The sequence below is a fragment of the Artibeus jamaicensis genome, unplaced genomic scaffold, assembly GCF_021234435.1.
Source record: "Artibeus jamaicensis isolate MK-2021 breed Jamaican fruit bat unplaced genomic scaffold, CSHL_Jam_final contig_603, whole genome shotgun sequence".
NCBI lineage: Eukaryota > Metazoa > Chordata > Mammalia > Chiroptera > Phyllostomidae > Artibeus > Artibeus jamaicensis.
Window position 1 is genome coordinate 4,357,558 of NW_026521904.1, and position 72,089 is coordinate 4,429,646.

The window sequence follows — 72,089 nt, forward strand, 5'->3', positions numbered from 1 at the left end:
AGAAAGGGCAGTTGTACCTCTTTTTTCCTCCATATCACATCAATATGAAGTAAACATTTTATATAAATATATGAAAACTAAAAATGCTTATTCATGAACATAGATATAGTCTCTGAAAGTGTTCAATAGCTCTATAATAGACATAAGGTATGAACTCTTCAGAATTCATGCATACAAAGTGCTGTACACCAAGGTGAAACATGATGCAAGATGAATGATATGCTTATTAATTTATTTTTTTAAATGTATCTGAGAGTCTAGATTTTTATTCCATGGGTGTCAAACATTTAGAAAAAAAATTTTTATCTGTGTGCCTCCTGGCTTCCATTGCATTGTTCAGTCATGATTTTACTTGAGTTAGGGACACAGGAGTCTATAAGGCATAACCTCAAAACACTTGAAGGGCACAAATAGTGAGGCAAAAGAATTTTGTGAATGCTGGCCCCATAAATTACCACATTATGATGATAGAAATGTCACATGCTGTTACCTTGCCCAACAAGCAGTGCCCTCGAACCACACTGCCAGTACAAGAACCTTTCACACATTCAAAATTTGACTGACAACTTAAACCTGCCCTTCCAAAGTTAATACATGTGTCTGTTAAATACTGTTCATTTCTTTATCACTTTACTCCCATAACATGCAAATTAATCACATACAAATTGTAGATTGACAAATAGGTTTGAAATCATGCAAAAAATAATTTTAAATTGAATCCAACCCTCAACTTCTCTAAAGCCTACTTTTCCCAATTATAAAATAGTCCTAATACAGCTCTTCCATGGAATTATCGTGAGAATTACATAAAGTAATATAGTGATTAGCAAATGCCTAGCATAGTCAGTACTCATTGTTAGCCATTAGTGTTGTCTATCAGTAATAGAAAGTGACAGATAATAAACAAATAAAAGCACTCACTAGGCTGGCTACTGTAGCTCAGTTTGTTGGAATGTTGTCCTGTATACCAAAAAGTTGGGGGTTTGATTCCCAGTCAGGGCACATAGCTAGGACTTCAAAATTAAGTTCTAATCCTGGAAATCTCAACCACCAGTTAACACCCAGAGACACATGCATTTGTCTTGCAGAAATACCAATATATTTTTCTTTGTTGCAAAAGCAATGTTTCTTTGTACCCATCCTTATACACCCTCAGCTCAGCCTTTCTAAGTTCATCCATGTCTAGTAATAGTTTATGACTGGCTTCCTGTCCATACACTAACCTCTTATCCAGGCACAGACCAACCCTCAAGGAGCAGGGGAAAAGACAATTTTATCCTCTGTCCCGGTTTGCAGCTAGAGCTATGAAAGATAATCACTTCAAGTCACCAACCATTCAAGCTGCTCCTGCACCTAGACAACATCTACAGATGTTCTTAGACGAAGTCTACCTTTAGCTTTTCATTTTAGCTCCCAGAATCCTAAACAGATTCACAACTATATCCAAAGGGACTGTCAGTTATATTTACACACAGGCAATGATGTGCTCCAACCAGCGAGTTCTTGCTTAAAACGACCCAATTGTTAACTATTCAGTAATCTGGAAACTGGTTGATAAAATGTTGGTAGCTGAAGTTGGCTGTGGTGAAAATATTTAGACCACAGAAATCAGCAAACACTGTAAGTCTGGACTTTTCCTTTTCCCAGACAGCCAGTTTACCAGCACATGGAGGCATAATATAAGAAGTACTGAGAACTCTGGTTGGGGCCATCTACAGCAAAGCAATAGAGTAAATCATTTCCAAAAGAGGGGTCAGTTATCTGAGAAAATGGGCTAGATATCAAAAAACAAATATTTTAAAGGCAAGGCTGGGAAAATTGGACCCTATTGCTGACATTTGTATAATCTTGAATGTTGCAGAGTTGGTGACTTTTTTATGCTCTAGAAGGCTCATAATTACCTAAAGGTGACTAAATTATATCAGGCAATACAAATGTAGACAGCCAACATCGTAATTCAGGGCCCCAAATGCTTTCTAACAATGATTTCATAAACCAATGAACTGCCAATTCTCCAAATACACAGACATGAAAGGGCTGTCCTAAGTTCATTACTCACCACAGTTCCTGACAGCCCTTTCTCTGTTTTGTGATCTGTATATAAAAAAACATTATTTAAGAAAAGGAAGGTGACAGAAAGATTTGAATACAACTAAAGGCACTAAACTTCTCCAAATCATCATGAGGAGAAAGATGGGAAGAATAATATGTGACTGGGAGGACTTCTGGTTGGGGTGGAGACATAAGTAAATATGGCTCACCTCCTCACATAACCATATCAAAATTACAACTAAACTACAGAACAACCATCATTCGGAACTGTCAGATGTCAAGTTGAAGGGAATTCCAACAACTATGGAATTAATGAAACCACATCCATCCGGACAGGTAGGAGAGGCAGAAAAGGGCTAGCCCCATACCCATGTGCAGTGAATTAAAACTCAGGAGGGATACCTCAGGAATGAGGGATCTCAGCCCCATACCAGACCCCCCTGCCCAAGTTTCCAGTGCCAGGAAGATAAGTCTCAATAACTTCTGGCTCTATAAAGCAGCAGGGGTTGAGTGGTGCAAGAAACTGCTGGATTCCCAAGCAGCTCTTCTAAAAGGACCCACACACAGACTTATTCAGACTCACTCCCTCTGAGATCCAGCACTGGGGTAGCAGCTTGAAAGGCACTAATGACATAGAGGGAGGGACTAAAGTCTCTGGCAACAGGGCAAGAGCTGGGGGCAGCTTTCTCCCAGACAGAATGGCAGGCAGAGGTCATTGTTCCTTTTCTGGACCCTCCTTACTCAGGTCACATAGCCAGCAGGGGGGTTCTATAGCTGAGACTCCAGTAACTTGGCTCACAGTTTGCCCCACCCTGGATGAGCTCCACCCCAACTAAATTATAGTTCCTTCCATGCTGTTAACTTTGGCTTGTCATTATGAATGACTTCTCTTGACTCATGCTTCCCATCTACCTAAATCTTCTCAAACAGTCAACAGCCAGCCATAACAAGTCCACAGCCCTCACACCTCTTGCTGAGGGGCCTGACATTAACAGAAGCCAGCTAGGTTCATAGCTTGGCTTTGCCTGGGAATCTCCAAGCCTAGCAAAAGTAGCGGCCATCTGCAAAATGCTTTGTACTCATGCTAGGTGGCCATGGGCAGAACACAGGTGGTGGCTAATGCTGGCCAACACCACCCAGTAAACCCCAGAGTCAGTGCACTTAGTAGACAGCTACAGACCACATCGGAGTACCAAAACTCTGCCCTTGCACAGGTGATCCTCCACAGAAGATGGAGGTTAGTGGCCAGTGGCCATAGCCAGTCTTTGTAGCTGACTGTACTGGGTAAATCCCTCCTATTGACCTGCCAACAGCAATCAAGTTTCAACTACAAGAGGGGGTACTCAGCCAACATGGAGGGCATACCTCAAATATTTAGCTCAAGAGTTACAAGAGGCTGTGCCACTGGACCTCATAGGACACCTACTCTACCAAGCCTGGGACACATAGCAGCAGCTCTACATAATACATAGAGAGGCTGACAAAATGAGGAGACAAAAAACATGGCCCAAATGAAAGGACAGATCAAAACTCCAGAAAAAGAACTAAACGAAATGGAGATAAGCAATCTGTCAGATGCAGAGTTCAAACACTGGTTGTAAGGATGCTCAGTGAACTTAGTAAGGACCTCAACAGCATGAAAAAGATCCCATCAGAAATGAAGGATATACTAATTGAAATAAAGAACAATTTACAGGGAAACAACAATAAAATGGATGAAGCTGAGAATCAGATCAATGATTTGGAACATAAGGAAGCAAAAAACAACCAAAGATAATAATATGAAAAAAAAGAATCCAAAAAAATGAGGATAGTGTAAGCAGCCTCTAGAACCATTTCAAGCATCCCAACATTTTTATCATATGGGATCCAGAAGGAGAAGAGGAAGAACAAGAAATTGTAAACCTATTTGAAAAAAATAATGAAAGAAAACTTTCTTAATTCAGTGAAGGAAATAGACATGCAAGTCCAGGAAGCACAGAGAGTCCCAAACAAGATGAATGCAGAGGCCCACACCAAGACACATCATAATTAAAATGCCAAAGGTTAAAGATAAAGAGAGAATCTTTAAAGCAGGAAGAGAAAAGCAGTTAGTTACCTACAGAGGTGTTCCCAAAAGACTGTCAGCTGACTTCTCAAAAAAACTTTTGCAGGCTAGAAGGGACTGGCAAGAAATATTCAAAGTCATGAAAAGTAGGAACCTACAGCCAAGATTGCTCAGCCCAGCAAAGATATCATTCAGACTCAAAAAGCAGGTAAAGAGCTTTCCAAACAAGAAAACACTAAAGGAGTTCATCATCACCAAACCATTATTATATGAAATGTTAAAGGAACTTATTTAAGAAAAAGAAGATCAAAACTATGAACAATAAAATGGCAAAAAAATACATATCAACAACTGAATCTAGAAAACAAATTAAGCAAACAAGAAGAACAGAGACTAAATCATGGATATGTACAGTATTTTGATGGTTGCCAGATGGGAGGGGTGTGTAGGGGAAATTGGTGAAGAGGCAAAGAGATTAAGCACAAATAGGTAGCTACAGAATAGCCATGGGAATTTAAAGTTCAGTTCAGGAGGAGTAGCAAAAAAATTGATATGCATGACCCATGGACATGGACAAAGATGTGGGGATTGCCTGAAAGAGTGGTACATGTGGGATGAAGGGGAGCAAAGAGAGAAAATTGGGACAATTGTATTAGCTTAATCAATAAAATATAATTGTGTTTGGTTTTTGTCCAAATGTAGACATTATATCATAAATAAATACAGGTACATGACTGAACTATTGATTGCTACAGTGTAAGTGGTATCATAACATGAGCAATCAACATCTTGAAACTAATTCAGGTTTGTAAATGGAAGGAGGCAAACAACTTTTGAACATTAAGCTAATCACCATAAAAAATTTTTGAGCACCAAATGTGTACATAGTACTGCTTTTAGAAATGCAGGCAAATATAAGTTGAAAACAAACCCCATCCTAAAAAGCCGAGAAATCATTATGTCAGTTTATGTATACCTTTCATAGAGAAAGTTTAGTCATGCTTCTAAAATTTTCTTTTATCTACTGAATTCCTTTTTAAGGACCAATGCTATAGTACACATTCCCAGTAATAAGGTAGCCATCCAGAGTTTTGTTCATATATTATGGACAATATAACTCTCGTAAACCTATGTTACTTCTTAAATTTTTCAATGAATGATCGGAAGTCATATTGATGACATATATAGAAAATTATACAGTTGTATAGTAATTTTATTTCTTACTTTGTCTTATATTTCTATTTGTTTTGTTATTGTTTCTCATTTACTTTTGTATTTGCCAATTCTTTCAGTTTTTTATATTTTATGTTTATATTAAAACAATACCTTGATATTTCTTCAATAATGTAAAATATAAATAAGTACATAAAGCATTTGCTATGTTATTTCTTTCATCTTTAACAATCAACAGTAAAAAGTCACCTTTTAATATTTATCAGCCATTTTTATTTCTTCATTTATGACTCTATTGTTCATATCCTTTGCCTGATATCTTCTATGTGGTTGTATGTTGGCTTGTTGGTTTGTTGGTTTGTTTTAACTGATGAGAAAAACTTAATTTATTAAGAATAATAATTTATTTTATGATATAAATATATTTTCCTGTTTGCAACTTGTCTTTTTAATGTTCATGTTGATTTTTGCTATAGAGAAGCTTTTAAGAGTAAAAATTTTCTCTTGTATTTATAGGTGCTTTTTGGATGTCATGTGAAAAATCCTTTTGATAGTCCAGCATATTATATGTGTTTGGCGAGTCACTATAAATTAATATTATACTTCATTTAATTCCTCTGAATCTTATTTTGAGTAACTTTTAAAATATTTTACTAAATAGTTCAATATCGGTTAACCAACTACTTCATCTTTTGCCACTGATTTGATGCAACTTGCTTAATATGCGCTAGGTTTCTTTCTTGGCTTTCAATTCTATTCCTTTAAAATTGTTTAGTCTATTCTGGAGTCAGTGAAACTTTACTACAATTATTTTTGCTCTAAAATTGGCGTCAGTATCTGGCATTATAAGTATTCCCTTTCATATTCTTTAAAATCTCAATGTATTTTCTTCCTGTTTTTAAATAAATTTGAGAATTATTAAGTCCTCTTCCATTAATACACACACATACACACACACCAAAGCCATACTTGGAACTGGATTACATCTATGAATAAGTTAGAGAGTTGTTAGATAATATAAATGCTTACTATCCTAATAGAAATAAACATATACTGTCTCTATAGTTCTCTTTCTAATTGGTGAAATAACAGCCTATTTAGTTTGACCTGACCTGTTAAAGACTTCCAATTCAACCAAAATTAGATTGTCATGTCAAAGATAATGGTAGAAGTGGACAGTTGAAACGTAGAAAAATTTTATGATATAGTATAAATTCTGTATTTCAAAGGAAATAACAGCAATGTTAATGGGAAAAATATACCTCTATAGCCTATAACCTACAGTAACTAGCTTGTATCTTTTTTGGGGATATCCCTCCTTCTTTCTCAGAAATTTGGCTTGTCAATATTCTGTATTTAAGGTGTTCACTCAGCTAATACATAGTTTCTTGTTAAAAATATAATCATAAGAAATGTATTCTAATGATTCTCCAAAATCATAAGATTTTATTATTCTTATGATTCTCCAAAATCATAAGAAATGTATTCTAACTTGTGAATTAAGATAAAAGTGTTACTCAAGGGTACATAGTTCATATTTTACTAATTATATTTATCTTTTATGTGCAAATGTATTTTCATAATTATATATTGAAAGTCATAAAATGTTAATATATTATTTCATAATACAATCAAATACAAACATTTTGGCTTGGTCTATTAAACAACTGTATATGTAAGTGTGTGTGTGCGTCCATGAGTTCATGCTTTATCTAAGAAAATACCACATTCAGTCTCTAGATTTCAGAGGCTGGCTAGTTAAGGCCTTCTGTTGCCATAATTTGGCATAAACTGTGACTCTAAATGGGTGTGATGAGTGACACATAGCAAAAATTAAACAGCAAAGCATACCTACTAAAATCTAGGAAATCACTGCCATTCAAAGCAGTAGATTTTATCTTCACTTAAATACCATGAAGTGGTAAAGTTGAAAATCATGTGCGTCATTAGTTACAAATGATTCATTTCACAAGCAAGAAAACAGAGGCTTCAAGATCACAAAGGCCATGAAAAGCTGTATGAATTTCTAGTCAAACTCTCTGAGACTCAGTTTCTCTCTCTGTAAGGTCACTATACAAAAGTGGGCCAATTTTAAAAGATCACTAGTCTATCATATTGCATAGAAAATATCAGTGGAGAGATTACAATGAAAGAACTGTTCTCTCAACAGAATCCTAGGAGTGAGAGGGGAACTCAAATTTTAGTAAGAAGAGTCTACACGGAGAGCCACAACCCAACCATGTGGGATTAAGGATGCAAAACTGAAGATAGTTCCTGTTAGGTGAGAGCAGTTGCAGCAGACAAAGAAGTCATCTGCCCCTGGCTTTCACGCTCCAGGTTTTGGTGGTATGGGGTAGGTGGTGTCATTTAAGAAGCCAAAGACAAAATGAGAAAAGAATGGAGAGGAGTAGAAAATGTGACTTTTTCTGTTTTTAACAAGAACCTCAGTAATACAATCTCATTTCTGAAAATTTCATACAAATCAAAAATATAAAAAGTGAGGAAAATGCAAGTGTCATTTTATTTCTCCCCCATTTTATATACCTTCCTTCCCATCTCACTCTCCTTCCCAGAGGCAATCAATTTTGACGGTTTAAATGCTTCACATGCCACCTTTTTTTCAAGTCATTTCCCTAATGTATGGACAAATATGCAAATGTATGCTACTTAACATAAAGGAAACCCTATTATACGGACAGCTCCACATCTTCCCACTTTCATTTAAAATATATATAATTGGTATATTTGCAAGTAAGTTCATGAAGATATAGCTGATTATTTTTAATGACTGAATAATATTTTACCATATATAAAAACCACTATTCATTTAAGCATGACCCTGCTAATAGAAACTTAATGAATTTCCATTTGGTGAGCTTAAAAATATTGTTTAATTTATCACCCTTTTATACGCATGTTTTCGCATTAGTATGAATTTCCTATAGGTTAGATACCTGGTAAAATTGCTGACTACATACATACCGAGTCTGTCCAGAATGTATCCAGCCATGTAATAGGAAAAAGAGAGACATTTAGTGAAGAAGATACAAGAAACATTGTACAGAGGACAATGACACCCCAGTCTCTTTCAAAGTAGGCACCTTGGGACCTCACACAGTTCTCCCAATCTCCACCAGCTGCCCCATCACATTTCCCTGAATGTCACTGATGATCTAAAATCTCTTCCCTTTCAAAGGTGATTTTAGTTCTGGGGGAAGCCAGAAGTTGCAGGGCACCAAACTTGGGCTAGAGTGGAGCTGAGTAACCTAGTGATTTGATGTTTGACGAAACAACTCTGCACAAGACATGATGCATAAGCGGGCAAGTTATTGTGATGAAACTGCCAATCACTATTTGCCCATAGCTGAGGCCTCCTGAATCACCCGAATGATTCCTGTGGAGGAATGTTCAAGCGCAATGCAAAATTTGGTGCAGACCTGTTGTTCTACTCACTCAGTCATTTTGAACATGATGGCCACACGGTAAACTTTCATCAATGGCATCTACCTCCCCCCACTAACTAGTACAGTGAAGTCATCACTATTCATGCATGCATGTTCCAGACCACTCTCCTTGGCTGCCAAATTACATCGATGTCATGAAAACCATTCTAATTATATTGACAATAGCTGGACTTTTTCTGGACAAACCTCATATATCTTCATAGTCAAATTTCTCTCAAAAAAAGATCATGCTTCTAAGGCCATCATAATATGTAAGAATATGTGGTTTCTCACAAATAATACATCCTGGATATTAACAACATATTTAGTATTTGTCAATCATAAAGGCAAAGATTGGTATCACATTTTTGCTTAAAATTTAACTCCTTGATGACTAATAATGTTTATTCATTCCTTGTGTTTGTTCTATGAATTACTATGTATATATTATATTTATTTTCTTATTTGGGTTTTGATTTTTATCTTATTGATAGAAATTTTAAAAATATTTTGACTACTAGTTCCTGGATTTTTGAGATGGACTTTTCCATTGTTTGAAAAGTGTGACTGTTAATTCTCCCTTCCCAATATTAACATCTCTAATACTTTCTCTCACCTCATTTAATTTCATAGGAATTTAATTATGAATGGTAGCAATGTCATAGGACATATATCTTTGTTACTAACTGCAATAGGTATATTTCTAATATTTCACCATCGGTCATAATGATTGCTCTAGAGATTGCACATCCTCATTGTGACAGATTTTTCTGTTCATACACAATTCTAGCTCCCTTGGACATTCTCTCTACACTACAGGGCTGGAAGCCTGAAAACATTTTCTAACATCCTGTGCCCACAAGCCTCCAGTTTCAATTCTGCCACTGGGAAGCACTCGTGTGAGATGTGGAAATAAGAATGAAAGCAACGCCATAATTTTGCCTCCAGCAGCCACAGGCAGATGCTTGAGCTTTAGCTTGAGCTTTGAGGTTCTGCAGCAACTTCTTAGCATTCCCTCTGGAGCCAGCCAGCCCAGCACAGCAGCTAGCTGTTAGCAGCAGCGGTATCCTGCAGTTCCTAACCAGAATGTTAGAAGCAGCTTTCTAATTTCCTGAAAACTACTGACAAACCTGAAATCTGATGGTGAGCTTTCTGTAGCTTTCACTTCTCTTGCCCTGCCAGCTAATGAGTTTCTACAATATTTATGGGGATGAGATACCACGAAGTGCATGCTTCAGTCTTGAAAGTAATCAATTTCTTATATTAAATTTCTTCTTGACATACCTAGAATATTTTTGTATCCTAGACAGAGCCCTGAGTGATACACTTGTCCTTAATTGTAAAGATTTCTTTTCTTTCTATTTAGTTAAGAAGTTTGGTTACAAAGGAGTATTAAATTTTACCAAATGATTTTTGGCTTCTCTGAGACTGGCGTTTAATTATTTAATTTAATACATTTGCATTGATTTTCTAATGTTGAGCCATGCTTGCTTTTCTAGTATAAAACCAACTTCACATTATTCCTTTTAAGGTGTTGCTGGAATTCTTTGAGTTATATTTTATTTGGTGTCTTAAAAATTATTTACAGGTAAAATAAGTCTATGATTCTCTTTTTTGTTATCTTGACTGATTAATAGATGTACTAGATTTATAGAATGATTTGAGATGTTTTCTGCCTTTTTCAATATTCTGCAACAATATTACTTAAAGATTCTTTTTATCTAATGATTTTGTCAAAACCACTATTTTTGCCTAATACTGTTTTAAGTGTAGATTATTAACTCTTTTCCATTTTTTCTATTTTTGTGTTTATTTATGAATTTAGTTATCTCCCTCATCTTGAGTCAGTTATAACCATCTATATATTCCATCAAAAAATAATATAAATTGCAAAATACATTCATATATAGCCATGCCAGGTACTTTTACATTTTAAAAATCTTCTCCAAAGCAATAACTATGCTTTTCTGCTTCTGCCCAATAGGGGTAGTTGATTATTCTTAGTTTGACCTTTTTCTTTATTTTATATGGCTTACTCAGAAAACCATACCTCATTTTATTGATTGTGTCTATTATGTTTTGCTTTTGTTTTATTAAATCCTGCCAAATAATTCTCAGTACTTTATCATTAATAAATTTTGTGCCATTAATTTTTGCCTAATTAATTTATTCATTATGTTAGGTTACTTAGTTTCATTTTTTTACTCTAAATTACTGCTTTGAAATCTTAGTTCATTTATTTTCAATTTTTCTGATTTTACAGTAAATGCAATTAAGGGTAAAAGTCAACAGAAATTAATTTTGTCCACCTTCATCAATAGGGAATTCATTGAACAGGTATCAGTGGCTATTAGGAAGCAAGTGAAGCAAGGTCTCCTAATTTAAATGTGATGCCTTTCCCCCTTGGGAGTGTAACAGTTCAAAGTACTTGAGAGACAGGCTTGTGCAGAAGTTAAGAGTGAAGCTAGAAACCCAAAGTGCATATCCAAGCTTTGCCACTGTGACCCAAGGCAATTCACTGTACTTCTCTGAGCCTTAGTTTTCAGACCCATAAAATGAAGGTAATAATAGTACTCTGCCTGGTAAAGTTAAGGTTCTGGAAGGATCCTGATAAAGTTCCTGGAAGGAATCAATAAGTAAATCTTTCTTAATATACTTTATTAATTATGGTATTACAATTGTCCCATTTTTTCTCCCCCTTATTCCCCCCACCTTGTACTCCCCTACCCAATATCATTCCCCCTACTTAGTTCAAGTCCATGGGTCATATATATAAGTTCTTTGACTTTTCCATTTCCTATACCATTCTTAACCCCGCTGTCTATTTTGTACCTACCATTTGTACTTCTTATTCCCTGTACCTTTTCCCCTATTCTACCCACTTCCCATCCCCACTAATAACCCTTCATATGATCTCCATTTATATAATTCTGTTCCTGTTCTATTATTTACTTAGTTTGTTTTTGTTTTTGTTTTAGGTTAAATTGTTGGTAGTTATGAGTTTGTTATCATCTTACTGTTCATATTTTTTATCTTCTTTTTCTTAGATAAGTCCCTTTAACATTTCAAATAATAAGGGCTTGGTGATGATGAACTCCTTTAACTTGACCTTATCTGGGAAGCACTTTATCTGCCCTTCCATTCTAAATGACAGCTTTGCAGGATTGAGTAATCTTGGATATAGTTCCTTGCCTTTCATGACTTTAAATATTTCTTTCCAGCCCCCTCTTGCCTGTAAGGTTCTTTTAAAAAGTCAGCTGATAGTCTTACAGGAACTCCTTTGTAGGTAACTGTCTCCTTTTCTCTTGCTGCTTCTAAGATTCTCTCTTTTTTCATCTTGGGTAATGTAATTATGATGTCCTTCAGTGTGTGCTTCCTTGGGTGTTGAACTTCTTTGGGACTCTCTGAGCCTCCTGGACTTCTTGGAAGTCTATTTCCTTTGCCAGATTGAGGAAGTTCTCCTTCATTATTGTTTCAACTAAGTTTTCAATGATTTGCTCTTCCACTTCTCCTTCTGACACCCGTATGATTTAAATGTTGGAACGTTTAGTTTTCCCAGAGGTTCCTAAGCCTCTCCTCATTTTTTTGAATTCTTGTTTCTTCATTCTGTTCAGGTTGAATGTTTATTCCTTTCTTCTGCTCCACACTCTCAATTTGGGTCCCAGTTTCCTTCCCGTGACCCTTGGTTCCCTGTACATTTTTATTTTATTTTTATAGCCTTCACTTTTTCCTCTATTTTGCGCCCATACTCAACCATTTCTGTGAGCATCCTGATTACCATTGCTTTGAACTCTGCATTTAATAGGTTGGCTGTCTCTTTATTGCTTACTTGTATTTTTTCTGGAGCTTTGATCTGTGCTTTTATTTGGGCCATATTTTTTGTCTTGGCACACATGTTTGTGGTAAGTTTGTAGCCTTACATATTTGCCAGGGTGGGGCAACCCAGACCACTGCACTGTATGTGGGGGGAGGGGTCTGAAAGGGAACAATGCCTCTTGCTCAACTCATGGCCAGCTTTCAGTCACTTCCTCCACTACCCACAAGCAAATTGGGCTCTTCTGGTGCTGATTTTTCACTGGGTGGATTTGTGTGTGTTCTAGAACCCTGTAGTTTTCTCCAACAATCTCTCCTCTGAGGCTAGGAATTTCTCCCACCCCCTCAACCCCCACAGTTTTTTTCAGTCAGAGGTTTTGAGACTTTCTTTTCCCACATGGGAACACTGGGTTTTCCCAGGCTGTCTTGCATGCAAATGCAAGCCAGCCACCACCTCACCAGCCCAGTCCTCCCCAGCCACTGCCTCGCCTCATGTCCTCTTCACCTTGGCTGCCATCTCTCCCCTCCTACCAGTCAGAATAAATATTTCTTCTTTAACTCCTTGGTTGTTAGATTTTCACACAGTTCAATTTTATGTCAATTTTGGCTATTTTTTGTTTTTAAATTTGTTGTTGTTCTTCTTTTGGTTATGTGAGAAGGCAAAGTGTATCTACCTATGCCTCCATCTTGGCTGGAAGTCTCAATAAGTAAATCTTAAGGAACAGCACCTAAAATACAGTAAACAGAGAATGCTAAACACTATTATGACCTCCTAAAAAACTCATTTTCTTAGATTTTTCTCCATATCTGTTGCCCAGGCTCTGGATATAATTCAAGCTCTCCTTTTTTCTCCTTCATACCCAAGTCTATAGCCCTCCACTGGCTTTTTTTACGTTCTGGGACAAAAAAAAAAAAGATGTATTCCAAACATTGCCAGAAAATATGGGTCAGAGAAGGAAAGGGGCCAGAAATGAGACCAGCTATTCCAAATGCCATCATAGTCCCTGGACATTATCCTTGAACATTATCTCATGTTGACATTTAAAATATTTAACACAGGCGCCTGGGCACCTAATAACCAGGATGAAAGAAGGGCCATGGCCTCCCATATACCAAGTATTAGCACTTGAATGCTGAATCAGGGGCTCAGCAGGGGAGGATCAGGGGCTCTAAGCCAGGGTCCTGGGTTCTTGGGACTTATGGCAGCAGCAGCTTATCAATGTGTATAATGCATTTTCATTACTAAAAAAACTGTTATAAATACTATACCTATGTTGGACTAATTAGTAGTTCTGCCTACAACTTAATCAGCTTTTCAGTTTATTGTCTTCAACCTTTTAGCATCACTGGACTTACTCTTAGTTCCATAGTTTTCTTTTATGCCTATTTTGAAGTATATTTGCACAACTCTTCTTTATCCATCTGATTTCATCTGCTTTCTATCCTCCAGGCAGTTCTGCAAAGTCTATGCCTAAACCATTATATATTTTTGTTTTTCATTATAATTTAAAATAGATAGGTACATAAATTATTTTATAAACCTGTAGATATATTTTTCAGTCATTTTGATGAAATTGGAGTAGAAAGGAAGAGACAAATTTAGTTCATTAACATGATCAATTATACTTTTTTAGAATTTAAGCCATTAATTTTTTATTTATCTAAGAAAAATTTATTCCTATTTGATTCCTAAAAAGCTAGATAGATGTTGCATGTATTTCAATTAATTGATTTGAGGTTCAAATTAAAACATCAATTTTATTTTATATTTTTTAAGAATTTATTTTTATTTTTAGAGAGAGGGGAAGGGAAGGAGAAAGAGAGGGAGAGAAACATCAGTGTGTGGTTGCCTCTCAAACGCCCCCACTGGGGACCTGGCCCACACCTCAGGCATGTGCCCTGACTGGAAATCGAACCAGCAACCATTTGGTTCACAGCCATCACTCAGTCCACTGAGCTACACCAGACAGGGCAAGACATCGATTTTAAAAAGCAATTGTGCCACCTCTCCTTAATAACTTAATAACTTAACTATAAATATTAAACCAGTTTTAAACTACATGATGATGACTTAAATTTTGTTAAGTATCTTTAAAATTTTTGACTCATGGCAAAATATTGAGTTAATATGTATGGAAAGTTATTTTAAACAATCAAAATAGACCACACTATTCATAATATTACAATCTTTGAATTAATATCCATGACTCAAAGGTTACAAAGAATTTGTATAGGATTTGGATAAGATTTACATACAAAAAAAAGAATGCCTATAGAAATAATCTGCCAGTACCAGGCTGTTTTGATTTGGAACAGAACAGAGAGCCCAGAAATCAACCCAACTCTCTACAGTCAATTAATATTTGACAAAGGGGGCAGTAACATCAAATGGAGTAAAGATAGCCTCTTCAACAAATGGTGTTGGGAGAACTGGACAGCTACGTGCAAAAAAATGAAACTTGAGCACCAACTTACACCATACACCAAAATAAATTCAAGGTGGATAAAAGACTTAAATATAAGCCATGACACCATTAAAGTCCTAGAGGAGAACATCGGCAAGAAAATCTCAGATATTCCACGCAGCAACATTTTTACCGATATGTCCCCTAGAGCAAGGGATATACAGGAAAGAATAAACAAATGGGACCTCATCAAAATAAAAAGCTTCTGCGTGGCCAAAGAAAACAGTATTAAATTAGCAAGACAACCAACTGTATGGGGAAACATATTTGCCAATGATACCTCAGACAAAGGTTAAATCTCCAAAATATACAAAGAACTTACAAGACTCCACTCTAGGAAGACATCGAACCCAATTAAAAAATGGGAAAAGGACTTGAACAGACACTTCTCCAAAGAGGACATACAGAATATCCAGAGACACATGAAGAGGTGCTCAATATCGTTAGCTATCAGAGAGATGCAAATTAAAACCACAATGAGATACCACTTTACACCAGTCAGGATGGCTATCATAAACAAAGCAATAAACAACAAATGTTGGAGAGGTTATGGGGAAAAGGGGTCCTTAGTTCACTGTTGGTGGGATTGCAGACTGGTATAACCATTATGGAGAACAGTATGGAATTTTCTCAGAAAAATAAAAATCGACCTGCCTTTTGATCCAGCAATTCCATTGCTAGGATTATATCCCAAGAATCCTAAAACATCAATATCAAAGAACCTATGCACCACAATGTTCATAGCAGCACAATTTACAATAGCCAAGAGTTGGAAGCAACCTAGGTGCCCATCAGTAAATGAATGGATCAAAAAATTATGGTACATATACACAATGGAATTCTATGCAGCAGAGAGAAAGAAGGAGCTACTACCCTTTGCAACAACATGGATAGAACTGGAAAGCATTATGCTGAGTGAAATAGGCCAGGCATTGAAGGACAAATACCATATGATCTCACCTTTAACAGGAAGCTAAATAACAAAATAAACAAGCAAATAGAATAAAAATAAAGACACTAAAATAGAGAACAAGTGGGCAGCGACCAGAGGGGAGAGGGAAGGGAATTTAAGGGGAAAAACGAGGAGGGATTTTGAAGAACAAGTATGAAAGACACAGGGATGAGGTCTGTGGGGAGGGGGGGGATGGGAGGGAGGTGGGGGACGGGGCGGAGGGGGGGGTTGGGATGGGAGAAATTGACAAAAGAAAACTGTACTTGAAAAATAACTCAATAAATTAAAAAAATAAAAAAATAAAAAATAAATAAATAAATAAAATTTAAAAAAAAAAGAAATAATCTATATTGGCATCCTCTGCTTCTCAATACAGCTTATACTGACGCTAAAGGGATTTAAAAATGTAAAAGGGGGAATCTGGAATGAAATTGAAACAGATAAAACAAGTGGGGGAAATCCATCAAAGAAGAAACTCTGCACACTAATTGTCATCCACTTAGAAAGTCAGAAAAATCAATGGAAGGATATCAGGGAAAGAACAGTAGACTCAGATTTTAATAAAGATCCAGGTCTATACACAGGTTTTTTAAATAACGTAAAAAGTCATAGTCTAAAATATCAGCAAGAGCCACTATGGATATAAGGGGAATGACAAATGACACATAATATAAGAAGCATGATCAAAAGTCATTCAATAAAGATATTAGTGCAATGCATGTACAGAGTTCACATAACAGTGTCCCAAATATGAACAAGAGTGGAGAGAGGGAGGGGAGGGGAGAGTAACAGAGAGGGGGAGTTGAGTTCAGTTGAGGTTAGATGTCATTGAGTTTATAGCACCAGTTCTAATGATCTTAGCAATCAAACTGAAATTAAATTCTGGTCAAAATAGTGTCAGTCAATGTGACTTTTTTTAAGGATGTTTTCAGACCAAAGTTCATAACTGATACCTAGTTCATGGATGAGAGGAAACATGAGCTTCATTTTTAGCATTTCCTCCAACATCCTGTATGCATAGGCACAACTGAAGAGCAGTTCATGGCCAATCATTTTGTCATCTCAGTCTTGTACAATTTTGTAGACTCTTTCCTTAAAGAGCTACTCTTATTATCATCATTTAGCCAGCCTCAAATGGTCCTGCCAGCAGAATGAAATTTCAGTATGGAATTTTGTACCTTCATACTCAGCTAAGAAGAATCTATTAAACTCTCCAGGGCCCTTATGTTTTAGTTGGTGGGAATTAAAAGAACAAAAAATATCAGAACATGCCAACTTACAATTTAAAACTAGAAAATATGTGGTACTGCTTCTTCTCATACCATTCCAAGCACTGAGAAGCAATCATGGTATTTTTTCCCACTGAGATTCAGCTTCAGATTTCTTCCTTAAGCAGAACTCCAAGGCCATGTTATGGTCACTCAAGATAAAACCCTGTTTGACGTCATGACATGAATGCAAATTATTTTATGCTTCAACAATCACACCCATACAATACTATAGTTTACAGTTTACAAAGGGCTTGCACATACTTTACATGACAGTTTATAATAACTGTAGTGATGAATTTTAGCTTTGTTTAACAAATGAGAAAATTCAAAGATAAAGTTATATAGTTAATAAATGGCAGAGCCAGGACATAAACTTGAAACTAAAGTTTACAAATCCAATGCTCTTGCTATTTTTACTATCATCACATTTGAAAATACACACATGCATTTTTACTATAAACACATCTGAACACATGTGCATACCTATAGGTATATACACACATATGTATACATACTTACAAAATAAGGTAAAATGGAAACAATTATTAAGCAATACTACTGAAATAATAGCTGCAATAAAATACAATCACAATTATCCTTCCTGCTGAGTTTCTTGGTGACTTATTCTAAGCTAAAACAGATGAGAAAATGAGAAAGGAAAGAAAGCAGCCATGAATGTTTATTGAACATTTGCAATGTGTTGTTGTGATGGTTTTAAAACATGTTTACAAGTTTTAGAAACTCCTCCCAGAAAAAAAGTAGACTCTCTTACTCTTTTCCTCAAAAATGAGCTGGCCTTTATGTCTAATACTAACAAATACAATCAGACAAAACTGATATGTGTTTCTCTCTCTCTTTCTCTCTCTCTCTCCCTCTCTCTCACACACACACACACACACACACACACACACACACACAGAGTTCACACTACTGAAACAAAGTCACTATGTTGCAAAGAAGCTCAGGCCACATGGAAAGGCCACATATAGAGAGAGGCTCCAACCACAGCCACAGCTGAGGTCCCAGCTGACAGCCAAAATCCACTCATTCCCTAGGAATGTAAGCCCTTAATTAGATGAAACACACTTTTGTTTCAGTCACTATTTCTGATATTTAAAATTAGAAATTCTCTGTATTGGTACACACACATATATGAATAACTTATTTTATAGTCTCATAAGTGATATCTGCAAGTAGACACATGACAATTGGAAATATTTTATTAGAAACCAGCTGCTAAAATCTATTTAGTTGAAATTTGGAACTAGATGTCAACAGGTGTCCTGAAAGATTGACAAATGAATTCTTCGCATTTATGAACCAGGAGCCCTCTCTTTCAAGTAGTCACACGTCTTGATCCTTATCTCTTGAGCTGACTACCAGAAAGATAAACCTCAGGGGTCAAAATAGTGTCATCTATGAGTTTGTTATACTTTTAAAAAAAGAATTCTCATGCCATTCTTTCATACTTCAAGATCAGCACTCTGATTGCACTGTGCAAACCAGAAGTTCTGGTTTTAGAGGGAAAAGTCTACCTCAGACCAATTTGTGGTAGAAATGAAAATGTACAAGTTAAATAAATGTCACCTCCTCTGCAAAATAGGACTTTATACATGAACAAAATGGACAAGAAAGTTGTAACATTTACTTTGGACCTAATTGTTCTGAGAGATTCCTGATGAGCTTCTTTGTGAAGCTCAGCGACACCCCAAAATTTTGTCTTTTTAACTATAGGTCAAGTTTAGGTAAATGGTTGCTGTTCTGGTATAAAACCTCTAAATCATATTGCTATAACCCTCAAACATCAACAATGTTCCCAAAAGTGATAGGTAGAGTTCAGCAATAAAACAAATAAGGGATTATATAATAAATAAGATCTTTATTAAGAAAAAGTTACTTATAGCTAATACTGAATACATAAATGTGAAAAGTACAGATTGTATGTTACCATATTACCTGGAATATATCATTCATCTAATCTAAAAACAGACTTATGATATAGATATTATGACTATATCCTTCCTAGTTTGATCATGAAACTAAGTCCTAGCCAATGAGATAAATGGATGGATGAATGGATGGACAGATGAATGGATGGATGAATGGGAAGGAAGGAAGGAAGGAAGGAAGGAAGGAAGGAAGGAAGGAAGGAAGGAAGGAAGGAAGGAAGGAAGGAAGGAAGGAAGGAAGGAAGGAAGGAAGGAAACTCACCTTCTTGTATTTACTGTAAGACATATGAACTATCACTGGCAAATGAAATGCATAGAAATGTTCCTTAGGAACTTTTCCTTTCCTGATAAAACAGGTCAGAAAGCTCTAACCCCTTCTCCTTCTACCTTCTTTCTATCTGGAACACATATGTGGTATTTGAAGCTGTAGTGACTGAATGACACATGTAAGAGGAAAGTAAAGAGGTAAGGTTCCGGTGCTTTTACTAAGTATAATAAATGAGACTTGGAACTTTCTATAACTTCTCTAAGCTTATAGACAAGTAATTAGATACTGAGCAAGTAACTCTAGTATGTAAAATTATAATTAAAAGTGGAGATTTCTTTTTAAATGTCAAAAGAACTTCGTGATTAGTACTGATCGTAAATGTTAAGCCATAGAATTCTTGAGTTCACTTATAACACCACAATCTCTTAGTCAGGTTGTGCCTGATTGTGTTCTTCCAATCAATTATTTGTGAATAATAAGAAATCAGTCTTATTTCCTTTCTGGTTAACTGTGCCAAAGCCAACTCACCCCAACAAAATAAGGAGAACAAACTGCAGTAGGATACAATAATATATTCACTGCAATGTGAAACATAAATTTTGAAAGTCCTGAAAACATTTCTAAATTCAAAGGCAGGTACTGCTAAACTACCAAATATAGGGGAGGATTTTTCTTTAAGATGGGATGAAGTTAACCAACACACTTTTCCATTTTTGGAAGGAACACATGATAAAAATTATATAGATCCAAAAGATGTAATCTATTCTTTTATTTTATAGTAACTATATTATGGGCTGTATCAATTATATATTGGAGAAACTAAAGGTCAGTTTACTTTAATTTTCTTAAAATACTGATAATTCTAATTTTGCTTTTACTTTTGCTAAATAAATTATTAATGTGTCAAAGGACATCAAATTTCTCAAGTATTTTCCAAAGTTTATCTTCTGATCATTTCATATAGAATCCATGCTGATGGACTGGCCCATGGCAGTAGCGCTGACAAAGGGAACACATACTCAAGTGGGCAGGATCACCTCATTGCCAGAAGAAGGGCATCAGTTCATGAGCACTGAAACAGGAACCCAAAGTTAGCTGGAGCTAGTCCCCCTTACTATAAAAAATGGCTAGACAGATAGGTGCCAGCCACATGATTCTGCAGAATTGCTACAGACACTTAGCCATTGGAACTAGGTAAATTTTAGGGCAAGAGGAGAAAGGCCTACTAAATTTAGCATACTAAACTCATGATGATAGGGAGTACAATGGTAACAGTTTTAGGCAGAAAAACTAAATGTGAACCCCTCCCATGGCACCTAATAAATTGCAATGTGTCTAAGATCAATTGAGGGAATACACTGGGTTGAGAGTGCGGAGGGAATAAATTCATGCCCTCACCAGAGGGACTGTCACTCTGTGTGAAGGCACTTAACTAAACATTTCCTTTAGTGAATGATGGTGGCTAAGCATTGCCAGGATATGTGGGTAATGAGCTATTATTAAAACAAACAAAACCAAGTTTTATAAGCAGTAAGGTGAAAACTGACGGATATCTCTGATGGACTCTGCAGAATTTCTCATACCCATTCCATGCCTTATTCTACTATTAAAGTGAGTTTATGCACCATTGGTATATATGTATGTATGTTTACCTACATATATGTTAAAGCTAGTATATCCAGCTATAACTGGATGGGTGAAAAATATCTCACTTGACTAAATGCCCAAGATTTTCATTTCTTTTTCCATGTAACTTCCAGTTTCACATTACCAAATCCAAATACAATCACATTTTCTCTTGTTCATAACCTCCTGCTTCCTTTGTTAAAATTTTAATAAAACTTGAGCAAGTTTTTGAAGTTGGGCTATTCTAATGGTATAAATACCAAGAATTGGTTTAGGCTTTTTGTTAGGCAGTTGCTTTTTATAAATTGTTTGATTGACTTCTTTTCAAACAAGGGGTCCATTTGTTGACAAAATGACTCATAACTCAGTTCCTAAAGCATTAACTGGGTAATCATTGTGAGCTACCTCAACAAATCTGGCAAAAAGAAAAAAAAAGATTGCAACAAAATACTGTACTATATTGCAAATGTCAATATGTATTTGATACACCACTGCCTGAATTTATTTACTTGTTGTATTTTGCACTTTTAGCCTTTGAAGAGAACTGTCGTAACCACCGCAATGCCCTGGGATGTTTTCCTCAGCAACTTTATTTCCAGTTGATTGATGATATCCAGGTACCATATGTGTTAGGACTCCTTTTATTGCAAGTGATAAAAACCCAAAGACAATTTGTCTAAGGAAAAAAACATAATTTATAATGTGAATGATTGGTAAAGAAAATTACCAAAATAGCCGGAGACATGACTGATATGACTGCATTGAATTTGGAAGATACTCCCTTAATTTCTACGTCATATAAGTAACATATTTTCAATGTCTCAGGATTATAAAGCTCAAAGTTGGTGGAGACAGCACAAGCCACTCTCATACGAAGGCTGCAAATAAGGCAATTCCATGGTTTGACACTTTGGTAAATTTGGGGGATTCTACACATGAGACAGTATATTAAAATGTTGATTTTTCCATACCCATACACAAAACATTATACTGTGCTGTTGTTGACACCAAAAGGTCACAAAAGTTATGTTTCTAACGAGGGCAGTTCTCTCGAAGACTTTCTTTTCCATGTAATGTTGTTTACCGTCTATTTAATTTTGCATGATGTGAGTTCTGTTAGTCCTGCAATTTTTGTTTCATTTGATGTGGATAAACTTTATATTTTCTATCACTTTTCATAGTCATTTTTTAAAGTGTTGAAGGTAATTTGAGTTTTGTTTTGTTTTAAACAGATCTGGTAGTTTATTTTACACTTCTTTTTGGCTTTTACCTTAATCTGGGAATGTTTGGTTTATTTATATTCAAATCATCATAGTCAATCTAAAAGGTAATTTTGGATTTGCTTCTTCTATCTTACTTTATATTTGGGGCTATTTTGTTTTTCATTTTTTAATATCAGGTGTGTGTTGCCATTATCATTTCATTGTGGTTTGTTTCTTTTTTGGAGGACATAAAAGTCCTTTTCTTTGATAATTACTAATTTGAAGCCTGAAGTATTTATTGCCTTCCTACCTTTTACTTATTTATTTACTTACTTTTATTTTCCTTATAATTTTAGTTGTCTCCTTCTGAAATTTTCATGAGAGGACATCACCATCAAATGTTATTGTTTTATAATATACCTTTAACTTTTTGAATGTAATAATTATCTTCCTCTTGGTAACAATAACTGCCAAATTTAATTAGATGTCATTGTGGGTTTTCAATGGCATTTTACATAGAACACATTATTTCCTATGTTACATTTTTAATAATGAGGATTTTTTCTACTTTTAAAATTGTGTAATATATCCTATACATAAAAAGAATGATTATAAAGCACATTTTATGATGATGAAAATAAATGTTCATATACTACCAAGTTTACATCTAAGCCTAATTTTATTTCTCGCCTTTCTTTATAATTTTATCATATATACATATATACATGTAGGTACGTGAGTATATGCACATACATATACATGTATGCTTTCTTAATGTATTATTTAATTTTCACTGGTTTTGACTGAAATAATGTAGCCATTCTAGACGTATCATACTAACATATTTTTTCCTCAAAATGGTTTTTGAGAATCATTCACATTGATGTGTACAGATAGCTATAGTTCATTAATTTACACTGAAGTAGAGAATTCTACAATAAGAAGATGGCACAAACCATGTATCCACTTAAATTGGCCTGAGTATCCATGTACATATGTAAATCTCCTGGTACTAAGTATAAAAGTTTCTCTGGTTATATAATGTACTTATTTATCATAGTTGCTAGTGATTCTGCTAGTCAATAAAATATAATTACTTTCATTTTACAAAGATAATTTTTTTCTAAAGATATTGTTCCAAATTTTAAACCCAGCAACGATTTGTGAGTTACCACATTGTTCCACATTTGTTCAAACATCAGATATTGTCAGACACTTTAGTTGTTATCATTCCAACAGGGTAACATGGTATCTCATTGTGGCTTTAATTTGTATTTCCTTTATAATGGACCAGTTTGAGAATGTTTCTTCTCTATTTGCCATTGGTCAAATAGCCATTCAGGTCCCTTTGCCCATTTTTTAAAGTATTTGTTTTTATTAACTGATAACTGATTTGTGAATTTTCAGAAGACTAAGTCTATGTTAGCTGAATTTATTTAGAAATCTTCATGCCCCATCTTTTCACTCTTATATAGTGTTTTGATGAATATAAATTCTTAATTTCAATCTAGATGAATTTATTAATTTTATCTTATATAATTACACTTACTGAGTATTATTTAAGAAATTTACTCTGGCTGGCATAGTTCAGTGGATTGAGAATGGGCCTGCTAACTAAGGGATCTAAGGGAACTAAGGGATTCCCAGTCAGGGCACATGCCTGGGTTGCAGGCCAGTTCCCAGGGGACACATAAGAGGCAACCACACATTGATGTTTCTCTCCCTCTCTCCTCCCCTTCCCTTCTAAAGATAAATAAATAAAATCTTTAAAAAAAAAAGAAATCCTTTACTACTTCAAATCATAAAGATACTCTCTTATAATGTCAACTAAAGTTGTAAAGTTTTCTCATCCACATTAAAGTTCAATCCATCTAGAATTTGTGTGTGTGTGCAATGTGAGGTTGAAATTTACATATTTTTAATATATAATTTTTTAACATTTCATTTTTCTGAAAGTCAATTGTCCTGGCAGCGTTATTAAATTCCCCCACGCTTTCCCCACTTGTACTCAATGCCAGTTCTGTCATAAGTTATGTGTCCATATATTTATTAGTCTGCTTCAAAGTTCACCACTTTTGCCATTTAATTTACTTGTCTCTAAACAGATACTATAGTTACTATAGTTTAATTACTATATTCTTATAGTAAGTAATGGAATATAGTAATTATTATATTCTTTTTTTAATACCAAAAATATAACTCCTCCCCACATCATCTTCATCAGGAATGACTTTGTTATTTAGGGGATTTTTTTCCATTCAAATAAATTTAAGTTTAGAAAGTTTCTTGTAAAAAATCTGTGATTTTTATTGGCATTACATTAAATTTGAAACAGCCTAAGTGACTATCAATAGATGAGTGGATCAAAAAACTGTGGCAATTACAACTAAATTGTAGAGAAACCATCCCAAATATCTGTGAAAGGGCTGGATGGACCCCCACAGGTGGCAGCTGAGGTTTCAGAGGGATGTTTAGACCCTCTAGAAGTACTAGGTCTAAACCTCAGGCTGGGCTTCCCAGCTTGCAGTACCAGAGCAGAAAAGGAACCCAGATAACATCCAACTGTGAAAAGCAGCAGGAGTTCTGTCTGTCAGGAAGAAGTGACTGGAGAACAAAGGAGCCTCTTAAAGTAAGAATGCACAAAATTTGTTTGTAGCCACTTGCCCTGGGTTGCAGTGGAGGGAAGACAGAGTGAAATGGAGACACATGAGGAGAGTCTGGGGTTGGTGGCTCTGGGGAGAAAACTGGAGGAACAGCTACCAGGATCCCTGAGCTGAGTCATTCCCCATACTGCAGAAATCAGCTTTCTCAGGCAGAGCACTCCAAGCCAAGTGGCATCAGCCTAAGGGGAAGCAATAGCTTTGCACCCTCAGGAATTAATCCACCCCACCTGGGAGTTTAGATCAGGCTACTGATTACAGCTTGATTAGTTTAACAACAAAGCAGTCTAAGGACTGATTCGATTAACAACTAAGGCAGAAAATACAAAGTAGTCAAAATGGGAAGATGAAGAAACATCCCAAATGAAAGAACAGGAGAAAGAACAGAATTAGGTGAAAAGGAGGCAAGCAAAATATCCTAAAGAGACTTTAGAGTAATGGTTATAATGATAGTCCAAAGCATGAAAAAAGACATAGAAACCATAAACAAGACCAGTCAGAAGTACATAATGCAATATCTGAAATAATTACTACACTAGAAAGAATAAACAGTAGGCTAGATGAAGCAGAAGATCGCATCAGTGATTTGGAAGACAAAGTACAAAAAACAACCAGGCAGAGCAGCAAAAAGAAAAAAGAAGTTTAAAAAATGAAGACAGCTTAAGGAACATTTTGACAACATGAAGTGTAACAACATCCACACCCTGGGAATACCAGAAGGGGAAGAGATCAAGCAAGGGATTGAGGACCTATTTGAAGAAATAATGACTGAAAAATTCTCTAATCTGGTGAAGGAAAAAGAACATACAAGTCCAGGAAGCTCAGAGAGTTCCAAACAATTTGGACCCAAACACGCTTACACCAATACACATAAAAATTAAAATGACAAGGCCTAAAGACAAGGGTAGAATCCTAAAAGCTGCAAGAGACAAGCAGGTAGTTACCTACAAGGGAGCACCAATTAGACTAGCATCTGATCTGTCAACAAAAACATCTCAGGCCAGAAGGGAGTGGCATGAAATATTCAAGGTGGTAAAAAGCAAGGGCCTACAACCAAAGCTACTTTACCCAAGAAGGCTATCATTTAAAATTGAAGAAGCTTCCCTGACAAAAAAAGCTAAAGGAGTTTGTTAACACCAAATTAGCACTCCAAAATGTCATAGGGCTTGTTTTAAAAAGAAGTATAAGGAAAAGAGGAAAACAGTCTAATAATAAATGGCATTAAACACATATCAACAATCACCTTAAATGTAAATAGCTTAAATGCTCCTAGCAGAAGACAGAGGGTAGTTGAATGGATAAGAAAACAAGATCCATACATATGCTGCCTCCAAGAGACCCATCTCAAATCAAAAATAAAGAGAGATTAAAAGTAAATGGTTAGAAAGAGATATTTCATGCAAATGGAAAGGGAAAAAAGGCTGGGGTAGCAATACTTACAGCCAACAAAATATATTTTAAAGCCAAGGCTATAGTAAGAGACAAAGAAGGACACTATATAATGATAAAGGGAACAACCCAACAAGAGGCTAGAACTGTACTAAACATTTATACACCCAACATAGCAGCACCTAAATATGTAAAACAAATCTAATGAACATAAACAAAGATATGAAGATAAATACAGTCATAATTGGGAATTTTAACACCCCACTGCCTTCAGTGGATAGATCATCCAGACAGAAAATCAACAAGGAGACAGCATCCTTAAGCAACACACTAGATCAAATGGGTTTACTTGATGGCTTCAGAGCATCTCACCCCAAAGCAACAGATTATACATACTGTTCAAGTGCACATGAAGCATTTCCTAGAATATGCCACATAATAGGACACAAATAAATTTATGAAGACTGAAATCATATCAAGCATCTTCTCTAACCACTATGCTATGACACTAGACATCAATCACAAGAAGAACACTGAAAAACACAGACATGGAAGCTAAATAACATCTTATTTATTAAATAGTGAGTGGGTTAACAGTATCATCAGGAAAGAAATCCAAAGATACCTTGAAACAAATGAAAACGAAGACAATATAATCCAAAATCTGTGGGACGTTGGGAAAGCAATCTGAAGAGAAAAATTCATAGCATTACAAGCTTATCTCAAAAAAAAGAGAGAGAAAAGAAAAACCTCAAATAAATGATCAAACTTCACACTTAAAGGAATATGAAAAAGAAAAACAGACAAAACCCAAAGTGAGTAGGAAGAAGGAAATAATAAAGATTAAAACAGAAGTCAATAAAATGGAGCCTAAAAAATGATACAGAAGTTCAATGAACCTAAGATCTGGCTCTTTTAGAAGCTAAACAAGATGACAAACCTTTAACCAGACTCATCAAGAAAAACAGAGAAAGGAACCAAATAAATAAAATTATAAATTAAAGAGGAAAAATAACAACTAATACTGAAGACACACAAAGGATTGTAAGAAAATATTATGAACAATTATACGCCAACAAACTAGACAACCTGGATGAAATGGATAAATTCCTAGAAACATACCATCTTCCAAGAAAAAATCAGGAAGAATCAGAGAATCTTAATAGATAGATCACATCTAGTAAAATTGTAGCAGTAATCAAATAGTTGAATTTTACTAAACATTCTGAGAAATGTTTTACTAAACATTTACTAAATACCTCTCCTTCTCAAACTATTTCTTAAAATTCAAGAGGAGGGAAATCTCCCAAATTCATTTTATGAGACCAGCATTAAACTAATTCCAAAATCAGATAAAAATACTAAGAAAGAAAATTATAGGCCAATATCTCTGATGAACATGGATGCTAAGATCCTCAACAAAATATTAGCAAACTGAATAGAGCAATGCATCGAAAAGATCATACACCATGATCAAGTGGGATTTATTCTAGGAATGCAAAGTTGGTATGTCATTTGCAAATCAATTAATATGAGTCACCACATAAACAAAATAAAGGATAAAAAACACATGATCATATCAAAAGATGCAGGAAGAGCTTTTTATAAAATCCAGCACTCATTTATGATAAAAACTCTCAGCAAAATTGGAAGAGAGGGAACATACCTAAACATAATAAAGGCCATATATGACAACCAACTGCCAGCAGCATACTCAATAGGCAAAAGCTATAAGCATTCCCCTTAAGACTGAGAACAAGACAGGGACATCTACTTTCACCTTTCTTATTCAACAGAATAGTGGAATAAGCAATCAGCCATAGCAATCAGCCAAGAAGAAGAAATCAGCCACAGCAATCAGCCAAGAAGAAGAAATAAAAGGCATCCAAACTGAAAAAGAAGTAAAACTACCATTATTTGCAGCTGACTTGATATTGTACATAGAGAACCCCAAAGATTCCACCAAGAAACTACTAAAACTAATAAATAAATTCAGAAAAAAAGCAGGGTACAAAATTAATATTCTGAAATCAGTTGCATTTTATATTTCAATAATAAAATGAAGGAAATGGAAATTAAGAAAACAATTCCACCCTGGCTGGTATAGCTCAGTGGATTGAGCACGGGCCTGTGAAGCAAAGGATCGCTGGTTCGATTCCCAGTCAGGGCACATGCCTGGGTTACATGCTGGTCCCCAGTAGAGGGCACATGAGAGGTAACCACACATTCTCTCCCACTCTTTCTCCTTCCCTTACCCTCTCTCTAAAAATAAATAAATAAATAAAATATTTTTTAAAAAAAGAAAACAATTTCATTAACCACACCTAAAACAAAAGCAAACTAAAAGGACAGCTAGATCAGGAGTGGAAACATAGAAATGAAGATCTCAAGGAGGGTTAGCAACAGGGGAGTGGGGGAGAAGGGACAGAAAATAAGTAGCATAGACAGTAGATAGAAAATGATGGTGGGGGCAAGAATAGCATGGGAAATATAGAATCTAAAGAACTTGAGACACATGGACATAAACTAAAGCGGGGGTAATGGTGGGGACGGGGGGGTAGGGTGGAGGGGAATGAAGGGGGGGAATAGAACAACTGTAACAGCATAATCAATAAAAAAAAATAAAAAAAAGAATAAAATACCTGTGAATAAACCTAACTAAGGATGTAAAACATGTGTACTTGAATAATTATAACGTACTGAAGAAAGAAATTGAAGAAGATACAAATAAGTGCAAGCACATATAGTATCTATAGATAGGAAGAATTAACATCATTAAAATGTCCATACTACTCAGATCAATCTATAGATTCAGCACAGTTTCTATCAAGATTCCAATGATGTATTTCACAGAACTAGAACAAATATTTCCAAAATACATATGGAGTCACCAAAGGTCCCACATAGCAACAGAGACCCTGGGAAAGAATAACAAAGTTGGAGGAATCATGCTACCTAATATCTAAGTATACTACAAGGCCATAGTAATCAAAACAGCCTGGTACTGACATAGAAAGAGACACACAGATCAATGGAACAGAATAGAGATCCCAGAAATAAACCCACACCTTTATAGTCAATTAATATTTGACAGAGGAAGCAAGCACATTTAATAGGCTAAAGAAAGTTTATTTAATAAATAGTGTTGGGAAAATGGAACAGATAGGTGCAGAAAAATGAAACTAGATGACCTCATTACAGCAAACACAAGAATAAATTTAAAATGGATCAAAGACTTAAATGTTAGACCTGAAACTCTAAAGATCCTAGAAGAAAATATTAGGCAACAAAATGTCACACATTGTCCACATAAAATTTTTATAGGAAATATCTCCCTAAGCAAGGGAAACAAAAGAAAAAATAAACAAACGGAACTATATCAAATTAAAAAGGTTTTGTAAAGCAAAGGAAATCATCAACAAAATGAAAGGACATCCCACAGAACGGGAGACCATATTCACTGATACATCTGATAAGGGGTTAATATCTAAAAATGTATAAAGTACTTATAAAACTCAACAGCGAAAAGACAAACAGCCCAATTAAAAAATGGACAAAGGATCTGAATAGACACTTCTCCAAAGAGTACATACAGATGGCCAATAGACATATGGAAAAATGCTCAATGTTACTAATCATCAGAGAAATGCAAATAAAAACCACAGTGAGATACCATCTCACACCTGTCAGAATGTCTATCATCAATAAACCAACAAACAAATGCTGGCAAGGATATGGAGAAAGGGTAACCCTTTTGCACTGTTGGTGGTAATGCAGATTGGAGCAGCCACTGTGGAAAGCAGAATGGAGATACCTCAAAAAATTAAAAATGGATTTGCCCTTTGACCCAGTGATTCCACTTCTGGGAATATACCCAAAGAAACTCAAAACACTAATTTGAAAGAACATAAGCACCCCTATGTTCAGTGCAGCATTATTTACAATCACCAGGATGTGGAGGCAGCCCATGTGTCCATCAGTAGATCAGTGGATAACACAACCAAAAGACATTAACACAATGGACTACAACTCATCCGTAAAAAAATAGTAAAGTTTTACCCTTTGTGACAATATGGATGGACCTAGAGAAAATTATGCAAAGCGAAATAAGCCAGTTAGCAAAAGACAAGTACTATGATTCCATTCATATGAGGAATCTAATGAACAAACTGAACTAACAAGTAAAATAGTGACAGACTCATAGATGGAGAGTAGGAGAGACAGCTGTGTCAGGGGGGGCTTAGGGGGTGTATTGAACAAAAAAACGGAGTCATGGCCATGGACAACAGTGTGGTGATTGTTGGAGGGAAGGTGATATAAGGGGAATAAACAGTAATGGGAAAAATTATAATAAAAATTAAATGAAAAAAGTGATAGAATGGAAAAGGTATATCATGTAAACAGCAACCACAAGGAAGTTCTAATACCTATCATAGTATCAGTCAAAATAGACTGTAAAGCAAAAAAATTAAAAGTTGCTACAAACAAATAAAGACAATTTAAAATTATGATTGGGTCAATCTATCAAAAAGATGTAATTATGAACACATGCCCAGGAGAGCCTCAGAATACCTGAACCAGATGCTAACAGAAATGAAGGGAGAAATACACAATCCAACAATATTTGGAGACTTATATACTCCACTTTCAATAATGGATAGAATCACAGGCAACAGATTAATAAGGAAATAGAAGACTTGAACAATACTATAAACCAACTACATCTAACAGAGATCATTAGAACAGCAGAATATACATTCTCAAGTGCATATGGAACTATCTCTAGGGTAAAAAAAACCATATACTAGGCCCTAGACCAAACTTTGATAATTTTAAAAGTATAGAAATAATATAATGTATGTTCTTTCATGACAATGGAGGAAAGTAGATAACAATAACAGAATGAAATTTGGGAAACTCACAAGTATGTAAAAATTAAACAATATACTTTTCAATAACCAATGGATCAAAGAAGAAATTAAAGGGATATTACAAAATAATTTGATATAAATGAAATGACATCATACACCTGGAACCAGGTGGGGTAAGTACAAATAGACTTATAGGGGGATCACTTTGTACGTTATATAAATGTGTGCCCACTATGCTATATGCCTGAAACTATTATAAAATAGTATTGACTGTAACTATAATTGAAAAATACTTAAAAAATTTAAAGACATCCAAAAAAAACACAACCCAGAAAACAAAAACAGAAACTCTGATATATTTACACAATGGAATACTGCACAGCAGAAAAAAAAAGAGTTGCTGCCTTTTGCAACAGCATGGATAGAACTGAATACTATTGTGCTAAGTGAAATAAGCCAGTTGGTGAAAAATAAATATCATATGATCTCACTTATAAGAGAAATCTAATGAACAAAATAAACCAATCAGTAAAATAGAAACAGAGGCATAGAATCATGGAACAGACTGACAGCTGTAAGATGGGAGGGGAGATGGGTATAATGGTGGACAGAGGTGAAGGGATAAGTCAAAGAACATGTATGAATGACCCATGGACACGGACAACAGTGTGGAGATTGACTATGGGAGTGGGAGAAGAGCTGAGAGGAAGGGGACCAAGGGGAAAAAATGGGACATCTATAATAGTACAAACAATAAAACATCAAAAATTTTTTTCAACAGATAAATTTACAGGTTAATTTGGGGAGAATTAACATTATAAAGATAATTGCCTTCTGCCATGGCTAATGTGGTCTACTGGATTGAGTGCTGGCCTGTGAACTGAAAGGTCACCCGTTCAATTCCTAGTCAGGACACATGCCTGGGTTGTAGGCCAGGTCCCCAGCTGGGATGTGAGAGAGGCAACTGATGGATGTATCTCTTGTACATCAATGTTTCTCTCCCTCTTTCTCTCTCCCTTACCCTCTCTCTAAAAATAAATAAATAAAATCTTTAAAAAAGATACTGACTTCCTATTTATGGGCATGCTACATTTCTCCATTTACTCAGGTATTCTTTAATGACTTTCAAAAATGTTTGATTAATCTTATTACTTTCTGCATAAAAGTCATGAAAACTTTATATTTTGTTAGTAATGTAAACAACATACTTTTAAATTGAATGCTTTGGTTATCTATTATTGGGCAACACACCACCCAAAATTTAGTCACATAGGAAAAACAATACATTGTTTGTTATGATTCCATCATCTGGGCTGGACCAGGTTAGATAATTTTTTGCTCTGCATGATGTCCTACAGAATTCAGAAGTTCAAGATGGCTCCTTCACTTGTATGACTGGACTGTTGCGTCCAGAGGATCATATGGAAAATCTGGATGGGATAAGCATGCCTTCCTCCCTATTTAGTTTTCTCCACATGGATTGCTTTAGTTTACTCACACTTTGATGGCCCCAGGGTAGTTAGACTTCTGAAATGATGGCTCCCTTCCAAGGGAAAAAAGTATAAGTCCTCAAACCTCTTCAAGAATACCGTAACTGGCCGAGCATAACTACTGTCCCATTACATTGGACAGATCCAATCACAAATTCAGTTCAATCTTAGGAAAAAAAAAGAAATAGACCCCCCTTCTTAATATGAAGAATAGCAAGTACATATAAAGAGGGTGAAACTGATGGGCATGTCAGGCATGACAATTCACATTGCTTCCACATTCTAAATATGCTCGCCCTCACTGTGGGTCCCAGCATTTTATTCTACTCCGGCATAACACTCAGGTTTTTAGTGCAAAATCTTATCATCTAAGTATGGTTTACCTACAGCAGCAGATGATGCTCCACAGATGTAGTTCTTCAGGTGAAAAGACCTGCGAATTAAAAATCACATGTTATTTGCCCCCCAAAATGCCCAAAGTATGATGGCAAGGAAAGAATAGTATAACCTTATTAGATATTTCTGTTCAAAAAAGTGGGAAGAAGAATGCATGTGGCAATTTAACTGCCCTGTAGCAATTCCAAAACACAATCAGTCATATATTCCAGGTTCCCTCTGCTCTAAGATCAGAGAATGTTTCTGGATTGTTCCACATCTGCTCTATTGGAATATTTCTCTGTGGCTTATGGCTCTCCTTTCTGAGTCATCCTTCCTTCTCCACAAAAACATGCCATGTTTCCAGCTGAATAGCTTTCTAACCATGCCTGTTGCTTATGTAAGTTTGGGAATCCTGAGACCTCTTTTTACTCTTGTATGGTCTTAATCTGTTTTTGTTCAGACTGGCAATGCTCTTTCCAGTAAATTTTCTTAAAAGTATGGTGGGTTTTCTAAAAATTTTATTTTAGTTGTCTCCATTAGACAAAAGTGGCACCCACAGCTGTCGCAAAGACAGAATGCTCTCTGCAAGTCAGGACGCTGTGACACGACCCTTAGATTCTTAGAAGCCTTCTTGTCTGACATTGGAAGGTCTTTGAGGTGCTGACTCCAATCTTCTGGATGTTTTCAGAAAGAATCTTATAACCATACACTTCATTTGGTCTTAATCCTAACATACAGACTTTACTGACATCTCCTTGCACTTGATGTTTTATTTGAGGACTCTTTTTTTTTTTTTAATTCTGAGGACATATTGCCAGCTGGAGAGTCTGGTAATAAGAAAGAATATCATTTCAGCATATCCTGGATAAAATTTTTTCAAAATTCTGGTGCAAATGGAGAAGTTTCTTTACTACTTTATCTCTTTTCTCATGTACTTTATCATAGACAGCTTATAAAATTCTGCCTAGAAGTCTTGACCAAAGGCACAAGTTCATTAGGTGAGTTTTCTATTTTCTATATGCTTGCAAACAATGGTGTTGGGAAACGTTCTACCACTATGTACACAGGTTGTCCTTTTCACCAGCTTGCAACAATTTCCTCACTGTCTTTAAGCTTCCTTCCACTTACTGTTTAGTAAAAGCCAATTTTGTAACCAAAGGGAAAAAACTGCAGGTTCAGCTTCCTGCTGCAAGTAAAGCCAAACCTGTGAGGCAGGTGCTGGTGCAAAAGGAAAGAGGTTTTGCTCAGGTTCCCCGCAACATGAGAGAATGGCAGACTCCCACCTCAAAGACCATCTCCCTTTCCTGCTCAAGCTCACAGTTCTTACAGAGATAGGGAGGGCAGAGCTTTTTTTTTCCTATTCAGGTATCTTGCTAGCTGTGACTTGCTTGGGTCCTGTCCACTCATCTTTCTAGTTTTTGGCACACACTCAGTAAGAACCTCCCCTGGTGGCAATGGGGGAGACTCCCCAGCACTCCAACGGACTGTGTTTGGTAAAAATTTCCATTGTGGGTTTTTGTTTTGGCAGCACCACACATCTAGAAATGACATTCTGTTATGGTTATCTTTTGCTACTCAATGAACTATCCCAGCTTAGTGACTTAACATACAAATGTATTATTATTTTTTGTGTGATTCTCCAATCTGAATTTGGCTCAGCTGGGGAGTTCCTCTGTCTTGCGCAATATCTTTCAAAGCTAGTTATTCAAGATGCCTCAGGTGGGATGGATGGGATTGCTGGGGTCTGGCAAGGCATTTCTCTCTCTTCATTTGGCTATATTGTGCTCCCTCACAACATAGTGTCTTCAGGGTAATTTGACTCGGTATATGTAGACTAGCTCCTAACAGAAAGAGCACAAGTTGCTAGGTCTTGAGTTAGCATGGCAACACTTCTACCACATTTTTCCACTAGGTCAGCCCAGATTCAAGGGTTGGAGAAATAGATCTCACCTCTCCTTGTGAGGAGCAGCACACATACAGATAGTGACCACATTTGGAAACTAACATTGTTAAAATTTCCTAATTCTTTAAAGTTAATACATGGAAATAAAACTGCTTTTATTAATATCTTATATCAGAAAACTTCAGAAATTCTTTTTGTTTCTATTAATTTGTCTATCAATTTTTTCAATAGTCTGTATAAATAATTTACTTTCAACAAGTTCTCTTTTTATTTCTAATAATTTATCTATCAATTCTTTTCAATTTTCTAGGTAGTCATCATGTCATCTGTGGCAAGTACCTCCAATACAATTAAATCACTCTCTTGGCTTGGATTTAACTATTCACAGAACGATGGCAACTATTCATGTGCTTCTATCATAAGTTGACTCTAGGACTTAAAATTCAGAAGTTCCTATTAATGTGAGCAAGTCTGAACCAAATATATTCTTAACAAAAAATATTTAAATAATAAGTATCTGTTTAGAGAAACATATTGTTTTCTTTAAAGAATATCTGTGCTCACATATAATTGCTGTGAAATGACTAAGTGTACCAGTTCTAGTGTTGGACTCTGAGGCAAGTACATTTGGAACTGACAGAGAACCTCTGTTTTAATAATGCCTCACTTCAGTATGGCATAGCTTGCAAACACAATAACCAAATATTTGCTTTATGTAAACCCTCACTTAAACCATGAACCAAGGGCTCTGGCCAATAGCTCTGTTGGTTAGAGCATTGTCTCAAAATGTCAAAGCTGTGGGTTAAATCCCCAGTCAGAGCATATACAAGAATCAACAAATAAATGCATAAATAAGTAAAACAACAAATCAGTGTTTCTCTCTCTCTCTCTCTTTCTGTCTCTCAAATCAGTTAAAAATAAATAAAATAAACTTTGAAGCAGCCCGATTTTCCATGAGTGGACAAAACAGCTATGGTATACTTATTTAGACAATGGGATACTACTCAGCAATAAAAAAAGAAAACTTTACCCTTTGTGGCAGCATGGATGGACACTAGAGAGTATTATGCTAAGTGAAATAAGCCAGTCAGATAAAGACAAACACCATATGATTTCACTCATATGTGAAATCTAATGAACAGACTGAACTAACAAGCAAAATATACACAGATTCATAGATACAGGGCAGGCTGTTCTGGAGAGGGTTGGGGGAATTGAGGGATCAAGCAAAAAATGAAAAAAGGAGAAACAATTCATAGACACAGACAACCGGGTAGTAATTGGGGTGGAGACCGAAGAGGGTATATGGGGGATAAACAGTAATTGGAATATGCAAATAAAATTAAAAATATATAAAACATGAATCAAGAATCAGAGCAACTGAGTTTCTCAACTCCCCTATTAAACCTACCAGCTTTGTGACTCGTAAACACTGTTCAACCTGCAAGACTGTCAGGGTGACCATCTTTAAAACAAAACTGATTATTGCCTTGCCTATGGCAATTCCTATAAACATGGCATCACAAGACTTATATAAAAGCAATTTTTTTAATTATAAGAATTTCAAAGTATATCAAAAACATTTTTATAAGATTAAATTTTTTACTTAAAGACAAGGTATTTTCCAGAAATAGTTATTAGCTCTCTTATTGCTGTAATTTCCTGGAGTCCACAGTTCCAGTACATGAACTTGTCGGTTTTTTCACTGCTGGCCCAGAGTAGAAGTTTTTGAAGACTGAAACCAGCTTTGGGACATCTATAAAAACTGATGAAATCTCTGCTGTCATTCTATTGTCCTTCCAATGTCATTTGCATTTACTGTTTTTTCTTTATATTTCATAGTCTACAGTTTCTCTGGGACAGAACTATAGGAGGATTTTTTTATTTATCCTGCTCAGATATTATATGTATATGTGTGTGTGTGTGTGTATACACACACACACACATACACACACACACACCAAAGGACTCTTTTCTTTTAACTACTGGAGTTGTTCACCTATTATCTCTTTCAATAGTGCCTGCCCCAGATTCTCTCTCTTCTTTCCTTTGTAATTCCTCTTTAACTTCTGCTGGATCCACTCATTAGGTACTCCATATTTTGGTGTTTTTTTTTACTTCCCTTGATATTGCCCATCTGTTTATCTTTAATCTTCCATCTGTTTATCACTCTATAACACATTCTAGTTGATTTCCTCAGGGCCATCCTCTAGTTTGATGTGGTTCTTTATTCAAGTCTGGTTTTTTGCTTTATCTTTCCTTCTTTTCTCATGATTTCAGTTTCTTCCTTGTCTCTTTAATAACAGTAAGCATACTTATTTTATATTTTTGCTTACATGTTTATATACTGTGACTGAAATACTAATTTTCCCGGGGGGGGGGCATCGATTGTTGTTGTTTTGTTCTGTTTTGTACATGATGAATCTCTCTTGCCTACTTCAACTCCTTTGTGTGGCTTACAATTTTTAATCCTTACCTTGTTAGGGCTATTCACAAATATCCCACTTCTGCTCTTCTTCTGGACAAATGGATTGTATTTCCCTGCATGCATTGAACTTAGTTGTTGCTAAAGTGACTGTGTTTAAATAGTAAAATATAAAAATAATTAACTTGTGTTGTTTACTTGTAAAAGTTTTAGAAGCCAGAACTGTCCCCTTGTTCCTTCCTTGACAGCCATGTGTCAAGGCAAAGACCTGGTCAGCCAGGCCACATGAAGCCTGGGGGACCACACTGAGGGCGTCCTCTGCCAACCCCACCATGCATGTCAACCCCACCATCCACTGTGCGATGGATTAAGATGGCCTAGCCTGGCTGAATTATTTTCATCATGGTTCACCCCTTTATGCCATGTCTTTATTTCCAAGACCGTGAGAGAATTCAGACGGGTATCCACTTTAAGTTCAGGTATGAAAATCTCTAAGGCTTCATAGTGAAAGAAAGCCTTTCAATATTAGCTAATTTGACCATGTTGCTGGACACCAGCAATTAAACTGTTGGTGTTTCAGTTTACAATTTCAAAAGCATTGCTAATAAAAGGTATAATAGATGCCTATTGTACATAGCCAACTCATGCCTATTACTGAATCTTCAAGAGATGCAGAGTCAGACTTCCATAATTAGGATCAATTGGGGTAGATCAGTTTTGACTCAATGAACATTTACAATTATTGTCCTCTTTTAAAAAAGAAGGTAAGTTTATTATTTTTAAGTAAATATAATTTTCAAGTTACTAATAAGAAAAGTTCTAGGAAGTTCTTTGCTAAAATCATTAGTGTCTTATAAATAAAATCTAAAATCCTCATAATCATTTTATGTAGTGTGAAGTTAAGTTTTAACCAAGTTTAAGATTAACTATCAAAATTTCCACTCTAGGAAGACATCGAACCCAATTAAAAAATGGGAAAAGGACTTGAACAGACACTTCTCTAAAGAGGACATACAGAATATCCAGAGACACATGAAGAGATGCTCAATATCGTTAGCTATCAGAGAGATGCAAATTAAAACCACAATGAGATACCACTTTACACCAGTCAGGATGGCTATAATAGACAAAGCAACAAACAACAAATGTTGGAGAGGGTGTGGGGAAAAGGGGACCTTAGTTCACTGTTGGTGGGATTGCAGACTGGTACAACCATTATGGAAAACAGTATGGAATTTTCTCAGAAAAATAAAAATTGACCTGCCTTTTGACCCAGCAATTCCACTGCTAGGATTATACCCCAAGAATCCTAAAACATCAATTTCAAAGAACCTATGCACCACAATGTTCATAGCAGCACAATTTACAATAGCCAAGAGTTGGAAGCAACCTAGGTGCCCATCAGTAAATGAATGGATCCAAAAATTGTGGTACATATACACCATGGAATTTTATGCAGCAGAGAGAAAGAAGGAGCTACTACCTTTTGCAACAACATGGATGGAACTGGAAAGCATTATGCTGAGTGAAATAGGCCAGGCATTGAAGGACAAATACCATATGATCTCACCTTTGACAGGAAGCTAAAGAATAAAACAAACAAGCAAACAGAATAAAAACAAAGACGCTGAAATAGAGAACAAGTGGGCAGTGACCAGAGGGGAGAGGGAAGGGAACTTAAGGGGAAAAATGGGGAGGGATTTTGAGGAACAAGTATGAAAGACACAGAGATGAGGACTGGGGGGTGGGGGGGGGAAATGGGACGGAGGGGGGAAACCGGGCGGGGGGGGAAGAGAAAAAAAAATGTACTTGAAAAGTAACTAAATAAAATTTAAAAAAAAAAAAAAATTTTCAAAGAGGCTGTACATGGACAGTTTGTGTTGGAAACATCATATTACTTTATAATAGATTTTTATTCTTCTTTGATACATTGTTTCGCCCCATGAATGGCACACAGTAGGCACCTGATACATTTTATTAAACTTAACTGTGTCATTTTTAGTTGGTCTTATACAACAAAAGTAATAACCAAAGTCTGAGAAGGTCAAGTGGCCATCTCAGTGAATTGTGACCAGTGGTTTAGAAGACAGAAGACTGCAACACTCTCAGACATGCCTCCCTTTAAACCAGTGTTTCTAAAACCACAGTAAAAGGATACCATTTCAGAATTCAACAAGTTATTTATAAGAGTTTAAAATTCTGTGTCTTCATTTTGGTGATGATTTAAAAAATTATATGAGCATATTCTGAACACTCCGGAAGAGGGGCTCCTCACTGTGACTTGAAATTCAGCTTTGGCATGTATCTCATGATCAAGGTGAGGCCAACCAGTCCATCATTAAATGCCATGAGCCAATGGGACAAGAAGACAAGCAAATGGAATAAGGGGTTGTATTCACACCAGGGTAGTCTCAACAGCATCACAGTGCATTAGTGATTGTATAACACATTAGCATCAGCACGCCACATTCTGCTAAACTAGTACATGGTTTAGTGCCATGATTCCACTGGAGGGGACACATTGAAGTTTAGCAATCAACATGTTCTTTCTCATCTAATTAATGTTGTTAATTTACATTTTGTTAATTTTGTTATTTTTTAAACTTGTTATTTATTTACATTTTAGAGTAGTAGAAAAACTTATATGCATAAAAAGGTTTCTTGCTAGTTTAATAAATTTCAGTCAATACTGGAGGGTCAGGAGAATAGTATATTTTAAATGAAATTTGTGCAGTGCTCCAGTTTGGCAAACATTGTACTCTAAAATATCAACTCAAAATAATCTTTAAATATGTTGAAATATTTATATTTATTACCCCAGTTTTAGGCCTGATATGAATAAAATCATCTATATTCATAAGAAATGAGTGCTGATTCCTTCTCAGCAATAAGGCCAAAACAGAATTCAGAAATATTCCTCCCTTACGTCTAATTAGCCAGTTGTCTTTATGAATACTCTCATTACACAACTAATTAATTATCATTGATCTACTAAAAACAAGCTTTGAGGCTAACCACCATATAGAATTTAAACAAAAATCCACCTTAAAAACAACCTGCTTTTTAAAAATGTGACAATTGAGGGTGTTTCTCTTTAAAATAAAAAGTCCTTTCAAACATAAAAATGATTACTGCTATGCAGTCATTTCAGCACCAAGAGAGAGCTGGCAATCAAAGATACAGTGTCTAGTGAAGACAGCCTCACACAGTTAAGGCAGCCAGGAGAAGGATTACTTTTTTAGGGTAAATAATACTCCTTGTGACCACAGATTCAAACATTGAAGGCCCCATGCATCAAGTTGATGGCATCATTTGCATGAAGTCTCCACTGTGATCAGCTCTCTGACTTACACATAAAAGAAAAACACTTCCAAGGCCCAGTTAAAATTCTGATTAATAGGTTGGTCAGGTACAGAGCCAAGATTTGCAACAGGCTGTAGTTGTTGCTTTATTCAGGATCATGGATCATTTAGGATGAATAGAGCACTCAGTGATGGAGTTAACAGCATCTCTCAGGCAGCAACTTGAAATGCAGTCTTAGGGTTTGTCTGGCCCTAATATTAGCATCACAGCCAGCAAACACTCCAGCTGGGTGGCAGAACTCTGGCCAGCCCTCCTCACCTGATCTGCCAACTTTGGCAGGCACTCTCCCTTTCACTGTCCAGATTCTGAGTGTGTATGTAGTAAAGGGAGAAGATGTGACCGTTCTTAATAGTGAAGAAGTTGGAAGAGGTTGGTTTTGTTGTTATTGTTGTTTAAATACTCTCTTGTTTAAGATAGGTCCATTTGTGAGGGGAAAAAGATGAGCTTTGAATACAGAAGATAGGAAGAACTACAGCCCCAAGAAAAACAAATTTCCATAGGTGATTCAGCAGCTGAGTATTTGCAATATTTATTCCTCGTGAAAAGGGCTCTGAGGCTTTAGCAATAGAAGGAAACCATCAAAGTGCAAGAGCAGGGATACTCTAGCCACTCCGTCTTAGAGATACAGCTGCTGCCTGACGCTGCCACACAAAGAACCTGGTTGAAAGGCAAAATGGTTTCAGGTTTTCATGCTGTGGTCATTAGACATGTGAGCTGCTCTCTGAGGCTGTGTTGGGCCTGGGAAGCCAGGCACCTGTTGCCAGCAGAAACATAATACACGTATTGATTTGAGAGGGCTGCAGGGAGTAACTAAAGAGGACATACAAAAATCCAAAATAATAAATGGACCCACTACCCAATGACGTTGCAAAGGGCCTCTGACAGGAAAGCCATAGTTGCAGATTACTTTGTCTAAGGCAGTGCAAAACAGAGAATTGTTTATGGGAAGTCGGAGAAAGGGCTAGAAAAGAAGAGTGAGGAGGAAAGCACTGTTGAATAAAAAATGTTGTATTTGAGACCATTTAAAAGAACCCCTTCTGATTTATCTCCTCCTGAAGCTACAGCAGCAGCAATTGAAGTGACTATAATAGCCCAGAAGAAATGTTGGTACTATTAGTTGGGTGATTGATGGAAGCGCTGCCAAAACAGCTAGGGAATTTGTCAATGTGTTTTTTGAAGTTTGTAAATGATGACACCAGCAAAGTGTAAACAAACTCAGCTCCAGCAGACACGTTACACAGTCCCTGAAATGACACTTCCAGAGACACATTTGCAGGATTGTTCCAATTAGGAATCACCAGTGGGAGTAACATGGTCTAGTTTCTTTGGCCAGGGTAGATAAGACTTGTGCAACATGCAAGATTTAAAGAAAGGCATCAAAGTGACTTGCATTGACTCACCCAAAGGACTGGACTGTTGTCAGCTTGTTGCAGAGGATCTAGCACAAGGAAAGCAAAAAGGTGCAGAGATTTTTGTAACCCAAAGACTCATGGTCCCATACCTCTATTATTGTATGAGTCACATGAATTTTTTAAGGTCAGTGTTACAATGGCTCAAGCTCCCATCAGCTCAGTGAAGCAGAGACATAGAGAAATCAGAAAAATAAAACTGCAAGCAAGAATGGCTCGAGGAGCAAAGGAACAATGTTTCTTCAAGAAAGACACAGAGGTTAGATGGAAAAGAATAAGATGAGTTCATGCAGGACAGTTAGACTATACTAAGGATTTTGGTCTATGTCTTTAAACAAAGCCATGAAGAGATTTCTGGCATGGAAATGTCATGCTCAATTTACATTTGGAGAAGACCACTGTGGGTGGAACACAGAGAATGGATGGGGGTGGGGCAAGGGTGCACATGGGTCAGTAATGAAGTTATCGCAGTGCTGAGAGATAGGTGTTAGGGTGAACCAAGAATACAGCAGCAGGAATGGGGGTAAGGAACAGATTAGAAGACATTTGGGAAATAAATATCCACAGGCCTTGACAAGTAATTGAGTGGATATGAAGAATCAGAGGGAGGGAGACGTCCCTCCCAGTTGTCAGTGTTACAAATGGAAGTATCATTTTTTCCTAAGTTATTTGCTCAGTAAGCAGGATCAAAATAGCAAGTAGCAGGTCCATGCCATCATGTCACCCTGTTCATAAGAAACCACACAATGCCCTGGCCAGGTGGTTCAGTTGGTTAGCACTGAACCAAAAAGTTGGTTCCATGCACCAAAAAGTTGTGGGTTCAATCCCCAGTCAAGGCACATACCTAGGTTGCAGGTTTGATCTCCAGTTGGGGTGCATATAGCAGAAAGCCAACTGATGTCTCTCTCACTCTCTCTTTCTTCCTGGCCCACTTCCGGTCTCTCTAAAATCAGTGAACATAGCCTCAGGTGCGAATTGTTTTTATAAAAAAGAAATAAAGCAGAAATAATAGATATTTTAGACAATAGGATATATACAGAAATATACGAGTATGTCAACAAATTGTTTATTTTTTATATGTTTTATTTCTTTTTCAGCAGCCTGGGCAAAAGAAAGGGAAATATGTGAGTTACAGAATTCCCTTGAGAAAAAAAAAAGCAGGTCCTGCCAACTATAATAGTGATTTTTAAAGAGGAACCAGAGAACCAGAAATTATGTCTAGGGAACATACACAGGGAACTCCCAAAACACAAAATGTAACACAGAAAGGCCAATTTCTATGAAGCAAAACAAAGTGTTTGATGTATGTATTATTCTAGACTAGATTACAGAGCCAGGGCTATGCAGGCAGGAGAAACACAAGAACTACCCTAGCTAGGTCCATTCTCAAAACAATATCCTCACTCCCTAAATCAACAAGAGGTAAAGTTAATCTTAATTTTGTTTCTGTTATATTTTTACAATGAGTCCTTAAAAAAAAGACCTGAAAGAAGTTGTGTTTCCTGACAAGCTAAGTCAAAATATTTTCCTGTTTTCTTATAGAAATTTTTACAACACGAGTTTTTAATTTTAGGAACAAATATATCTATATGCACAAATCTGAGAATAATTTGCTTCATAATCTTGGTGGCCGGCCCCTGCTTGAACCACCCCCCTCCAGGCCACGCCATTTCCAGGGCACATGCCACAGCCATCGGCTCCCTGCTTTCCCAGCACGATGCTGGATTCAGAGCCTGCCAGTGTCCAGTGCACAAGGGACTCAAAAAGAGAGGTGAGCTTGTCAAGATATTTTTATTCTCACTTTGATGCTGCAGGTACTTAGTTGTTTCACAGTAAGGGACATCCAGACAGACTTCAGGCAAGGCAGTGACTGGCACTGAAAGGAACTAAGTCTGTCAAAGACTCGCTCCATGGAGCAGCAAAAAGAAAACACGTACCATTGAAAGAAACTGAAAGCATGTCAGAGTGATTGGCAAGCTGACTCCTCTCAGAAGAAATAATTATTGCTTGATAATGTAGCTGACGTCAGAGATGTGCATTTTGGGGCCACCATTTAGGTTATTGCAGGCTACCTGACATCACAGGAAGTCTTTTGTGGCTTCCAGACAAATCTGTGAAGTAGCTTTGGCCCCATTTATTTAAAACGTGGCAGCCTCGGAACAGGGGCACCAAACATTCATCTCTCATGTTTCTGCCCCTCCCTCTTTAACCACCAGACAAAGTGAGTTCAAAAGAGAGAGACCCATGTGTAGGTAGTTATGGCATTTGCTTCTTCTGATGAGACAATTTTCCCAGGCATAGTGATAATCAACGCTATTACAATCAATCTATTTCAGCTGAAAAATAAGTCAGTTTATCATTTTACTGGTTTCTAAACAGTACAAAAAAATAAAGACACAGTCCCTACCTTCCAGAAGTCTGAAGTCCTTTACTAATAAAAATTATATTTTCTACCCTTTTTACTTCTTTTTATGGTATTCTTTAAGATTTTTCTTTAATTTTTTCTAGGAAAACAAGAGAGAAGATACTTGACTACAGATTGTTAAGAATTTAGAAAGCATCAATTACCTCAAAAATATGATATACCTAGAGAAAATGATTTGTATATAGACAGTAATTATCTGAATCTACTCATTATATAACTAGACTTTTTCATTCACTAGTCACAGTTGGCAAAGGACGTCTCCCTTTGACCTCTCCAGTCATACAGGTGCGCTGATGTATTTGTTCATTCTTTTAACTATTTCAGTAAAATATATTAACTAGTTGCTATGTTCTGGGCATGGTGCAAGGTACCAAAAGACCTATTTCAAGTATATATTTCTAAATGGCTCTGGAAGATTGAAATGTTTTATATGCTGCTGTAACAGGGCACAGAGTGGGGGTCCCCTGAAATATTCCCCACAAACCTTGGTTGGGGGAAAGCAGAAGTGGACAATACAGCATTAAGATACTTTTGCATAACGATGGCAAGTTCATAGCTGTACCGCCTCCCCAGACAAAGGAGTATGTGACTTTAAGAGCATCTAGTGACTTGTGACATAGTCAGAGGAGGCAGAAGGCTCTGTGTCCCAGGAAACACTTGCTCTGACTAAAGATGGCAGCTGAAAGAATGTAAAAAATATGGGTGAACCGGCAAAACTGGCACATCATAGGAGGGGCTGCATATGAAGTCACATAGGAAGTTCCAGGCTGAGCATTTAAAATAAGGGTAGTCTAAAAGAGAAGGGGTTTTTCCACCATGTGGCCTGGGCTAGTGGGGTAGTAAGGAAGAAGATGCCATATGGTTTGCAGTGAGGTAGCAGTCATGCAGGCTGAGGAAAGGATGTAAGGAGAAAGCTGATGTAGCTGTTCAGGGACCTGCCTAACCAAGCAGAGGTTCATGGGAGGTCCTTGGAGTTTTACTAGGATGGTTGAACCGCAGACTTCTGCTTCTATAAAAGACATATGGAGAAGCCACTCTCTTGGGTCGTGTGCCTCCCTGGACTCCACCATGATCCAGTGTGACATGGCACATGTTTTCCTAAACTATTATGTAGAGGCTGAGGACAACGTACTCCAGATCCTGGAGCGGAGAGCTGCTGTGACAGGATGGCGACTCTGAAACCCATGAGTGCAGCTTCCAGAGGGGATGGAGACCTGTTTGCACTGCTGCTTAAAAACGGGTAAGGAGCCCTGGCTGGTGTGGCTCAGTGGACTGAGCCTGGGCCTGTGAACCACACAATCTCGGTTTGATTCCCAGTCAGGGCACATGCCTGGGTTGCAGGCCAGTTCCCAGCAGGGGACTCATGAGAGGCAACCATACATTGATATTTCTCTCCTTCCCTTCCTCTCTAAAGATAAATAAATAAGATCTTTAAAAAGCAGTTTAGAATACAGGGAACTTCTAGGCATGGTTTTGGCTTACAGCCTTTGGAGAGCAAGGGAAATGCTGAGTCTCACGCAAATGGAGGGCTCTGAGCAGGAGTGCTCTCAGCACCCCTGAGGTAGAATCCTATACATAAAAACCTGTTTTCTTCAACACTAATTGTTGGGTCATGCATCAAGTTGCCACATGGCTGAGCCCCAGTTTGGTCAGTTACACTACATTGTAACTGTCCAAGGGAAGTTTTTTCCTCCTAGAATATAAATCATTTTAATCTTTGAGGCAGACACTGCTGAGTACCTATCCCAAGTCCACACTCTCCTTCTTCTTTACTAATTGAACTAATGGGAAGCAGAGTAGAAATGAGCCTCAGTAAAATACCCAACTTTCCGGTCTCCCTTACTACAAACAAGGGTCACTTCACTCAGGTCTAGCCAATGAGTTGTTGCCAAAATTCTCAGGTGAGGGCACATTTTTTCCTGAATGAATTTGGGGTAGGGGGCAAAAACAACTTTAATTTTTATCATGGAGTCAGTCTGCCACCTTTAGACAACCTATCAGGAACCTTCTTTTATAGAAGAAAAACAAACTCATTCTTGTTAAAGGCACTATAACAATGCTGTTCCTCCAAACCAATATCTTTTCCTCCTGAGCCTAATTACTTTTCCCAGACTCTTTACACTTCAACACAGTTACATGAGCGTAGTGAAAGGAACAAGCACTCTTATAGACCTGGTCTACATAAATTTCCTATGGGAATATCTGCATGCTCTTCCTGCTACTGCTAGCTGAAAGTCAACAACCAAAGCAAACTTGGAAGACGTGTGTTGAAGGAAAGTGATAGCAAAGACTCCACAGCATGGGTCCCTGAATGATTATGTGGATCACAACCTGCCCAAAGCAACTACTGCAGGTTCACAAAAGAGAAAAATGAACTTATAGTACATAAGTCAGTGAAATTTAGGGACAAACTTGTTACAACAGCTAACATTGTCCTGAATGCCAACACTATCTTATTTTAAGTGGAATACTGCCAAAACCAAACCCCAAATAGTTGGCATTGGGTTAGAATTCAGGTGACGGATGTTCCCTAGAAGGTTGGAGAACCCTGCTTTGTTTTGGCAAAATAATTCATTAAAAAGGGCTGCCTTAGAAGAAGGCATTCCTCATGCTTTTTTTCCTCATTAAAAAGAGTGTGTCTTAGTTGGTCTGTGCTGCTTATTGCAAGTAATTGTGAGGAAAACTGTAGCTAAGGCAAGAATTAACAAGTTTTGAGTAAAATTACAAGATGTAAGTGAGTCAAATAATTTGAAGGTTCAGAGTTGGGAAAGCCAACAGCATCCATACCCCCCAAAAAGTATGAAATAAAATGAGAAAAGGCTTTGAGTGGAAATGATCCATTAATTCTCAGCAAATGAACAAAGGACTCAGAACAGCCTCCATTAAGTTGAGAGAAAGAGGCATCAAGATGAGGACACAGTGAAATAAATCAGGCTTGAGAATTACATCCGAGAAAAAAACTTTGCTTGATAATCATTGGTACATGAACCTAACTTGAAAGCACATAGCTTAGAAGCCCAGTGAGTTTTTAAAGGAATTCTATTACCAAAAATGATCTTGGCCAAAAATAAATAAAAGAAAAGCTAGCCTATGACTATAAAAGTCTTCACTTTGCAAACTTGGACTAGCAGGGAGCAGGGACTTGCAAAAGCTGTACTGTCCCCAAGGAAACTGTACTTACCAGTGACCCACTTCACGTGAACAGGAAAAATAAGAACCTCATGTCAAGAGAGGACATCAAGGGCAGATCAGAAGCAGAATAAACAATAAATAAAGGGAGCTCTGTCCTGAGAGTGAATCCAGGGTCTGCTCAGAAACATCCTTCTGTACTGATCTGGGGTCCTCACAATGCTTGCCCAGCAAGATTCCATTCTTGAAATGGGCCCCTGACCACCCACTGGGCCCTCTATTCTTCCCTTTTCTACAGGAAATGTGTCTTGCATTTATCCTGCCTTTGATCCAGTATTATAAATCTGCTGGTGGGAGAGAAATTTTTTTTCTTTTTAGTTAGAGGTAGCTGGGTCTCATGGAACCATACCTGCACCTAATTAAAGGAACTGCAGAGCCCTGAGAAATTATTGACTTCAACCTTGAGACTAAATGGTTTTATTAATTTCCTCCTTTCAGAATGGCTGAGTATGACCTTTGAATGGAAAAAAAGAATCAAAATGCTAGCTGTTTATAAAAATATGTTTTCTCTTCTCCTTACATTTCTCAGCTTATCATTATTAAGATGATTAAAGTAAAAAAAAAGTCAGATTTAAGTCAGTTTAAGAAGGAACTTCAGGAATGGTTGTTGGCACGTGGAACTAACTTAGAAGCAAATAGGCATATGTTTCCTTATCTTTCTATACATTTCGGCTTCTGTTTTATTTGATGCTACCCTGTCAGTAAGTTCTAGCCAATGAAATGTCCACCACTGGCAAATATGACCCAGAAAAATCTCCCATGTATCTTTCTTTATGCTCTTAGTTAATTACTAGAAAACACATGCACAAGATGGTAGTGCCTACGTTAGGGTTTCATGCTTGACATCTTTCAGTAAATCCTCAGACCTCAAGACCCATGGACCAGTAATACAACCTTAGACTGATAAATGAACAAGAAATAAAGTTCTTTGGTTGAGTCACTGAGTTTTGGAGTTCATCCTCACAGTAATGTTTTCTGAAGGCTTAGCATTCCCCTAACTTTGTGTAGTCACACAGTTCCTAACTGACACTCCTTTGATGAATGAAAGCTTTCACTCCCAAGTGTTTAGATGTCTGGACAGCCTACATGCAGACTCAGAGATTGGAAAATGATCTCAAACGCCAGTCAGAGGAGTCTAGGGATTTCACTGTGTCAACTTTCTCAACCCTGACGTTATGGTCTGAACGGGAGCTGAAGCAGAGAAAGCAACCCAAAAACCTGGCAGCTGTAGGAAGACAGAATAGGAAAGAAGACATCTGAGCAGCAGGGAGAGCAATTGGACAGGACAGAAGAGATCAAATCTATCCAAACCCTGAAAAGAGGTTTGGAATCAGGTGGCTCCACTTGTGACAGAATATGAGGAAAACTTAAGAAAGGCATGCTAAAGGAGTGTCTGAAATTATTATCCCTGAGGATTTAGAGAAAATATGTGCAGCTATATATGAACCCACTATTAAAAGCAGAAAGCTCAGGGGAATTGGAATGTTTGGTTTCAGTTTTCTGCATTTAACCCATCAGGCACAAGTGGAGTTGGTAAATATGAAGAGCTAAGTGCATTGAGCAACTGCCAGATATTATGCACTAACTACACATTGATGCCCAAATCCAAGCCCATCCACAGTTGCCACCGCACCAGCACCATGGTTCCATTTGACACTTAGCAAGAGTAGTTAAAAAAAGAAATCTCCAAATTGGATAGAAACAATAGTCAGTGCATCAAATATTTCTTTCCCTTGTTTTTTTCTTATGGTTCAAAAATGTGACACATTCATGAAAAAGTACAGATTGTTTTTGTCCAAACACAATACTAGTTTCTTTTCTAAAAATAAACATGGCCGATTATATTTTATGGAGAATTATTTTCTTTTGTCTTAGTTTTAGACCAAAAAATTTTTAAGAATTTTTTTTCTTAAGATTTCTGAAGTCTTATCAGAAAACAAATTCCAACACTAAATAAGACCATGGATATTTTTAATGGTGCATTCACACTTTGCAGCCTTGTGTAAGTTTCAATCATTCTCATTCATCAAATATTTACTGAAAACTGACCATGTCACAGTCACTATACCAGGTGAGTGGAAGTAAAAGAAAATTAAAATTTGGCAGGCCAATAAGACACTTTTATACTCTAATAAAAGAGACTGATCATCAAAATATTGATTATAGAACAGCATAAGGTGACTTGTTCTCCAAAGAGAGGTGAAACTCTTAATTTTCTACTCACCAAATAACTTAATAACTTGGTTATTTTCATACCTCAATGAGGCAATAATAACATTTATGTAATAATGATAGCTTCTAACATTTACTAAGTTGTAATTTCATGCCATATAAACTAATGTTTTATATAGATTATTTCATTTTATCATTACAAAAACTTTATGAGAGATGTAAAAAATCAAAATGTGTCACCCTGGTTGGTGTGTCACAGTGGACTGAGTGCTGGCCTGCAAAGCTAGGAGTTGCTAGTTCGATTCCCACTCAGGGCATACGTATGGATTGCTGTCCAGGTCTCCAGTGGAAGGGTGTGTAAGAGGCAACCACACATTGATATTTCTCTCCTTCTCTTTCTCCTTCTCTCCCCATATATCTAAAAATAAATACAATCTTTTAAAAAATTGAAATATGTCAGTTTTTTCAGACACACACATGAGGTGCCAAAAAGTGTGAAAAATTGACCAAGATTGCTTATCTGGTAAGTGGTACAGCCACAGTTAGAACTCAGGCAGACAGAATTTTCCTATATGGCATCCAATTTAAGCTATGATTCATATGAACCAGACAGTTCATAGAAAACTACGTAAGATAGCTAGACCTCAAGAAATACACCTCAGCCATGACCTTCAAACCACCTACAACTAGGATGCCTGCTGTCAGTTTATATTCTCAGATACTAGCACATGTAGTGCTAATATCTGATCTACTATTAGATGCATAGAATGCCTTATTGGATCTGGTGATTTAAGAAGTCCAATCACCTGGCTGGTGTAGCTCAGTGGAATGAGCGCGGGCCTGGGATATAGACAATCACGGTTCGATTCCCAGTCAGGGCACATGCCTGGGCTGCAGTCCAGTTCCCTGCAGGCCAGTTCCCAGCAGGGGACACACAAAAGGCAACCATACATTGATGTTTCTCTCCCTCTCTCCTTCCCTTCCCCTCTAAAGATAAATAAATAAAAATATTTTAAAAAAAGAAGTCCAATCAAAGCCATAGTTCTAGCCATTCATAAAAATGTATTAAATGGAAAACAAGAAATTAAACTTTTCGTACCTCCCCTGATCTGACCACTTTGACCCAGAATGAACTCATATTGCTTCAGCACAAACAGCTCCAAACTCTGGACACAAGATAACAAGCCAATAGTCAAGGAAATGATCTAACAAGAGTCACTCGCTTCATACGCTTTAGCATCTCTTAGTTCATTGCTTCAATTATTCAGTCAACAAGATTCAGTGCCTACTAAGTCCCAGGCATTGTATAGGCACTGAAAGTAAAACAGTTGGCCCAGTTCCAACCCTTGTGGAAAGTATGGTTGACTAGGAAACAGTGAAAGATTATTCTGTGGCAATGGAATTTTATTTTGTGAATTTTTTTGTTAACACATTTTAAGTTATTCACATCAACTTGCAGAATGCAAAAAAAAAATGTTCTGAGATAACTTATTTGTGAAATTATGACAGCTATACCTGTTCCAGAAACATTTGGTAGATAAAGCACTATAGAGAAGAGAAAATGATTTGTCTAAATGTATTTAAGTGTTTCTAAAAGAAGAGAATGTGGTGATTTTAGAACAAGTGATATGACTACTCTTAACTACTAGTTCAGAGTCAGTTACATGACTTGAAGACCATATGATATTAGCAAATCTAGAAAGTCTTCTTTTAAAGCCACTTCAACAAGTATGTCATATTTTTAAAATCTCAGTGACTTGAGGATTAATGACAAGATGACTTTAGAACTTTGGATTCAAAATGAATACATTTACAATCACGGACTGCTTAGTGATGATGCCTCCCCCACTCAACTAATGCTCAAAAGATGCATGGTTTTGAATATTCACTTGTATTGTAACTGCTGATCTCATTGTAGCCATTACAAATAAGAACCGAAACCTGAATAAAAGGTTGGGTTCCTAGAAACCAAATATAACACTCCCAGTTTCTCTAGAATTATAGAGCATGAAAAATAAAAGGAAATGTGTGAGGTGACAATAATACATTTTAAGAATATGAAAGAAACATTTTGCAAAGAACAGTGATTAAATGCCACCTATCTCTGTAGAAGTCAGATGAGAGAAGGAATCTTCAAGTGACAATAGACATGGTTAAAGTTCAACGCCTGAAGGAAGTTACCAGTTGTGGGGGCACCAAACTATTGAGCACCACACTAAGAAATGTTGGTGAATCTCTCCGCCTTGCAAGTCACCTTCCTGAGAAAGTTTCACTGCCGGCCACCATCACGCATGACAGAGACAGAAAGCTGCTGTTCTTAGATCTCAGGGGTCTCTTCTGGTCCACAGAGCTATGAGAATACTGCTTCTTAACCTGGTCACCTTATCCTCCTCTAATCAGCCAGTGAATACTGAGCACTGACTCTGAGCCCAAGGCTGGAGACAATACAAATAGGAAAACATTGTCCCTATCATAATGGACTAATGGAGGCAGAACTAAAAAGCAATTAAGTGAAAGCATATACTAGATCAGTATAAAATAAAGTACAAAATTGGGTCATTTCACTTACAGGAAAAGGTAAAGGCAAAAGCCCTCCACTCAAATGCCAAGCCTATTTTATACCTTTTCTGTATTAATTCCACAATAGCCTCATAAAACAAATATTGTTTTCCCCATTTTGTTGTTGAGGAAATTGTGGCTTAGAGGGAATATATTCAAGATCATGTAGCTAAAAACTAAAATTCATACCCGCATGTCTCTAACTCCAAAGCTCTTCCCACCAAACCATAATAACGGGGTATTTGGATCCTGTTAATAATATACTCTCTACAGTGGAAATGGTGACTGGACCACATCATCGCTAGTGGTATCCTCAATACAATATGTCTAAACACAGCAAAAAAAAAAAAAACCCTTTTAGAACTACTTTTAAAGCTTGAATCCCTGTTTTCTTCTCTAAAAATCTTCTCTTCTAATTACGGAATAATAGTACTTGCTGTATTTTATTATTTGTGATTTCAGAAAGCTTCCCAGGAAATTAGACAGTTAAATTTGGAGTAGAAAAACAGTAGCCGCTCTGGGCATGGAGATGGATTTAGAGACACTAAATCAGGAGGCCAAATGGGCTCTCACAGTCAATGTTTTAGAATGAACTTTAAGTGCTCAACAGGCAAATCAAAAACCAACATTAAAAGCCCAGAGCGAGGCATGACTTCTTCCTCCTTCTAAAATCCCACATTGTGGGTTTTAAGTTTATAACGCCATCTCTAATTATAGCATCTTTTAAGAGGGAAAATGTTGAAACACCATAAATGATCTACTGCGAACTTCCACATAATATGCATGGCATACAGAGTTTTTGAAAAAATTTAAATTAAGATGTTCTCAATTGTTTTTTTCTCTGGGCCCACTCTACCATGACCCATGTGAGTTACCATTTCCTAAACTTCAGCCATTCACACACCAGACTTCATGAATGGTGGCCTGTCAGCACACCAACTGTACTATTATTCGTTCCTCTAGCACTTTTCTTTAAAATGATTCTTTTTAAACTTTACTTTAAAAGAAATTTTCCAGTGCAATTATAAATGATAAATTCATTTCATTTGCCAGAAATCCTAGATTGCTAGAAAAAGAAATGCTTGACTGTTTTAAATATAGTGCATAAAAGATTATTTGGGTACCACCTAAAGGGAACTTGCATGCCACCAGTTGCTTGTATATCATACTTTAGTAAACATGGATCTTAGTCTGTGCTCTCCTTGTTCCCCCAGAACTGTCCCCAGCAAATAATAGGACACAGATGGACAGTTTTTTCCCCTTTATCTCAAGTGAGATCGGCATACAGGATCACTTTTCCCCAGGCATGTCTTTCAGATGCTCACCAAGGTGAAAAAGAAAACAGTACTTTGATAGCCCAGAGGAATTGTTCCCCTTTTCCTTTCCTGCTGATACCTGAGCTAACAGGGGTGGGTATTTGAGATGCTTTCTAAGAGGCTTTCCTCAGCCACAGGGAAGAGAGGCGATACTGAGAGCAGAAGTCAGAACCATCCTGACTCCTCACTGGGGCTGCTGCTGGTCAGAGAACAACACAAAAAGTCACACCAGTCACTCCCCAGAGAGTCCCTGATGAAAAATAGCTTTTCCATTTCTAAGGTTCAATATAGCCTGAGCCGATTATCTACCTCATCTCATCTGCAGGTTGGTAACCGGGTTTCCTAAACAAAATTAACAGAAGTGTCAAGGTGAAATTGAAAGTGAAACTGGCAGCAAAGGGCAAATCTAGAGGCCTTTAATGGATTGGAAAGCCAAATGGCAATTTGCAGCTAGGTCCTTCGCCTCGGGCTGGATTAGAACAAGGCAATCACATTTCAGTCTGCTTGTTCAATAATTCCATCAATACATTAGGCCTGACAAAGTTTATGTGCAAAAACAATCTCCTGCTTAGTTAGAAGAGGTGGTCACCTCTTTGTGATGTGTAGAATGCCCCTAAATGCTTCTCCACTCCAAATATATCTCCCCTCATGGCCCTCCCCATGTTTTGGAAGCTCTTAGCCTCCTCTTTGGGAGTAAAGCTACAAAGATCACTGTTAAAGAGCAAACGCTGATCCAAAGGACAGGCCATTAAGGCAGGTTCAACGCACAGCAGCAACCACAAGTTAATTGTTGGGATTAGACATTTAGTCACTTATAGCATGGCTTAAAGCCATGGGATTCAGCATGGTGAGTTGGGGCAAAAGTAAAGCAATGAGGAACATATCAAAATCATTCAGAAAAGCTTTTCAAAATATATGTGCCCAATGACCCAAGGCCCAGATATTCTGATTCCACAGATCTGGGAAGATAGCCAAGAGGGTGCCATGACCCTCTTGGTTCAGACACCCCCCTTGTGAGAATGTGAGCAAGAGACTAAATGGGAATAAAAAATTTTGGAGAAGAAATTCCCTCTACCTTATACAAATCTGTCTGTATCTTTGAGGTAATGGTCATGATAACACAGCACAATTTCCAACTATTATTCATTTCTGAATGAGGATGATATTAGGAAATATTAGCCTATGGTTTTCCTCTGCATCATTATATCTCTTTCCTGCAGACAGCACGCAGCCCTGGGAAACACCAGCCAGCTGCTAGGCATCATGGGAATGTTCCTGCTTTACGGATGTATTCACCCCACTTAAGAAAGCTAATCCTCTCTCCAAGTCTGCTGGGCCACCTCCTGCTTTTCCTTTATTCTTACAGATATGGGAGCTCAAGGAAGACAATCTGGGAAACTCAGGTTTCAGCAAGCTATGCATATTATAAAAAGAGAATTCTCCTTCCCTCCCCTTCTCTCTTGCAAAATACTCCCTACTTAAATTGCAAACCTTGGAGCCAACACGTCTGGCTCTAGCTGCCTCATCATTCATAACCTTGTTATGCAAATAAAACAAAGATAAATTAAAATTCTAATTAAACCCTAATCAAACAAAGTAGCCAAAAAAGTGTTCTTAAATGACACTATATTCCAGTACATCCCTATTTCATGTTTGTTACCAGTTTTTAAGGAACTCAGCTAAAAATCAATAGATAAATGAATGTTCTGCTTGATAGTTCTAATTTCCATGTATTTGATCCTATGCATTCTTTGTCAAAACTTTCTCAAATGATGGGAGAGGGTCAAGTGATGTCCCTTAAAAGACAAAAGCAGAACCAATCAAAGAAGAAAAAGTGGTGATTAAATGAACCCACAGAGACCTGAACAACCAAGAAAATGCCTTTGGGAAACTCTATTTGTATTATTGCTGGAGGCCTGAGCAGTATCACCTCAGCTCTTTCAGAGAATGTGCTACCACCTCCTCATATAAAGTCGGGCTGTTCAACCCTCTTAATCTAACCCAAAGCCTCCACGAAATGTAAGTATTTATGCCTCACAAGCTCCATTTCTTTTGCCCTATTTAATTTTATTCTCCCACAGAACTGAGTTTCTTTAAGGTAATTAGAGGACCTCATCTCTGAGAAAAACAGGAATCTTTAAGAATCTTATTGCTACTTGCTCCAAGAGGACAAGTGATTGTCCTGAATTTCCCTGAGAGAAAAGCTTGTTAAAATGAAAAGCCTGAGAGAGACAACCTGCCATGTTGACTACATGGGCATTTTCCCAGGAGCTCCCACTGATGAAATGGCAAATGTAACGAGAGAAGGAGAGAGGGAAATTATCAGGTGTGTGGTACATGGAAAAGTTTCTATGGCCAAAATCACCTCTCCCGCTTGTCCTTCAGAACTTAGACTAAATGCAGCCTCCATGAAGCCCTTGCTCACTTCCCTTCTGTGTCAGAGACAGCCTAATAAAAAAAGTCAGGGGGAAAAAGTCAGAAGGTCTGGGTTCAAGTCCCAGCTCTACCCAGTTCTTAGCAATGTTATCTAGGATAAGTAACAATGGCTCTAGCATCATCTCTAAAATAGAGAATAAGATTTGTTCTGCTTACTTGTCAGGTTAATTCTGGGGACCCAGTGGGATAATGAATGTAAAGGTGCTTTGAAAATATTGAAGGAATTAACAAGTATTATTAAGAAGTAGTGCGTTAATAAAATCACTCAGTGGAAATAATGTTTTAAAGTTTGACAATATAGAATTACCATTGCTCCACCCCAGGGTTGCCACGGATTTAACACCATCATCATCCCATCCTACATGGTTCAGTTAGTGGAACTCAGAAAGCTGAACTCTTTTCTTACCTTCTGTCTTCATATTGAAATGTAACATATACCCAAGGACAATTAGGATTTGCTTGAGTGTAAGGTACCTTACATACATCTTTCTTCCATAAATCTCAAAAAATGGTTTCCAAGAAGATTAAGATTTAGAAACACAGAACAGTAGAAAATGAAGAAAATACTTTGAAGATGTTGCCCTATATCTGCAACACTGTGACTGTGAAGTTCCAGAGGATAGAAAGAGTATGACCATATGGACTCCTAAATAAATGATTGTTTTAGGATGCATTTATGAAGAAAGCCTGTTGCAACATTCCTATAGAAAATGAAGTCAGCAGATTTTGTTATTCAACTACAGTAAAATGGTAAAAGGTATAAGCAGTATGTAAATCTGTGTAAGGAATATAAGTACTGTTATTACATCATTTAAAGTGCTTATAATTTTATTTTAACAGAACTTATTAATAAGGAAAGAAAATGCATATTTAAGCTAGTAGAATTTTTAAAACTTAATGACTTGGAGTCTAAATCTGAATATGAAACAGATTTCAGGCTTTGGCTGATGGTGAGAGGAAAGCTGAAATACCTCACCTGACACCAGGAACGCTAGGAACACATTTGTCTTCTTTATTTGTGTCATGGCAAGTTATCTAACTTTCCTAAAACCCAATTTCATGTCAGGCTTACTTCACAAATTTGCTGAAGATGAAATAGCATGCAGGAGCCTGGGCTTCTGCTGCCAGCTGTGATGTAACATCTTTTATCAAGCTAACTCTCTTACTAGGAAAAAATTACACAATCTGAATAAAATGAAAACTGCAACTCTTTGAAAGCACTCACAAGCAATCATGGCAGATAGGACTTGAGTGGCCAAGTTACCAAACAGCGGAAACACACTAAGGTGAGTTCAACATTTATACCTGCAGTTTACTCAGAGAATTTGCCAATTCTCTGTATAATAAGAGCTGAGGCTAGTGAAGGGCACCGTGGTGCCACTGGTGCCTTTCCAGCTGTTGCTCTTGTGCTAAATCCCACTAATGGCCTGGAGCTTGCAGCAGTTTCAGTGGGCTGGGAACACAGAGGCTATAGTTCAGTACTTCCAAGTTACCTGAGACTTGCAAGACCAAGATCCAAGAGAAGTGAGTTTAAATTCTGTGTGCAATTTCTCCTTAAGACAATGATCAACTCCTTAATGTGCATGCTAAGGTAGACACCAAAAATCAAATGGTTAGCCAAAGAAATCATGAGAAAAAAAGAACAAAGCTGAAGATACCACACTCCCTGACTTCAAATTATACTACAGAACTATGATAATCAAAACAGAATGGTATTGACAGAAAAAGAGGCACAGAGATTACTAGAACTGAATTGCATGCCCAGAAATAAACCCATATGTCAATGGGCAAATAATTTTCAACAAAGAAGCTGAAAACATACAGTAGAGAAAAGAAGACCTCTTCAATAACTGATGCTAGAAAAAATTGGAAAGCCACATGCAAAAGAATGAAACTACACTGCTGTCATCATACAAAAAAACTAACTCAAAATGGATCAAAGACCTAAATATAAGACCTAAAACAATAAATTACATGGAAGAAAACATAGGTACTAAACTTATACACCTTGGTATTAGAGAAGATTTTATGAATTTAACCTCACAAGCAAGGGAAATAAAAGCAAAAATAAATGAATGGGACAATATTAAACTAAAAAACTTCTATGCAGCCAAAAAATAAAGTCAACAAAACAAACAGACAACTGAATGGAAGGAGATACTTGAAAACAACAGCTCTAACAGGGTGTTACTATCCAAAATATATAAATAACTCATAGAAGTCAACAACAACAAAAATTTAATTAAAATATGGGCAGAGGACCTGAACAGACACTTTTCCCAAGAAGACATACAAATAGCTAACAAATATATGAAAAGAAGCTCAACTTCACTAGCTATTTGTGAAATGCAAATAAAAACTATGATGAGATACCTCCCCACACCTGTTAGAGTGGCTATTATCAACAAGACAAGTAGTAACAAGTGTTATTTACTGCTGGTGGAAATTTAAATTGGTACAGCCACTGTGAAAATCAGTATATAGACTTCCTCCAAAAATTAAGAATAGAGTTACCATAAGACCCCACAAACCTGCTTCTGGGTACCTAGCTTAAAAAGTTGAAAACTTTATTCACAAAGATATACAACGTCTGTCCAGAAGGTATCCATCTATGAAAATATGAAAAATATAAACATTTATAGAAGAAGGTACAAAGAAACTTTGTACATAGGACAATGATACCTCAGTCCCCACAGAACCTCACACAGTACTCCCAGTCTCCATCGGCTGCCCTGTCCTGTATTCCTGAATGTCATCAACAGCTTGAAATCTCTTACCTTTCAAAGGCAACTTTAGTTTTGGGAAAAGCCAGAAATTGCTAAGCACCAAATCTGGACTGTAGGGGGGCTGAGTCACCCAGGTGATATGGTAGTCTGCCAAAAACTCTGCATGAGATATGATGCATGAGTGGGAATGTTGTGATGAAGCTGCCAATCATCAATTGCCCATATCTGTGGTCTTCTGTATCATTCTAATACTTTCTATGGAGGAGTGTTCAAGCATTATGCAAAATTTGATGCAGATTCATTGCTCTACTTGGTCAGTCATTTTGAATATGATGAACATACAATACACATGCTCACTCAACAGTGTCTACTGCACCCACTGACTAGTATAACGAAGTCATCATTGTTCATGCATGTGCATTCCTGTCCACGCTCCTTGGCTGCCAGGTTACATCAATGTTGTGCAAACCATTCTTGTTATATTAAGAATGGCTGGACTTCTTCTGGACAGACCTCGTAGTTTTGTGTTTTACATGGTCCACTTATGGTAATTTTTGTGAAGGGTATAAGATCTGAGTCTAGATTCTTTTTCTTCTTCCTTTTTTTTTTTGGCATATGGTTGTCAGTTGTTCCTGAACCACTTATTGAAAAGCCTATCTTTGTTATGCATTATTCTTGCTCCTTTTTCAAAGATCTATTGATACTATTTATGGAAATCTATTTCTGGGCTCTCAATACCTCATTGTCATGATTATGGTAAATTTATAGGAAGTCTTGAAGTTTGGTCTCATCAGTCTTCCAAGTTTGTTCTTCTTAAAATTGTGTTGGTTGTTTTGGGTCTTTTGCTTTTCCACAGAAACTTTAGAATCAGTTTGTTATTATCTATAAAATAACTATCTTTTTTTTAATTTACTTATTACTTCTGGCCAAGAGGCATAGGTATATTTTGCTTCCTTACACAACCAAAAGAAGGACAACAAATTTAAAAAACAAAAAATAACCAGAACTGCTGGAAAATCAAACTGTATGGAAGTTTAACAGCCAAGGAGTTAAAGAAGAAACATTCATTCAGGCTGGTAGGAGGGGTAGAGTGGGCAGCCATGGAGGAGAGGACACGAAGCAAGGTGGTAGCTGGAGGACAAGGCAGGTGAGGCAGTGGCCGGCAGATCGGAGGGTCCCATGTTTTTATGTGGATAAGCCGGCGGGAACAACTGGGGAGCAAGACATACCACACAACCCAGGGTTCCAGCTTAGGAAAAGAAAGCCTCAAAACCTCTGGCTGTAAAAACCTGTGGGGATTGTGTTGGCTGGAGAAACATCCAACCTCACAGGAGAGTTCCTTGGAGAGACCCACAAGGTCCTAGAATCAGCACAGAAGGACTCAATTTGCTTGTGAGTAGTGGGAGAAGTGATTGAAAGCCAGATGACAGCTAAAGAGCAGCATTATTCCCTCCCAGACTCCTCCCCAACATGCAGCACCACAATGCAGAAATTAGTTTGCTTCACCCTGGCAAATACCTCAGGCTCCACTCCTTAAAATGTAACTGGTGCACTGAGACAAAGAAATATGGCCCAAATGAAAGAACAGATCAAAACTCCAGAAAAAGAACTAAGCAAAAAAGAGATAGCCAATGTATCAAATACAGAGTTAAAAACAATGGCAATCAAGAAGCTCACAGAAATGGTTGAGTTTTGTTGCAAAAGAAAAAATGGAAGATATGCAAAGTGAAATAAAGAAAAATGTACAGGGAACCAACAGTGAAGGGAAGGAAACCCAGACTAAAATAAACAATTTGGAGCAGAAGGAAGAAATAAACATTCAGCCAGAACAGAAAGAAGAAATAATTCAAAAAGAGGAGGAGTGGCTTAGGAATCTCCAGGACAACTTTAAACATTCCGGCATCTGAATCAGAGGTGTCAGAAGGAGACAAGAAAAAGCAAAAAATCGAAAACTTATTTCAAAAAATAATGAAGGAGAACTTCCCCAATATGGCCAAGGAAATAGACTTCTAAGAAATCCAGGAAGCGCAGAGAGTCCCAAAGAAGCTGGACCGAAGGAAGCACACACCAAGGCACATCATAATTACACTACCTGAGATCAAAGATAAGGAAAGAATCTTAAAAGCAGCAAGAGAAGAGGAGTCAGTTACCTACAAGGGAATTCCCATAGACTGTAACTGATTTCTCAAAAGAAACCTTATAGGCAAGAAGGAGCTGGAAAGAAGTATTCCAAGTCATGAAAAGCAAGGACCTACATCCAAGATGACTCCATCCAGCAAAGCTGTCATTTAGAAAGGAAGAGCAGATAAAGTGCTCCCAAAATAAGGTCAAGTTAAAGGAGTTTATTATCACTGAACCCTTATTATATGAAATGTTAAAGGGACTTCTCTAAGAAAGAGAAGATGATCAAAAATATGAACAGTAAAATGACAACAAACTCACAACTATCAACAACTGGACCTAAAATAAAACAAAAACAAAAACAAACTAAGCAAACAACTAGAACAGAAACAAAATCACAAAAATGGAGATCACATGGAGGGTTATCAGTGGGGATGGGGAGGGGGTAGAATAGAGGAAAAGATACAGGGAATAAGAAGCATAAATTGTAGGTAAAAAATAGACAGAAGGAGGTCAAGAATATTATAGGAAATGAAGAAGCCAAAGAACCTATGTGTATGTGTATGACCCATGGACATGAACTAATGGGTGGGGGAAATGCAGGTTGGGACATGCAGGGCAAAGGGGAATAAAGGGGAGAAAAAATAGGACAAATTTAATAGTGTAATCACTAAAATATATTTTTTAAATGTAAAAAATAAAATAAATAAAATTTTACTTATTCCCTTTGTGACCAATTCTTTATTAAATCCTTTTGTTGAATTTTAAATTTTAGTTATTTTTTATTTCCAGTATTTCCACTTAATTTTTAAAAATAAATCCAATTTTTCTGTGAAGTTTTCTATATTCTGATTTTTTTTAATTATACCTATTTTAAAGTCTCTAGATGATAATTGCAATTTTTGAATCTCTAGTCACTTGGTCTGTTGATTATTCTTTCTCTTGGTTTCTGATCATTTTGACCTGTTTTGTGACACAATTGGTTACTTTCTACTGAATGCTGAAAGCTCTATATGAAATATTATAGAAGCTCTGGATGATGTTACCTACTTTAGGAACAATTCATTTTTTTTCTGTCAGGTAGATGAAGGATAGTTGGTCATCTTTCAGTCAACACGGAGTTTTAGGCTTTGTTAGAATGACCTATTTGTTGTTTGAGCTCACTTCTAAGACATAGTTGTTTTTTCCCCTAAGGCATGGTCCTTTTGTGGTCTCAGTAGAAATCCTGGAGCTTACTTAAAATCCTAGCTATATCTTCAGTAAGACAATTGAAGACTCTGCTGAGATCTTTGATCTCCAAGTTTGCTTTGAATGTGATTTATTTTTATTTTTAATTCAATTTATTGGAGTAACATTGGTTAATACAATTAAATACACCTGAACCGTACAATTCTATAATATGTCATTTGTGTATTGTATTGTGTCAAATCTTCTATAACCTTATATAGAAGTCAAATCTTCTATAACTTTATATTTGACCCCCTTTACCCTTTGCTACCCTTCATGCCCCTTTTTCTCTGATAACCACCATACCGTTGTCTGTGTCAATGAGTTTTTGTTAGTGTATTTTGTTAATTTGTTGCTTTCAGTCTTATATCACACATTTGTGTGAAATCATATGGTTCTTGACTTTGTCTGATTTCTTTTGATTAGTGTGATATTCTCAAGATCCATCTATGTTGTCTAATATGGCAACACTTTATCTTTTTATATCTGAGTAGTATTCCATTGTATATATGTACCACATTCATTTTATACAATCATCTATCAAAGGACATTTCAGTTATTGCAATGTTTTGGCCACGCTGCATAATACTGCAATGACATAGAAGTATATATGAGTACAAACGACAAATAATAGCTTATGAAAATACGGTCCACATCATTTGTCATCAGAGAGACACAAATTAAAACAACAATGAGATACCACTACACACTAATCAGAATGGTCAAAATCCAGAACACTGACAACATCAAATGCTGACAAGGACAAGGAGCAACAGAAATACTCATACATTGCTTATGAAAAATAGTACAGCCACTTTGGATGACAGTTTGGTGATTGTTATAAAACTAAACATGCTCATATCACACAACCCAGCAATCATTCTCATGGGTATTTACCCAAAGGAGGTAAAAAGTTATTTCCACACAAAAACATGCACACAGTTGTTTATGATAGCTTTATTCATAATTTCCAAAAACTAGAAACAGTCAAGATGTCCTTCAGTAGGTGAACAGATAAAGTATGTTTCATCCTAACATAATATTATTCAGTGCTGAAAAGAAATGAGCTCTCGTGCTATATAAAGACATGGAGGAAATTTAAATGCATATTAGTAAGTGGAAAAAGCAATGTGAAAAGGCTACATCTAATAGGATTTCAGCTATATGACATTCTGGAAAAGACAAAACTACAGAGACAATAAAAAAAATCAGTGACTGGTATTGGGGAAGGGCAGTACTGGAGAGATGAGTAGAGAGAACAGATTTTTAGGACAGCGAAATACTCCATGATATTAGAATGGTGGGTACATATCAAATGTGCCCAAACTCATACAATATACAACAACAAGAGTGAACCATAATATAATTTATGAACTTGGGGTGGTTATGATGGGTCAATGTAGCTTCATCCTTGGTAAAAATGTACCATTCTGGTGAGTGATGTCGATAATGGAGAAGACTATGTATGAGGTCAAGGGGCATATATGGGAAATCTCTGTGCCCCCCTTTTAATTGCATTGTAAACCTAAAACTGTGCTTTAAAAAGTCTTTTAAAATAGATTATTAAAAATATCCTTATTCCGCCCTGACTGGGGTAGCTCAGTGGATTGAGCACAGGCCTGCGAACCAGAGGATTACGGTTCAATTCCCAGTCAGGGCATATTCCTGGGTTGCAGACCAGTTCCCTGCAGGCCAGTTCCCAGCAGGGGATGCATGAAAGGCCACCATACGTTGATGTTTCTCTCCCTCTCTCCTTCCCCTCTAAAGATTAATAAATAAATAAAATCTTTTAAAAAATCCATATTCAATATCATAGAAAAAATAAAAGGCAGAAAATAAAGAAAACAACATACAGCACATATAAAAAGTGTATATAGAATCAACAGAAAAAAAGAAGAAAGAAGATGGAATAAAAGCAATATTTAATGACATAATAGCTCAAATTTTCCAAAACCAAAGTAAGCAAGCCACAGACTCAAGAACCTTCCAAACCGGATCAATGCACAGAAACCCACACCTGGGCACATCACAGTCACACTGCTATTAACCAAAGATAAAGAAATAATCTTTAGAACAGCCAGAGCAAGAGGTAGGGAGGATGTTATAAAATATTTAACCTACAAAGGAACATCAAGTAGACTGAGAGATGACTTCTCAATAAAAACAAGAACACAAAAACGGAAAGGCAACTATAAAGAGCTGGAGGGTGGGGGCGTGGAACAAACAAATCTGCCAACCCAGAAGTCTGTGTCAAAAGCAAAGGTAAATAAAACACAGAATGTAAAAGCATTTAATGAACGCTAGAAAACTACAGAAAATACAAGAAAAAAACAACTGGATGCTAACTTTGAAAATCTTGATTTAGAAAAATATGATTGTAGTGACAGTTGTAAATTCAACACCTGCCAGGCCGGCTTTGTTCTCCGAGACAGCTGCAAATTAGAACCTTGCCATAGATCCACCTTCTCCTAAGGAGGTACCTTGAGAAATAAAAGGAGCTATTTGACAAACATGTGAATAATTTATCAAAATTCCTGTACTATTGTCTTAGTACACTGGGGCTGCTACACAAAATACTATAGAATCAGTGGTTTAAATAACAAGTATTTATTTCTCACAGTTCTGGAGATCAAGGCATTAGCAGATTCTCTGGTGAAGGCCCTTTTTTCCCTGTGTCCTCAAATGGCCGAAGGAGTAAGAGAGCTTTCTGAGTTCCCTTTTACATAGGTACTAATTCCATTCATTAGGGCTCTACCTTCATGATCCCAAAGGTGTAACTCCTATTACCATTGCACTGGAGGATAGAAGTCAAACACATGAATTTGAGTGGGGAACACATTCAGTCTATAGAAACTATTATCATGGGATCAGTTTGAATACAGATTGTTCAACAAGGACGTATAGCTTTTAGACATAGGAATTTATATTAAAGTTGATTTTTACTTCCTGCCCCCCCACACATACTCTATTCACCAAATATAAGCTTTAATTACATCTAATAACTAAATAATATACAAGGATAAAAATAAAACTTTCAAGTTATTACTAAAATCTTAATGGTAGCTTATAACCATTATACGCTACTGAGAAGCCCTCACTGTTTCTTTTTAACTTCTGAGTTATCTAGGAAAAGATGTTGAAATATAATTATTTTGATTAACAAGTACTAAGTATTGCATGTATTAAAGAAGGACAATAAAATTAAGAACTTGCTGATTATTAAGTACCAGGTATATATTAGATAGTGTGCTGAGCGCTTCACCTGAATTATATCATTTCATTCTCAGAACAATCCTATTAAATATTATGATCCCTATTTTTTTATTTATTGATGAGAGAAAGAAGCATCAATTTGTTGTTTCACTTCTTGATGCATTCATTGGTTGCTTCTTGTATGTATCCTGACCAGAGATCAAACCCACAACCTTGGCGTATGGGGAGGACACTCTAACCAACTAAGCCACCAGCTGGGCCTATGACCTCTATTTTAAAAGATAGAAGTTAAAGGGAAAGAATTAAATTTTTCAGTATTGCACCACTACAAAGGAACGTGGTCAACAAAATACTATGTTATTATTTGTGGACCTCAAAAGAAAATCACATGCTTGATATATTTATTCATTGATACATGATTCTTCAGGTGTAGTAGACATTTTGAATGTAGGGATCTTGGGATACAGCATGATTTCTTCTAGACAAAATGGTCAATAGAACTTTCTGACAAAATGGCTATTACCTAAACCTATTCAATCCAATGCGGTAGCCATCATCTTGTGTGGCTATTAAGCACTTGAAATGTAGCTACATGAATAGGAAACTGAATTTTTTAACTTTATTTAAATAATTTTAATTTTTATAGCTGCATATAGCTAGTGGTTGTCAAATTGGTCAGTGCATTTCTAAAGCATTTGGATATCATTAAGTAAATTATGATGATATTACCAGAGTACAAAATTTTATAGCTTATTAGATGTATGTGGACTAGAGTGCATGCTTCAAAATATACATGCCTTCAGAGACAATTATCAGGGCCATGTGTGCAACTAATTTTAATAGAAAGATACAAAAAGACCTTGAACTTATGAAAAAAAATCAAACACTCTATATATAAGAGAGTGTAAATTCTATTCTGAACCAAGCCCTTTGAAATAAGTCTCAGAGTTTGAATCAGCTACATCAAAAGTTATTTTTATTAGTGTTAAAAAAATAAAAGTTTTAAAAGATGACCTCCCTTTACAAAGTGCTAAAAAAGAAACAAAGTGAAACCATCAATGCGAAGGGAAAAAAAAGTCCCCTGAAAATATTTTATGTTTCCCAAATCACTTAGACTCACCAGGGACTAATCCCGAATGACTACAGAGAGACAACCTCTGCAGTGACCTTCAGAGGGAGAAAGCAGTCTATAAAGATGACCTAACTAAGTATAGAAAAACATGGATCTTTACTTTCACGCTGCGTCTAACCCTGTTGATTTTCTTTTTTCCAATCTCGCGAAACATCATCAAAAGTTAGATCTGTAGCCTGGATCCTACTCTGAGTAACCGCATGACCCAGCCAAGTTACATGATGTCTCCGTGACTCTGCTCGCCTGTGAAAAGAGACTGGAGAAATGATGTCTAAAATTGCTTTCAGCTCTGGCACTCTAGGTCTCCAATAAGTGTGTCCCTTGTCCTTTAAAGACTATGCCTAACTCATGTTCTCCAAACCAAACACTGCATTGTTTAATACATGAGCACAAAGTCTGCCAGACTCCTCTATAAAAGCTGAGTCATATCCACTCTTGTGTGACACTTGAATATTTCTTCAAACAGGTTTGAGGACAGGTCTTCACCTAGTATTGGCAAGAGTTTGGGTTCTTTTTCAAACTTCTCCAGAGATTCAACTAGTTTACAGGTCACCCTATAAAAAGTGAGATGATGTGGTCCTTTCCAGTCACTTGTTTCAGAGTCACAGCAGTTTTTATCTGATGAGAATGTCAACCTTAAATGGTAAGCTTGCAATAATTTACATGCTCCCTTTCCAAAACTCTAAGTTGTTAAACAAACAGTAAAAATTCAATGAATTTAGTCACTCTTCCCATACCAGTTAAGATCAGTGGAAACTAAACTTCCTTCTCTCCACTCATGCAGACACATAAAAGTTAAACCATTTATGACTGTTTGGGGCTCATAGGAAGCAGTCTTTGTCCTTGATGTTGCTACTCATTCTTTGGACAGGCTTACATATTGACGCCATACATACAATGAACAGTGAATTTAAGGTCATGGTTCCCTTATGTCTGTTAAATCTTAAATTCCAGACTTTGACCAAGAGTGTAGCAATAGTGCCAATTAGTGACAAATCAAAGAAACCATATCTGAATTGGTCCAAACACATGTGTCTGGAAGAAGCACCTAAGGACCTTGCATGTAAGTTAGAAAACTTACAATGGACCTGTCCTCAAGTTGCTTTGTTTTGGAACAGAGTAAGTTTGGAAATAGTTGCAGTGACGAAGTCAGTTTCCCCTGGACCTGATCCTCAGCATTGCCAGGAAACTTAATGCTGTTTAAAATGCTGCCAAGAACTGTTGGCTAGACCCTACATAGTCCTAAAAAAATGATCTCTATAGTCATGTAAATCCCTATTGCTTCAAACCCCACAATGCCTAACAATTATTTCACAATTGACAAGATTTTCAGCACAGTGTGTTGGAAGGGACCTATCATTTGCCGAGATCTTGGTCTCTTTATAAGTCCCTGGGAGTTCTGCCAGGCAGCAGACATAAGTCATTGTTGTGAACCACTGGATGAAAACGTAAAGATATATTTATCCACTATTCTACATTATACAGCCATGGCTATGCAGCAAAAGACAGTACAAATGGGTTTTTCTTTCCACGCTATTAATTATAAATTGGGAAAACCATAAAACAGATCAATTAAAGCCAAGTTAGCCCAGCTGAAGAAAGTGCTTGGCAATTTTCTTAAGAAAATTATGGCAAATGTGAAAATGTCAAATCCAAAGAGAAAGAGGCTAAATACTAAAAGATTATTTTACTAATCACTGTTCCTTCTGATATTTAAGTAATTAATAACAAAAGAAATTTATATTTCCACTCTAGGTTCAGCCGTTCTCATTTGTTAAAACCAAAAAGTCCTAAATGTTTTCTTTTTATCACTTTGTTAACAGCTAAAGACTAATCCTGGCAAGATTTGTTCCTATTGTTTTCACAATAAAGTAGTTTTGTTTCATTTCTTATATATTTGAATCTGTTATCACTTTAAATTATAATATTTTTCTGGATTCCACTACCATCAATTACATATATTAAGATCTGATTCCTTTCTATTTCATAAACTCCATCTTACATTTTTTAAAGACCATAATAAGGTTTTCTTCCCCTTATATTTTTTAAAGACCATAATAAGGTTTTCTTCCCCTTTCAATATGCAGACTATGATTAGAGATAGAATTTCTAGACAGATCGGCAAGTAGTTTAAGATGCTGCTGAGTGTAGCATTATAAATCATTTACAACACATGAAATGTTTAATAATGTCTCCTAACAAAAATGCAAAATGAATTCTGCATGGTAATAGACCATGCTTGATTCTAAAATAAATGCAGCTATTAATGTGGGAATTTGTTAGATGAAGACATTGCTTCATGGCATATTTACCAACCTCAAAAATGGGAAATCACACACTTACACCTGAGGTAAAAAATTATCTGTCAATAACAAAATATTTGATTTTCAAAACAGAAATGCAGTAACAAGACATACACCTACCTGTGTTTTTTCCAAAAGCATTTCTTACTTCTAAAACATTACTAATAACTTCAACACACTATATACCATCTCTGTCTTCAGCCTCTCTTTCTCTCTGTTCATATAGAAGGATTAAATGAAAAAAATTATAAATGCTTAAGTATGATTGAACACCATCATAAAGAAAGTGCACTTTGAATGAGTCAGAGAACAGTCATTTCAGAATTAACAGAATGATCATTTCAGAGAATGGAAATGATGAAGATGCATCTCTGTCTAAATGCTCAAAAAAATTATCATTTGCCTTTTTCATACATTTATTTAAATCCACCCCCTTTGAAGACAATTGAATTTTCTCAAGTAAAACAATTTTGAAAAGGTTAAGGTTCACCATACTTAGGATCCATTTCTTGAGATAAACCCACTGAAGTTCCATTAGTGTCAGTAGAAACCTGTGTCCAATACCACTGGAGAGAAAGGCCCTCAGCACTTCAATGTCTATTCATCTGCAGTTACATTATGAGAGAAAGTGTGTGTGTTCAATAAAAATAAACTACTCCCAGGGCTACCATTTATTCAATGGAGAATATACAATATAATATTTTATCATTATTTATTTACTTAAACAAAAAATGACAGACGCTCCCCAGTAGAAATTGAAGAAACATCAGGAAAATTGAGTAGAATAGGTGGTGGTGCTGATGATTGATATAAATGCCACTGTTATTATTAATAAGAAATTTCTCAATGTAAAAAACATCTATTGGAAAATTTCATCCAGAACAAAATTTAAAGACTAATTCCTTTTAAGTTTATGAGTCCTCAAGATATCACTATAAAACTGCCAAAATATGATGAAAGCAGCTTTCAAAAGAAGTTGACAGATTTCACATAAAGATTTCAAAGCAAGAATCCTAAATAAAATGATAGCAGATAGATTTCAATTTACATCAAATCAATGTAATCAAAGGTATTAAAACATTAATGAATGTATTATAATAATAAAATCCAAATAATATACCCAGAATGCCAGGATAGCTTACCATTAAGAAACACTATGATATAATTTACATTAAAGGAAAAACTCATATAATGAATATAATCAAATTCAATAGACATTTCTAATTAAAAAAATAATCTCCCTTAATCAGAATGCCATGACCTTCTATAAGGGCGACAAATACACATATACACATTTTCTTGAAAAAGTATACTTAATTGGCATTTAATATTACTTCCAGGAGTAGTAACTGCTCAGCTTTGCAGGAAAAGAAATTGTTGATCATGGATTTGTGAATGCAGGCAGAGAGCAGGCCACTCTTCAATGGGCTCATTCACTTTGGCTACAACTTTGTAAGTGTATGCAAACTTCTGTGCTCCAAAACCTGTTTAGAGCAATCATACTGTGCTATAACAACATGAACTAATTAGAGGCTACAACAATCAATAAAATATAAGTGTCATAAAAAAGTTAATATTTCTAAAGAAATTAAGGTAAATTCTTTGGAAAGATCCCATAAGTGTGAACTATTAAAAAGTACTTCAGAAAATTATAATGGTTTGAGATGAAGTCATAAAGTTTAGAAGTATTATGCAACCATGTGGCTTCATAAATATCTTAAAATCTAAGGTACTTAAAAATTACAATGTTTTGTAAATATGGTTTATATTAGGGAGAGGATGTAAATCTCTAATCAACAGTCCATATTCAAATAAAAAGCCCAATTCTATAACAAAAGTGTCAAATGAATGCTTATGTTTAAAATAAAATTCTGTAATGTTTAAGGTATAAATTATTTTTTATTTGAGGTTTAAACTGCCTTTTAAACTAATCTACAATCTAGTGATCCTAAATAAAAAGATGATGTATTATACAATATGGTGAAATATTAACTAAATGTTTCCATTAAATATTAACTGAATAATTTTCATTAAAGTTAGGAATAGGGTAACAATATCTTTCTTGAAGTTACTGTTAATACATTTACACGAAAGAATAAAATAAATGCAATATTAGAAAAAATAAGCAAAATTGTCATTATTTTTAGATTTTGAAATTTTGCTGTAGAAACACTGAATATATTATAAAAACTGTTTTAAAAATTGGAGAATTTAAGGTACTTGATTACAAAAAAATCAACAAATTCATATACATATGTAAATTTACATAGATATATAAAGTAATATATACATATGTATATGTACATACATAGGCACACATATGTAAAACTCAATAGTTTTCCTTTGCACAAATAATGGTCCATTTTATATTATAGTGGGTGAGAGATCACACTAATATTATTTTTTAGTTAAAAACAGAAATAAAATTTAACAAAATATCAGATAAATTGGAAAGTCTACAGAGCTAAAGAAGAGTTTCTAATAGAGTTACAGTTCATATTTTCAGACTTTTCTACTACTCCAAACAAAAGGATTATATGAAATAGAAAACTAAAAAATTTCAAAAGAAAGTCATATGCACAGCAACACACATGTACAAGACAAGCCTCTCCATGGAAAAGAAACGAAACAAATCCAATGCAATGCAAAGATGAAGGGTCTGGTTTGCCTAGCTCTGATCCCAGAAGCAAGAAGAGACAGGAAGAAGTTAGTGTCCTCTAGTGTACTAAGAACTAAAGGTGTTCCAAAGCAGGTAGAGGATTGGACCCAGGCTCACTCTCTTCCCCCCCAAATTAATTTGTTGGAGTACTAACCTCTAGTACATCAGAATATGACTGTATTTAGAGATAAAGCCTATGAAGAGGTAATTAGAGTAAAATGAAGTCACATGGATAAGACCTAATCCAATATGATTGGTGTCTTTATAAAAAAAGATTAGGACACAGACATGCAAGGAGATGAGACCCTGGGAAGACATAGGGAAAAGGCTGTCATCTACAAGCCAAGCAGAATGGCCTGGACAGAGCCTTCCCCCATGGCCCTCAGAAGAGACCAAACCTTCCAACACCTTGATCTCAGACTTCAATCCCCCAGACTGTGAGAAAATAAATTTCTGTTGTTT